This window comes from Dermacentor silvarum, chromosome 2, assembly GCF_013339745.2.
Source record: "Dermacentor silvarum isolate Dsil-2018 chromosome 2, BIME_Dsil_1.4, whole genome shotgun sequence".
NCBI lineage: Eukaryota > Metazoa > Arthropoda > Arachnida > Ixodida > Ixodidae > Dermacentor > Dermacentor silvarum.
The window spans coordinates 133,697,013-133,769,101 of record NC_051155.1 but is presented as its reverse complement, the minus strand read 5'-3'; the positions used below and the strand labels follow the sequence as shown (position 1 = coordinate 133,769,101).

The window sequence follows — 72,089 nt, the reverse complement described above, 5'->3', positions numbered from 1 at the left end:
CGCGGCGGCGTATCCTGGCCGGCGCGTCCCATTTCAATGCTGCTAGCAGTTGTTTTCCGGGAGTTGGTTAAACTAAAGGACTAGGTTGAACTCCATAGAGTTCCGCAGAGTCAATGTTGCCCGGTAATATGAATAACGGTCTCTAATTGCACTCGAAAGCGAAACTTGAGACTAAATAGTGTTCATATGGGCGCCGATATTGAAAATAGGCATTTATAGGCACTATAAAAACACTATAAAAGCCCTTTTTCACCTCTAATTCATGCTCATATATCAAAGTGGGGCGACAGGAGCGCAAGAAAAAAAAAAACGCATTTGCCTAAAATCCAGTCTCTAGTTATCAGATAGGGCCTCCAGGAAATAGCTGGGCAAATAAATGAGACAATGCTCGTGTGGGGACAAGACGATTCCTTGCGCAAAGCAGTACGCATGGCTATTTCTTCTGTCTTCAAAGAGTGGTGAGAGTTGAAATGTAAAACTGAGAAAGTGTAGAGTGAGAAGGTGATGGAAGCTACAGTGCCTTCGAGCGCTAGTTTAAACGCGCCTGACGCGGTTTAAAGTAGTAAAGCATATTTTCTGGCACTATTGTGCAAGCCTCAGTTAACAGACAGAGATGAATGGGATATGAAGTGAAACGCTACTTTTGTGTGCTGAGAGCAGCACCCCGCCAGAATGTAGGCTGCGTCGGCCATTGTTTTACATGTGACTTTTATTGATTTACTAGCTTTTTTCCATTGCTTAAAAATTAATCTAATACTCCTGAAACACGAGCACACCAAAGGCCTTTGGCCCAGGTTTCTATATACCAAGGAGGTTGATTGGTATATACATATAAGAAAGGTGTTAACGCGGAGCGACAAACGACGAAGGAGTATCTGCTTTTTCGTGAAGGTCTCTAAAGAAGGGCGAGATATGCAAATTGTTTCTTGGGCTTAGTGCGCAGCTTTTTAGCAATACAAAACTTCACGAAACGAAATGGTGCTCTAGTAATAAGATTAGTGATCGTAAAAACAATTTTAAAAGTAACAGCGACACCATTAGACCTAATACGCTACTTCTTTATCATTTCTATTTAAAGAAGCAGCGTAATCTGCCTTGCGGCGTTGCTAACTCAGAATATATTAGGGAGCAGGCGACGAAGGAAAGCCTTTAAATCACCGCGCAACTCCTAACAGAGATTTACTGGAAGCCTCGTCTCACGGCGGCCTTTACAGATCTCTTTTTTTGGCGTCGTTCTTACCATAGTTACAAGGAACCCTGTGCGTCGTGCAATAACAAGTTAGCAGACGCTCCCGTGCTTTGCCGTGTGGTGTGGATGGCGTTGATTGCACGTCTTATCTGAATCGTAGCTCGCCGTCTGCGATTGCGTGTCTGCATAGAGTAGCAACATGCCGGCGCCCTTGCGGTTACCGATTTAAATGCATGAACGTTACGGGAAGCTTTCCCGGCAACAACTTTCGGTGGCAACGCAGCCGAAGCGATAGAGTTAGTACAGTAATTCTAGTAGAAAAGCTGGTTGAAAAAAGTGGCAACCGCTAAGGCACCTCCATGTTGCTACCTCTAATTTCTGTAACGCTAAAATATTCAAGATATCCTGCAAAAACAAGCACCTACACGTAGGTAATGTATGGGCAATGTGCAATGCACAGGTATAGACGGTTTCAGTGCTTACAAACAAACCTCTCTTGCCGCTGATTGATTGCCCCATCGGAACCTCCGGCAGGAGAGCTAGAAGCACTTCCGGCTATGTTGTTTGAAGGCACGCGCGACGTGAGGCCGGCGTGTCGATGTTTGCACTGCTTGGTGGAATCTGTGATGAGCTGATTCTACATCGTGGATATTGTTGAGATGACCAGCGACTACTTTAACGCGCTTAGCACCGAAGCAAAAGATCGGCATCGCCAAAAGCTGAAGTTTAGAGGCAGAGAGCTGCCCGATCCGCTGGACGATGATGTCATGCTATTTTTGTGTTCGTCGGGCTCCAAACACCTTCCCTCAGTAACAACCCCGGAGTAACAAGTGGAGCATCTTAGTGAGGACATGCAATGAACGCAGACTGTTGTCTTCAAGGCAGGTAATGAATGGGACGGCCGAAAACTAGAAAAACTTTAATGGAACTTTTTGCTTCTTTCTGGGGTTTTACGTTCCACAACTAGTTCTGATTATGACGCTCGCCGTAGTGGAGGGTTCCGGATTAATTTTGACCAACTGGTGTTCTTTAACGTGCCCTACAACACAAGCACGCGGGCGTTTTTGCATTTCGCAATGGCACCTTTATTGCTGCAAGATGGAGGATGAAGTGGTAAGCTGTGCATGTGTACATGCACATGTTTTCTGCGTCATATGCCTTGTTTCTGCTTTTCAATATGCATTCACAAATAACTGTACATTCTCAAAAGTCATTTAGTGCAAGAAGCCTAGGTCGACTGAAATGAGACTAACCTAAATACTCACGAATTTACCACACTTCTAACAAAATGAAACCTGTAGTGTTGGGCACGAGATTGCAATCCATAACTGGCCTCCGTTAATTCCTAAATGCTTTTAGAAGGTGGCCGAAACTTCCTACATGCATGCACGGAAATCGCTAACTTTCCTGCGATTCTGCTCTGCGATACCGATACGAATGCTCACATGCCGCCGCGGTGGCTCAGCGGCTGCGGTGCCCGGTTGCTGACCCGAAAGACGCCGTTTGGGTCCCGGCTGTCACATTTCGATCCTGGCGAAATGCTAGAGGTCCGCGTACTGTGCGATGGCAGTGCACGTTAAAGAACCACAGGTGGTCGAAAATATCCGGAGCCCTCCACTGCGGCGTCCGTCATAGCGCGAGTCGCTTTGGGACGTTAAACATGATAAACCAATGCGCACATGTACCTAGGTAGTAAAGCTGCAGAAGTGCACTTGTGCCCCAGATACGAAAAACATTAAAATAAAACGGCGGCAGCATGGCACCCGCTAAACAATAATTATAACTCATGTTCGTAGCATGGCGATCCACGCCGAGGCAAGAAACTGGACGAGCGGGCAAAATCGGGGCGAGAGTCGAGCTGCTCTCGCGTGAGTTACACGACATACGGCCTGAAAAATTGCGCAGTAGCGCTTTTATTATTCAGCATTATAGCAGTCCGGCTACTCCACGTAGTAACGTACCTTGGATGAAGTGAGCAAAGCAAATCTGGCTCCCGGATTTGAAAAACACCGTTGACGAGTAAACGCAATGAAAACAGTCGATGCTCCAAGAGCTATTCGCCCTCACGCAACACACTGAATGCCACAAGTCGCACTTACATCGATATACCCGAAAAATAACACAGAATATGCGCAGGACGAGCGCGCGAGCGAACAAATACCAGCAAAAACGAGCAAAAGGAACGGCTACCGGAAGTTTCCTAGGGGCGCCGGATGCCGGCGCACAGCGTTGCCAGAACGCGGTGGCGCTGGACGAAACCGTCTATAGACGCATGGGCAATGTCTAAAGTTATTTCCGTATATTTTTCTGAAATATCCGATGGCTATTTATAAAATTTGATGTAAAATGTATGATGCCTGAAAGGATGCGTTTGCAGGCGCCTAAACTAGATGGCGCCACCATACCGAGGAAGGCTCAGGATCTTGTTGATTGCGTGTGTCGTCAGAATCGCATGTCGTTGTTTTCGCCTGCGCGCCTGTACATAGTAGCACATGGCGGCGTCCTTAAGATTACCGGTTTCAATGCATCGGAGCTAGGGGTGGCTTTTTCTTTAAACTAGTTACATTAACTGTATGGTTAAAGCAACGGAATGAAGCGCACACTACGCATCGGCATGTAGTCGGCGAATGTACGAAACTTGAAGTACAGTGCCTAGAATATACATATATTCCAGGCACTGTACTTGAAGCTAGCCAGTGTAGTAGAAAACGTACCAATTATTGTTTGTATTTTTTGTTTACTTTTTATTTCATTACAAATAAAAAGCTTGCTTCGGCAACAATTTTTGTTTCCTCATGTTGTTAGTTTTATGGCTTTCTGTTGTTCAAGCCAGTGATACCAACTCAAGGGATTTATCCCTAGATCTATAGGAGCTTCCGGGTCTGTTTAGGGATTTAGCGTCTTTCTCGAAGTATCGAGGGATTCTAACAGCAAAGCTGTTTAACCTCTGCATTTGCCGTCAGGTGTAACGCCGAAATGTGGGCCGATTCTTGTGGTAGTGCAGAAAGGGTCTAAGTGCAATGGAACCATAGAGTTATTATACGGACTCTAGAGGAAAGGCTGGGCGAAAAAAAGCGGGACCCGCATGGGCGCCACCATATTGCTACGACTCATTTTTGTAACCCTAAACATATTCCAAATATTATGCAAAAGAAAGCCCTTAAACGTAGCACGTAGGCACGGACAACGTTTCAAGTTCATTCTGTTTTTTTTTTTTCAGAATGATTGGATGGCTATTTAGAAAATTTTGATGCAAATTGACGGTGTCCCAAAGGCTGCGTTTGCAGGCGCATTAACTAGATGGCGCTACCATACTGACGGAGGCTCGGGATCGTGTTTCTAGCGCGCCCCGTCTGAATCGCATCTCGTCGTCTCCGCTTGCGCGCCTAAATAGGGTAGCATCATGGCAGCGCCCTTGCGGTTGCCGATTTCAATACATGGCCGCTATGGGGAGCTTTTCCTCTACAGTTTGTTATATTAACTCTACGAATGGCACATACCCCTGTGAACTAGCGAAGCTAATTAAGCTCGAGGATGGCACGTCGAGTGTACGCCGTAAAACCTCCGCCTGACGATGACGTCGCCATGCGTCGCCAAGCAACGCTTCGCCCCTGCTGCGCCGGCCGCGCTGAGCCTCGCCAAAGGAAGGAAGGAAGGAAATCAACTTTATTAAAGGTCCTGCAGGCCACGAGAACTTCGGGGCTCTCATGCAGCGGGCCTCTGCCACGACGGAACCGGGAGGTTGAGTTTCCTGGCGGCGTCGTGGACCTGCTGGACGGCCCAGAGTTGGGGAGCGATGTCTTCGCTCCGGATTGCTTGTTCAAACTCGCACTTGTCCGGTTCGGAGTTTATGTGAGCTTGCGAGCACGGCCAGAGTAAATGATAGACGTTAAGGGATGCATTATAATTGGTGCAAAAAGACTTGTCGTAGAGCTCAGGCATGTACTGGTGTAGTCTGTTTTGCGTGGGGTATGTGTCTGTTTGTAGCATTCTGAGAGTAACCGCTTGAGCTCGAGTGAGCATGCGGTGTGGCGTCCTAAACTCTCTACGTTGTAGGTTGTAGTGTTTAGTGATTTCATTGTATGTAGTGGGGGCGTCCTTCTTCTCCGAGTGGTCGGGTGAAGCCGCGCGGTCTGTAAGCGCGCGCGCAGCCTCGTGTGCCGCCTCGTTAAGGTTGGGGACGTCGCCGATCTTTGGTCCTATGTGTGCCGGGAACCAGTATATGACGTGGTGCTTAATCTCTTTCTTAGTGACAATTCTTAGAGCCTGTGCGCAGACCGTGCACTTTTGAAAAGCTGTAATAGCGGCTATGGAGTCACTGTAGATGTGAGAAATATTGTCATTAGTCCGCGCAACGGCGATCGCAACCTGTTCAGCCTGTTCAGGCTTCCTTGCGATTACCGTGGCTGCATGTCTTGTGGATCCGCGGCCGTCCAACATCGCCACTGCGAAAGCTTTGTTTCCCGCGTATGCCGTCGCGTCCACAAAAGCTGAGCGTTCGCGGTTTGCCAAGGCTTGGTTAAGGAGGAATTGACCTCTCACTGGTCGTCTGCCCCTGTTGTTTTCGAGGTGTACGTTTCTGGGTATAGGTCTGACCGTGATCTTAGCACGGATGTCCCGCGGGAGGTCCGCAAAGTCTTTTTCTGTGTTTCCTTGAGCAAAGCCTAGCCTCGCTAGGATCGTGCGCCCCGGAGGCGTCGTCGAAAGCCTAGCATGCTGTGCGCGCTGCTGGGCCTCGGCAATTTCTTTCAGGGTGTTGTGCATGCCCAGGTGCCCCAGCTTCTCGTTGCTGGTGCTGGTCAGAATGCCGAGGGCTTGCTTGATGACCTTTCTGATTTGCGCATTGAGTCTCTCTCTTTCGGATCTTGACCAATTGAGCATTGCCGCAACGTATGCGAAGTGACAGGTGACGAACGCGTGTATGAGTTTGACGAGATTATGTTCCTTGAGGCCCCTGTGTCTATTGGCAATTCTTCTGATGAGCCTGATTGCGTTGTTAGTCTTGGTGTTGCGCTTCTGATCCGTAGAGGCATTGACGTCTTTAGTCTCTACTATCATACTGACTCTGATTTTGTCGACGCACGGGATGGCGTGTCCCGAATTGGTTCGTACGGTAATTTCCTGATTGTAATCGAAATCTGTTGAATATGGCCTTCGGCCCTTCTGCGTAGGTCTGCGTACGAGCAGCTCCGACTTGGTAGGAGCATCTCAGTTCTGTGAGAATTAGAAATTCTTCTACGGTGTTCACTGCTTCTTGCAAGATGTACTGCACCATACCAGGGGTTCCTTTAGAGACCCACATGGTGATGTCGTCTGCGTATATGGTGTGCTCGAGCCCATGGATCTGTCCGAGTTGCTCGGCAAGTCCCGCCATGGCAAGGTTGAAAAGCATAGGGGAGATGACCGAACCTTGGGGGGTGCCCTTGCTCCCCAGCGAGAGTGTCTCCGTGGAGAGGTAGGCAAATCGGAGCGTAGCTGTCCTACTATCCAAGAATGACTTGACGCACGCGTGGAATCTAACTCCGAGGTTGAGTTCGGAAATAGTGTCCACAATGTATTGGTGAGATAGGTTATGAAACGCTATCTCGAGATCGAACCCGAGAATGGCCTTGGCGTTTCTAATGGGGTCATCAATGATTTCGTGCTTGATTAAAATCATGGTGTCTTGAGTTGATAGACCGGGTCTAAATCCTATGAGGGTGTGTGGTAACAGTCCCTTGTTTTCGAGGAATCTGGAGATTCTGTTGTGAACGGCGTGTTCCGCCGCCTGACCCACGCACGACGTGAGCGATATGGGTCTAAGGTTCTCGACACCCGAGGGCTTGTGGGGCTTTGGGATTCCGGCGGGACCATGCCGGAATCCCAGACCTGATTGATTCGACCCGTTAGGAACCGGATGGAGTTTTGTCCAAGTTATGAAGGGCCTTGTTACTAATACTGTCGGGACCTGGGGCCGATGTGCCGTTCAGGTTTTGAAGGAGGGTCCTGATTTCTTCCAGGGTGAAGGGTTCGTCGGGGTCGGGGTTGTCCGCTCCCGTGTACGGGGAACCGGGTGCCTCGGCGTCGTTTTCGTGGCTGCTCGAGAGTGGCATGTATTTTTCGGCAAGCTGCTTGTTAACTCTCTAGCACTACCAGTGGAGGTCGAGCAGCGCGAGAGGGTGGAGTGGGTGTCCGTTCTTTATTCCATAGGGTGTCGCTGCTATGTTGACTGCGCTATGGGGCATGTCTTCCGGCGGCCATGTAAATAGTGTTTCTTTTTGACCGAAAATACGTTGAGCGCTGCCGCCTATGCTTCGCTTTGGAAAACCCCTGTTTTCTTCTTTTCGCGTAAGAGGTCGAAGAATTATCGTGGCTGGGTATTACAGCAGCTGCGTAGCGTGTGTAAAAGCGAAACTTGTGGCGCTTGGCTAGTTTTATCTTTTGCTTGATCGAGAACGCATGCTTGGAAGTTTACAATATTTCTACTTTCACAGCCCCTCATACGTTCATGTTTGCAAGTTCTCTGGTACAGTAGACGCATTACCGTAGTAAATGGCAACTTGTGGAGCGGGCGGGGACGAGCAAGGCGAGTCGATTAAAAAGAAACCAATTTACTTTATCATTCGACAAGACATATAAAGATGTGAACACAAGAGGGCGCAAAGCGCTGCGGCCCTGTGAAGTATAACGTCGTCACTGTATAACAATTTTAGGAATTTTTCTCGCAATCTAGGGATAATACAGCACTGAGTTGGCAACACTGGTTCAAGCCTGGTTCTCCTCTAAACAAAGGCTGCGTTGCTGGCTTGCAGCTAGTGTGAGCGAGTGATAGTAAGCAGATCTCAACTCATCATAAGGAAACAACGACAGTGACGTGCTAATGAATGTCGAGTTCGTTGCATACGATTACGAAGGAAGGACCTGTGTTGTGAGAAGCTGACACCACCAGCACAAGGGCGTCGCTGGTGCGTTGCGCAGGCGATGGCTTCCCTCGACGCCGGCAACCTGTCCGTGTGCCGGCGCGTCCGCCATATGCGTAGAAGCACAACTGTGCATTTAGAAGCACTACGTCAGAAATGTGATTTTTAATAATTTCATGACATAAAAGGTTGGCATCCTAGATTGTTCATTGCCGCAGATAGAATTACTTTCGGGAGACTTCGAGTGCAGCAGTGTAGCACCGGAGGCGTCAGGGTCTATTGGGTGAAAGCGTTTCCGGCACTTGGCAATGACAGTGTTCACCTTCGGGATACAGTCACCTTCGCAACGTTCCACCTGCAATCGTACGAGTGACAGCATTCCTTCCTCTGCGCGAGAACAGCGTGCATTGGTCTGCGCGAGGAATGCTGCTGGCCGTAGACGCCAACGCGTTTCCTGCCCGTCACGTGAAATGTAGTGAAATTTATTGTACATCCTGAAGTGAACGACCGATGAAACCGACGCTGCACGCCATGGAATTTGTGAAGTGGGCTGTTTCCTTTACATAAAATTTCTGTTTGTCCAGTTCCTGGATGTTCCAAGGCTTTTCGGAATAAACATGCTTGTTTCGACAAAAGCGCTTGCTGCGGTCCCTTCGAATACGAAATATTGCATCACTAGCCGTATAACATTGTTGCAGTGCATTTCGCGTTTTAGAACACGTAGGTCAATTGTGTGCGGTTTAGCGTAAAATATGAAGCGACCTCGATTGGTAGTGTGTTTTGTAAGCTATTTTCCCCTTCAGTAAGGAGGAGGAGGAATAAGCGTTATTTAGAGAAATGAGCAGACAGTAAAATCGTCTGAGGTGGGCGGCGTCCCTAGTCCAGGATGTCGTGGGCCTGAGCCGATAGCTTGGAACGTAATCGTTCGAGCCGTTGATCACGCTGATAGCGTGGGCCGATCTGTTCTTGTACTGTGCCGCGTCAGTGTATCTGACTTCTCCTTGTTTTCCTCCTTCGTAGGCCTTAGTGTGGCATTCATAAATTAAAACTACATTTACGTTTCTTTAAAAAAAGCAATTTACAAATCCAATTTACCTTGGCACTGTTTCACTATAGTAATGCTACACCAAGCGAGCTCACGTGAAAATACTTAAATACAAGAAATGTCGCAGTTTCTCCCGTAAGGCGAAGCATCGATTGCGATAGCAAACTAGGAGACAACTACACGAACTAAGTATAGTAGTTTTATCTGCCGTAGGAACTTGTAAACATTGGCTTACTAACTAAATTAACAAGCACGGTGAAACGCGCACACAGGTTAACATGAACACATCTCGCTCGATCACCGCGGAAACACGCTGTCAAAACGTTGGAGCGAGGAAGCGCGGTAGCAACAGCGAGTGAATTGAGCGTCATATTATCCCTCGCTTCAACGCGAACTAAACGTCAAAAACTGAAACCGAAACCGCCAGCGAAACGTCGGCACCACTAAAATTATGGGTGTATTAATACAAGGGCAGAAGCTCCGAATGTGCGATCTCGGAGAACGAGAAACTCCTCTCTGAACTGCGGTGCGGCGCGAAACTATACAAAGGCACGCGTGGCAGCGTCTGCAAGGCTTTTACGCGGAGGTTCACGCGCAATCACCACATTCCAGAGGGAATTTTGGCGACACCCAGTGCGTTCTCTTTGAAACGGTCTCCAAACATTGCACAGCCCGCCACGTCTAATGTTGCAATTCTCTAAAAAATAAAAAAGGGGCAAGTTTGCATTCGGTCGTGCAAAGCTTAGGCGCAGCGAAACTGTCGATCCTCAAGTCTTACTGGCTGCTACAGCTAATTATTAACTTCGTGGCTGCTAGGTCTTAAGTTGGTTTAACTTTAATACACATGTAGGGAAGGTATTGTCGAGCGATCATTTTCGATGGTACCTTGCTTTCGCGACATTTCGCGTGACAAGCACTGGACGCGTCGGCGCTTACGGCAGGCTAACCAAGGCAGGCTAACCAAGGTTGGCACAGTGCCAAGAACGCTGTTGCTTGCCGACGCCGAACGCGTTGGAGGCTAGCCGTTCTATATCTAGCGAAAGTTGGCACTACTAGACGCAGCCACTTTTATGGCAAACTCCAAGGCCCAGCGCATGCACACTGGGCGAAAGTTTTGCACAGTGTATGGGCGGCGCGCAGCAGACGACACACCGAGATGACGTCACGGCGCATGCGGTGTAGCGTGAAACTGGCGGGTGCGCGGCGGAGCCGTGTCTGTGTTGGGCGAAGCGAGCGCGCACCTGCGCCGGAGGTTACTAGACAACGCGAGGTGACGTTGTCGCTTCTGCTTCGGCGCATGCCTTTGTAGCAACGTGGGCGGCGTCGGAAGCCGTTCTGCGCGTTGCCTCGTTGGTGCTGCTACAATTTCTTTCTTTCTCTATCTCGCTCTCATTTTCTCTTTCTCTCTCCCGAGCATAGCGCGCGCCCCGCGCATGCTCTCCTTCCCTCTCCTTAACGTCCCATGTTAAGGCAACAAGTGCAAGGCACGGAGAGGAGGCGAGGCACACGCCGCTCCGCGATGTGGTTGCTAGGCAACGGAGTGACATCGTAGCTTGGTGACGTTTTGCGGCCGCTGGCGGCACTTTTTACGGTAAGCTAGAACTGATTCCCTGTTAACATTCAGAGCCTTTCCACTACTGTGAAGATGGAAGCCACCGAAGGTGTGACTATGGCGGGTCTGCTATAGTCAATATTGCTATAGCGAATTCATATATTTTCATTATTGTCTATATTGATCGTCTTCGGCACGTTCGTCAGAGCAAAGACACCGGCGTCTTGTTTTCGCCCGGCGCGATAGCCTAGTGTGTTTGCTGCTCCAAGTTCGTCCCATCGTTATAGACTAGTAGTGTATGAGCCACAGCGGTCATAGCCGCGGCACACTGCACGGCATCGTCAGGATCCTGACCTCAAGATCCTGGAAGATGTGGTTAGACGAGCGTCCGTCCCATAGCGAGTCAAAGGGCAATTAGTTGATAATAGCGCTAACGCGATCTCTAGGTCACGAGACAAAGCGGCACGACGATTGGTGGGACGTGCCGCCGTCGAGTATCGCGATACATGTGAAAGAGGCATCGGCAGGTGGCGAGGGGTATAACAAAGGGTCATCCATCACCCGTTTTGACACCTGTGCTAAGGCACAACTGACGAAAAACGGCCACGCACATAGAGTCAAACCACCACGCACATGGAGCCGAAGTTGTACGCGACGGTCGGTCTAGACCTGGATCTCCTGCACCTAGCCCTTTACAGCTTCGCTATAATATGATATTCAAAATCAGAAATCAATTTGTGTTCGATAAAACACAAAGCATGTTTTTATTTGTTTAGGCGTGTAACTGCGCGACTTAACTGGGACCATGCGAATGTTACCTACGACCTTGCGTGTCAAGCGAATGAGAACCCACAGCCACTGGCGTCAGTGTCATATGTACCATACATCACTACTGCTGCCGAAAATTGACGCTGTGGTTAACTGTGGTTGGAGCAGGACCTGATTTTTCCGGTCCAATAAAACAATTAATACTTTGATTTCAGCTTTCCCGCTGGCGCTGTGATATCGCCGCATCTCATAGTACCAGACGGAGCGATGAAAACGACATCCTGAATTTGTGTCGCAGGTCCCCTTTCAAATAGCGCACGTTTTCATTTAAGGAAAAAAAATGTATCTAACATTAGTTTGCTTCATTGTATAATTTCAACTGTTCCCTCAGAGATACTTTTTTCTTGAAGTTTTCTCCCCTCGCTCGACCCGTTTAACCGCCGGCTCTTGCCCGAAACCCCGTAGTGGGTACGCGCCATAATATAGGAAGCAAGCAAACAAACCAGACCCCTTTAAGGAAAGGCACTCACTGGCAGCGAGGGTGCCCATTATAATAGTCTATACACTATTATGAGGGCCCCCTCACCGTGCAGTTGCTAACGTGAGGGGGGCCGTTTTATTTCATCGCATGTTAGCTGCACAGAGCTTCGCTAGTCAGTGGTTTGGGGCCCGTGTCGATAGGGCACACAGTAACAACGAAACAACACGTCATGATTCAACATGAATTAAGAATGGATTATTCATCGGATTATTCATAGGTCTGCGGCCGCTAAAGCGACATCTACTCAAGGTCACCACCTCCCTTCCTCTGGGCTACACAACGGGTCATTTTGCTGTCCCTTGACAAGAGCCCTGCGAGTCAGACGTGTTGGTGAAGCATAGGACAAATGAACAAGTACTGCAGATGTGAAACGAATAAAATAATTATGCAGCAGTGGCATATATATATATATATATATATATATATATATATATATATATACGGGGAAGACACGATTCGACTAGGACCGTAAAATCATGAGTCGAACGCTTTTGCACGCTGCCATGAAACCTTACGGAAAGGTCGGCTATTACACAGGTTCTTCATCGGCTGATGTTGCCTTGTCACTATAGTGTTATGGTTATAACGAAGGGTCCCCTCACTACTGTCGCTGTGTTAAGGAAAGCAGTTTACTTCACTGGACGCCCGTGTGTTAAGGACATGATCATGGTGAAAAACCATCATCTCACCTTTCTTCTGTCTGTCCGCGTTCAATTTGCGCGGTTTTTCTCCACGAGCGCAAACTTGCCAAACGTTCAGCCTTGTTAAGCATTTGAGCTTGTTTGCGTCGCCGCCGTGGGCCTCCTGCTCCGCTTATAGCTCCGATTAGCAGTGGGAGGAGAACGAAAAACGAAGGTCAGAGAACCAGCAATATGCCCGCAATTCTGCTGTCCAGGTAACATGCATTTTTTTTCGTGCCGCAGATAACACGGTGCGAGACAGAAAGGCGAGCCGGTGAAACCTTGGAGACCACGGATCCTGGATTGCGCTTTATTGCGATGTCGACAGATAGCGCATGGCATATTGACATGAGCCCGCACGTTCTAGCTAACCAAACTACATCCACCCATATGTCCACCGTCTATATTTGAATAACTAAATATACCCACAATTGAACACATATTGAGTGCTCATTAGGGATCTACACAGCGCAGTGCTGTATGCCGTGATTTCCATCTTCTGACAGACTATTTTCGCACAGACAGCGCTAAGATAGTGTTTTTTCATGAATATTTTATATGTGCAAATCTTGACACCAATAAACCATGGTGTTCGTGTAAATATGCCTGGAATGAATTCAAACAAATACGCTGAATATGTTGTTAAAATTTTTTTCTTGATAGATTTGTCTATGTCACACTTACTACCAGAAATTAGTAACGACCTCACTAAATGGTAAAACATTAGGCGAATGACATATTTGCTGTCTTGTAACTAAAGTGCATGGCTTTTTTTTTCGCACACTGAACGCGTGGCTAATCCGGCACGTGTGCTTCGAAGACGAAGAAGAAGAAGAAGCAGATCTGGGGCAAGACAAGGACAAGGATTTGCTCGCCTACGGTAAGCTTTTAAAAAGGGGCCCTAGCATATGTAGGCCGCTTTTCTGGGTTCAATCCTATGTTTACTTGTGTTATATATTTCGCGCAATGAAGCATCGATATCGCATATATATCCTACAATATGCTGACTAATCTGGAAAATTGTCACTGCCTTTAGGCTTACTGGTAAAACGCTAATTACGCTACAGCTAGGGAACGATGGTCAAGATTGATATCAAGTTCAGTAGTGACCGTTGAGTATTTAGCACATCTTCACTTGCAATAATTCAAAAATTCTGTTCTAGGCCTTTCTTGCTCAGTATTCCCCTAGATGAAAAAAAGAACGTATCTAAAGCTGTTACCGCTTCCTGGATTGCTTACATATGTTCTTACGAAAGGTATTTTTCGCAAATCTTTTGTCGGTTGAATTGCGTGTATTCAAGAACCCACATCCTATGTCAGTGACTTAGATTTGCGCATACTTCGCGCATCAAAATTCAACCCAAAGTAACTTTACCTATGAATAAATACGAGTAATTTGTGCTGCTTGTGCCCGTTAGTATCCCCTCGAGCAATTTGGAAGCAAACAGACAAACTTAACCTAAGCTGCCTTAGTGGCAGAAAACGAGCGCCACGAGTAAAAAAGTTGAATGAAATCAAATGTTTGGGGGGAAAGCTACTTGCTACGAACATGTCTGATTATACAATCACGAGTAACAGGTGCACAAAATGTAGTTCAGAGTTTCCTGTAGCATTAGTCGTGACTGTACCCAGCCGAGATCTAAGGCGCATGACCAAAGTATACCGCTAAGCGCCGAAAAGGGATTACGGGGCCGTATCGCACAACGCTTATTGTCCCTTCAGGGTTTTTAGACCTCATCATAGAAGGCTTTCACCACGCAGTATGGTATTTGTGACCGTGTTATTGGAATCGCTTCTCAGATGTGAAATGACATACACACAGAAAAACAACCGTCAGAACGGCGTTTTTCTCGAGCTTTGTCAGCAGTGACAGTATATTTCTTCGCACTTCGGGCAAAGCTGAGAATATTTATTGACACATTAGCGTCATCGTAACGTATCCTTTCACTTGCACTTAGTTCAGATCACTAGACGACTTTCGCGTCTTTAATAGATACTGTACGTGAACATACTTTAGAATAAAGTCGTGTTAGTCTTGTTCGCGAGAAAACATGCTTTTTAATACCGATCACGGTAGACGTCATCGGTGCAAAAATTATCCTCTGTTGAAGTCCAGTCGTATAGTTTCTGCCTGCTAGTGTGTTCCGTTATTTTCCATTGTACACACAATCTAGCACTAGTTATCACGCTGATGTAACGATCCTACATGCCCTACACTGTATCATTAGGGCTTTGGCATAACGGAATTAAGGTGCCGACTTCCGTTGGCATAAAAACTGTCGCCCAGCAAAAATCACTGTAATTCGCATGACATAGAGAGAAGTTTTTGCTGTTGTTGTGGAAAAAACATGTCATAACTTTTAGATTTCTGGTGCGTTAAAACAACGAGCTCTTTTCTATAAGCTCAAACCTGCGCAAAAATGCTACAGCGTGCTTGGCGGCGAGGTACTCGCCGGGAGCTGCACATGCCGTTTTGTCGATGGTCATGAATCTAGTGGTCTTACATATTCCTTTGTTCATTTAAGATTTTAGTGCCACCACGTCGCAGAAACTCTTTTTTATTCAATTGTATTTGTCGCTATTTCTTCCACGTTATTATTGATGAAAGTTATTGTTATTAATTGTATTTCATTATGAAATGATTTCGACTTTTATGCAGGTTAAGTTGCCCGCTCAGTGTGTTGGTGTTACAAAAAGCCAGATCATCCCACCAGCTCAGCGGCATGATTTCGAGCACAAGAGTCCACCGAGGTGAGTTCCAAAGAAGAAATATTCAGGACAGCTTTCACTTCGTCTGTGAGATTAAGATGTCAGTCGTTCTCTTGAACTAAATCTCCAAAACACTGGAGATTTCGCGCGACCAAGCAATGCGAAATACAAGCATATGCAGGCTTCTGTGGCGTCTATAATTAAGAATAACGCTATAGTGATTGCGCCTCTCACCCGACAGATATATTCCATCTACATGTTTCATAATACTGTGCTATTGAGTTTTCTGGCTGTTCCTTCGATGCCGCCTTGCAGCGTTTGGCTAGATCGGTTTTTCAGCATATCTTGTTTGCGCCACCATGTTCGATATCACGTAACAAATATTCACAATGTGAATCTGGAAATATGCCAATAAATGTGCATAGGTATCGGCTACGTGGACGCTGTATATCTCGCCTTGGAAAGGCAAGAGAAATCTCAATGCAACATTGGCTTTGTCACTCCCAAATGGACATGATATTCTTGTGGATTCCCAGTAAACACTTCAGTACATATGACCAAATTAGTTGTGTTCGCTGCCACTAAACTTTGTTTCTCAAGAGATTGAATTAAACGAGGCATTGTAAAGCCACTGGCTTTTAGGGCAGCATTACAGCTCGCTGAAAAGAAAAAGACTTGCCATTTTGTGAAATATTGCTGCGTTATATCTACTCAGAATGCAACAAATAAATAAATGCGGAAAGACATTTCTTTTAACGCACAAAATATCAAATCGCTTTTTAAATGCTGCAATTGCACCATAGCTACACGAAATCTTATAACTGCTATGGGTTGCTTATCAATAAGCTTTTTATGAGTACTGATAGCGGAGCGAAGTATTTTTATATACAATTTTGTATACAAGAGCGGTTCTATTGATCTTATGCATTGTTCAATCAGAATTTTGGTAAACATAAGAAATTTTGAATGAAATCGCTTACGGGGCATGTTTAACTCGACGCGTGCGTTGAGACATGTAGAAGGTTGCAGGGGCGACAATAAAATGCTTGATAATTGTTTTTGCCGTTCTGGAGGCCGAATTTTACTACGGATTCTAAGCATTTCATTTGACACGCGAAGATTGTAACTGCAAGTAATACGTACACTTATGATTTTTTAATGCGTATGCGTTGTGCAACTGCAATAAAATTTGGATGACGCTTAAGCTTCGCCTTCAAGAGTGGAACGCGATAGTATTCCAAGATCCTTGACTGTTTCTCACACTTCCCGCTGCAGCTTATGTAACCGTAAAGTTTACCGGGAAACGCTGGCGGTGAACGCTATGCACGAAGGCGCGCTTTCTGGTATAAACGCGACCTCTTTCATGGGCTGGCCTTCTTTTATTGTTGGCACCTTTAATATTTCAGTCTGAGAAGATTTAGCTTAAAAGGCACGCGCTATCGGTGTTTTGTTTCATGAGAATAGTTTGTTGGCTGTCACTCTCAAAATTCCGAGGAATAACTTTGTAAAGAATGCAAGACAAAGTGCGAGCAACATTAGTGGTAAAACATATTTGGATGGCCTGCGTGGTTGGCGATGATTTTTTTCGGCCGCGGGCGCCAATGCCGACGCCGATGCCGGATTTTCGGTGACACGGGGCCCTAAACGCTATCGCGTTAAAATTCACCTCCCTACGCGAGGAATATATTACCCCTACGACATATCTACACAACAAACATACGAGAACATAGTTGTGTACATTGCCTGGCAGCATAAACTCCCTTCAATAATATCAAGAATGTAAACCCGAACCTATAGTAGTCATGGTTGGACCGTATGTGAGGCAGTAAAAAAAGCAATGTGTTCGTTCGGCGCCGAAACGGCAGATAGCTTTCAAAACAAACTTAGGCAGCTTCGGCTAGGCGCATGCTTACTATCATTATCCCACCGGCCGCACAGACAACGACAAATCATCGCACAGACAAATCACCGGCAGCACAGACAACGACGTCTATTGCCCGTTTACTTTTTTTTAGCTAAACCCTGCAAAACTGCGCTTGCAATGCAAAACTGCAATGAACTGGCCTGTCGATATTATAGATTGCGGCCAGCATTATTCAATAGTTTCTTTCGCTCGTTTTTTTTTGTCCTTATCAACCGTTCAAGACGAGTCGCTTCTAGTAATCACTTCAGCGTTGCGACACTTGAAATAGTGACAAAGACTGAAGAAAAAAAAAAAGCATCGGAGCCGAATCGGGGAATTATACCGGTCCTGAGCGCCAACAAATATGTGCATCACTTTTTATTTACTTTTCCTGACAAGAGCAGTCGTGCAACAGATACACCTAATGCAATGCGTTTGACTGTGTTAGAAATGCGCAACAGTGCGCTAGGGTTTCGTCCAAGTAAAGGTGATTTCTGAACGTGTGTTGCGTCAACGACCAAGGCAAATAACAGTAATGGCGGATTGTAATGAAAAAAAAATGTGGTTGATCCCTCTTATATAGGAATCGGTATAGAACACGAAAGTGAAACGTGTCTTCACAGAAGTAGTGTAATGTTTATTGCACATTGATATATAATGTCTATTGGTGTTTTGTGGCTAAAGCGCCCTTAGGCGTTGATGCACCCACGCTGACGCCTGGTGGCACGTCTCCTCCATCACGACTACCAACGTCGATGACCATGAGCAACCGTCGTGCATATGGAAGCTGCACTACGCTGCACACGCTAGCACAACGCGAAAGACGAAGCACGTAACTGACACACTAATACAACGCGCAAGACAAAGCACGTAACTGAATCGTCACCGAGTCAAATCAGCGCGTACAGCGCGTCGTAATTGCAGCCTCCGCGATCAACTTCAGAAACATTTTCAGAGCTAATTGCGGAGGCCACGCTCCGCTGTGCTGAGTACGGTGAACGCCACCTAGGTGGCGTTGGTAGTGCTTCTTGATGCCAGCGTCCCTTCGAATGCTGGCATCGAGGCGTCGTAGTGCTGAGACCACCGAAGCGTTCACTGTCGGTGCGCGTTAAGGCCGGAATACATGGAGCGAATAACCGGCGTCCGAGCGAAGAACTTCGTCGGGCGGCGAACGTCCGACGGCCGGCGTCAAGAAATTTGCCGTCCGCAGCCGATCTGCCTGTCCAAACATTTTCGTCGGGCGAACGCCGCCGCCGGAAGCGTCTAGCGCGCAGCGGTGGACGACAGCCAATCAGGAGGCACTAGTTCCGGTCGCAATGCATGCTGGTGTTTCGCGCGCGCGCGCCTTTTCGCGTCGTCTGCAATCGCGTTGGTGTTGCCGTGTCTGCATGTCTCTGCACCGATTGAGTAGTTCCTAGTATGATCTCTCAGGAATCGCGTTGTATTTGTACATCCCATATCCGCTGATCTGCGAGGAAACAGACAAGCAGTGCAAGCTCTCTACAACAACCTTCAACAGAAATCTTCTGATCTCAGAGGCCACATGCTGTCGTCATGCCTATCTCCCGACTTCCCCGATAGATGACGTTGGCATCGGATATTTCTTTCGCTAGGCTTAGACGCGTTCGAAACGAGAAGCGATCTCGAAAACTACTCAAGGTTATCCATAATACTCTGTCGTCGAAGCGGCCTGAGACTAAGCGAAAGCCGTTTACGCAGTCATTTGCTTCCAACTAAGTGAATTCTACAAGGACAACGCCAAATTCAGTTCGAAGCGGGCGGCCGGGACCGCCGCCAACACGGCGGCCAACGCGCGGCGGCGTTCGCCGCATGTATTGCAACACAGCAAACATCCTGCGTCGTGTCGCCGCGTCGTTACTTGACGCGTGAAGTTCGTCGAGAAAGTTCGCTCCATGTATCCCGGGCTTTAGTGTCATAATGCAGTACTTCTCTTTTCTGCTCGTAGGCGGCGGCACCGCCCCGAGCAAGAGCGCGGGTACACGGAGGAGTGTTAGATATATAAGGCGCGTCTGTGTAGCTCTCTGCGAATGCGTTTGTGGCGCAATGGGTTAAACGCTCGGCGATCTATCGTCGCGGACCGAGAGGTCGTGGGTTCGATTCCCAAATTTTGCATGTTTGTGGAACTTTTTCTTCTGGTTTCTTTCTTTGTATTATGTTCTATGACGTATTTCCGTGACGGAAATACGTCAGTGAAGTCTTGGTGGACCCCGGAATAAAACACTTTCGTGTTAAAAAAAATCGCAGTTTCGCCCGAAAGGCGAAGCATCGAGGGCGATAGGAAATTAGTGGACACATATACAAACTAAGGATAGTAGTTTTATCAGGCGTATAAACTTGTAAACATAGGTATACTAACTAAATTAACAAGCATGGTGTCACGTGCGCACAAGCAAACATGAACGCATCTCGATGACCGCGGAAACTGGCTGTCAAAACGCTGGAATGAGGCAGCGCATCAGCAGCAGCGTGCCAAGCGAGCGTCGTGCCGGCGCTCGCCTCAACGTGATGTTAGCCGCATAAACGCAGGGAGGGCCGAATCTGCCATCTCTGCCCCACCGCAGATGGCTTTCAAGATACTTCAACTCGCGGCGCAGAATGACCCCCCCCCGAAGCCCTTTGGCTCAGCGGGAGCGCGCTGCCGCAGTAAAGCGCGGCCCGTCCACCCACCCACGCTCTCCCTGGAGACTTCCGGCGCGGCGGGAGCGCAGCCGCAGTGAAGCACGGCCCCTCGACCTCCCTACCCAACCTCCAGAGCGTTGTGCGTGACTGGAAGACTGCTGCCTTCCCGCTTCCCGCCCTTGTGTGTGCGAGCCGCGATTGCCGGCTCGCCGTCGCATGCATTCACTCGCACATGGTGCGCGTCGACGATTTTATCTTTCGTGCACTTTATAAGGAACCTCATGGCGACGGCGATGATGACGACGATGACGGTGGAATTTCGCCTACGAGTGTCCATATAACCGCTATAGCAATAAAATTACCCCTACGTATTGCAGGCCCCGCCACGCAGACCTTGTCGCACAGCCGGGTGGTGGTGATCGTGCGCGGCGCTTGGCGCAAGGTGAAGTACGCCTGTCTGTTGCTGCTGCTGCACGTGTACCTTGTGTTAGCCTGCCACAGTCGAGGCTGGGGAGACAATTGGTGTACGGGTGGCAGGATCGTTGCTGCCACGGTCTTCTTCGTGGACGCCATGTTACTGCACATGCTGTGCGTCGAGGGAAACATCTTTGGCAGGTACAGATTACTGAACTCCACATCAAGCCTCATTTCACCTTGCGACAGTAATCGGATCACTATGAGTCAGCGCTGTGCTGTGCATGATTCGATTGAAATGTTCGCACGAAAAGCCTCTGAAGCGCGTGTTCAGTTTAGTTGGAGCAGTGAAACTGCTGAGGATGGTGCCGTTTCTGACAATAAGTTCATGCCCTCCGAGAGCGCGCTTTGTTACCGTCGTGCTGTGGAGTCATTGCTTTCGATCTGCTGGCAGTTACATAGCTGTTCGTCTTAGATAACAGCATCCTTTTAGAGTGTCAGTTATAAGTTTGAAGTGCTTACATCACGACTGAACATTCGCAGAACATTAGTACGGACATAGCTACTGAGCAACAGCGATTAATCCGGCTGGTAAGTATGGTTTAGCTAAACTGCACTAAACCCTATAATCAGAGGATGAAGAAGATGTTGCAGGCAAATGCGTGACATCAGTCTTCGTCGTCCTCCACTCGTGCACTGTGGCCTCTGGCAGACTAACGACCCTAGATGAAAACGTTGCCAAGGTAGCGACCCTCATTGTTCTTTCCGCCGCCCTCCTCGCTCGCGCGCACTTACTCTTTCTATTCTCCTTCATTCGCGTCGGTGATTGGTGCATTGCTTGCAGTGATGCTCTAAATGGCCAGCGGTGATATTTGATATTTTCCAGAAGGTTCAAAACCAATGCGCATGCGCCAATGATACGGTCGGATGTTTGCTGGATTTTGCCCTATTCAGCAACAATGGAGATGAATTACAGCAAATGATTGAGAACCTTAACCGAGGAAGTGTAAGAGTGGAGTTGAAGGTTAATATGCAGAAGACAAACATAATTTCAATAGCATGGCAAGGGAACAAAAAATCATTATCGTCAGTCAGCCTCTAGAGTCTGTAAAGGAGCACGTTTATTTAGGTCAATTACTCACAGGGGACCCTGATCATGAGAATAAAATTTACAGAAGAATAAAATTGGGTTGGAGTGCATACGGCAGGCATTGCCAAATCCTAACTGAGAGCTTACCAGTGTCGTTGAAAAGAAAAGTGTACAATCACTGCATTCTACCGGTGCTAATATATGGGGCAGAAACTTGGAGGTTAACAAAGACGCTCGAGAACAAGTTAAGGATCGCACAAAGAGTGATGGAACGAAAAATGTTAGGCCTAACGTTAAGAAACAGGAAGAGAGCGGTGTGGACCAGAGAACAAACGGGGATAGCCGATATTCTAGTTCATATTAAGCGGAAGGAATGACGCTGGGCAGGTCATGTAATGCGTAGGATGGATAACCGGTGGACCATTATAGTTACAGAATGGATACCAAGAGAAGGGAAGCGCAGTCGAGGACGGCACAAAACTAGGCGGGGCGATGAAGTTAGGAAATTTGCAGGCGCAAGTTGGAATCAGCTCGCGCAAGACAGGGTTAATTGGAGATCACAGGGAGAGGACTTCGTCCTGCAGTGAACATAAATATAGGCTGATGATGATGATGATGCAGCTCCATGAAAAGGCACACGGTGCTGTACTATTCTGTGTCAGAAGCTCCATACAGCTGTGTGGAAGCGAGAGTGTTTCATACAATACTTATTATTGTAGGAAACACTATGGCGGAAGCTAGCGGTGCCTCGGCCAGTGAGGCAGGAGAACGCATCAGAATGTTTTCGTCCGCGTTTTGTCACCTGCTACCGACGCCTGTAGCATCATTCGTTGCGCAAAACTACGCAAATGTGGCGTACGAGCAGACACGCAAATTATATTCACCTTGCAGAAGCACCTGGATACCGCGCAGCTGTGGCTCCGTTGCTGATGAGCAGAGCATAGTTCACTCAAGGCAATATTTTTAGAGCTAAATGCAGCCCACGTCGGCGCCGCAATACGACTATATGACCAGGCCGTTTGTGCGAGAACGCCACCGGTAATACATCATTGCACAAACAAACGTTTCGGCGCTGTAACTATATCCCGCGTTTCCTTCAATGCCGGTGCTCTTTCTCAGCAGTTCCTTAAGTTTGCTTAGCCGACAACAGGGGCACACGCCCCTCTGTATATGTCACCCACTCCGCGTCGTCTTCTTGGCGTCCAGTTGCCGTTTGCTCGTCATTGTCATCGCGTACCGTGCAAGAGCAGAGTACACCCGACACCTTTCTTTGGCAGCACATCCTAAGCTACACGCACGCACTCGCACGTGCGGAACTTCTGCTTTTGTGTTACTACGAAGTAGTGCCGTCGTTTTGCTGGCAGTGTACAGGACCAGGAAAAGCAGACATGGACACCAGAACACCAAAAGTAGGAATAACAAGTAATGAAAATCCTTTCCCTGAGCAAGCTTTTTATTCGTTATCAAATAAAACTTGAATAAACAAATTAAAATAATAATTGGTACGATTTCTTTCATGCTACGTAGTTTCCAGTTGCTTGCATTCGCTGACAACACGCAGATGCGTAGTACAAAAATGAGTGCTTCGGCTGCGTAGCGTTTGTTGCGCTGCCACATAAAGTTCTGGCCGGGTAGTGAAACAATGATTCTGCGCAAAATCAGGCTTTTAAAGCGTACCACATCATCAAGGTATCACTTGCGCTAAGGCTGTGGCGCCATCTGCAAAGATAAGATCAAACCACTTTTACACCTCGGCATCGTCTGTGTCAAAGGCAAAGGCAACAGCGTCAAAGGCAACGGCTGATTTCAACAACGACAAAACATACCTAATGTCCGGGACTAAGGGTGAGATGAGACTGAGCAATGGCTGATTGCACCATTTATTTCTTGTCGTCGGGGTGTAGAGCAAGTGCGAAGGACGTTCCAAAAGTATTCAATTTCGTCATTTCAAAGTGCGGAGCACTTCAGGGACCCGGGGTGTCGTCCCTCGTCGGTGGGTGTCACGCTCAATACAAGGTCTACGTAAGAAATATAATTCCCGTAAAATGCCCCTAAAATAGGATAAAAAACTAAATAAGTTTAAAGTAATAGAAAATAAGGAAAACATCATGAATTAACGCATTCATTTACGCAAGTTAATAAAAACTCGATCGAAAACGCCAAGCTGATACCGACACTAGTGAAGCCTAGTCTAGCCATAGCCTCACAAGTGGAAAGATTCCGCTAGGGCACGCTGAAAGAGAGCCGTTCCCGCGCTCGAGGTAGAGTCTAGTACACTCTACTCCATGACGCTCTTTCCCGCCATAGACGCCGAGCAGGAAGCACGCTTGGAGCGACAGCGGGCGCTCGTCCGTGAAAGACAGCGCCGACACACAGCTGATCAAGCGGTGCGCGCCCGAGAAGCTGAAGTTGCTCGGCAGCGCAGGCAAGCTAACCCCAGCATCGCGAAAAGAATAGCTAAACATAAGATAAAACAGGATAAAACAACATAAACGCAAGGAAAGCACAAGGGAAACACCGGCGAATCACTGACCCGCACTTCCTCAGGTTTCACGTTGAGTGGAACTGCATTACCGCCGAGTTTACCATCTTTTTAAAGAGAACATGGTACAACAGGTGAAACAAACAATCACTATAAGAATGCACACCCATCGCACGTTCAACGATGGAAGGAACGTCAGCGGAGGAGGAAGGAGGCATGCGCAGAGCGCCGAAAAGAGAGTAGCAGCAAATCGGCGTGGCCGAGATTCTTCGAGTACAAATCACTGACGTGTCACTGAGCGACTGAATCCCTGAGTCAGACGTGTGCTGGCAATGTGGTCGCCAATGGAAGTGCGTGCTGTTATCCGGTATAATTGGGCACGTAGGACTAGTGTGTTCGTCATCCATGAACACCTACGGATCGTGTATGGTGAAGAGGTCATCGCTCGTGAAATGGCTGGTCGCTGGTGTTGCATGTGCAGTGAAGGATGGCAGAGTGTGGAGGATGAAGGTTGAAGTGAGCAACCCTCCACATCCATGAATGAAATCAATATTACTAACAAGCCGCACTCTCGGGACGTCACTTCCAGAACAATGCTAAGGTGGAGCAGGCTGTACGACAATTGCTTGCATCGCAGGACACTGAGTTTTACCTGAGTGGTTTCTTCGAACTGATTGCACGCTACGTGTCTCACTGTCGGTGGCGACTATGTGGGAAAGTAGTGCAAGGTGTATAGTTCATCATGCCGTGGTGTATTTCGTTCTGGCAATGAAGTTTCCGTGGGAAAATAAATGACGAAACATACTTTTGGAACGTCCCTCGTAACAAGTGCGAATTTGGGTCTAAGCGGATACATGCAAGGAAGCATGTGAGATGCCATGGCTCCTGGTGTAAAATACAACCTGCACAGTGTTGGCAGTTAGACTGCATAGATTATGCTCCATTATATATATATATATATATATATATATATATATATATATATATATATATATATATATATATATATTGTGAGACGTCGGCCGATGCGATGCCTTTATTTCCGAGCAGCCGCCCGAGTCACAGACGAAGCACCGCACGAGACAAAAGATGATGAGTCGTATGTACAGATGACGACGAGGATATGCACAAAATGCGCTCACAATATATATATATATATATATATATATATATATATATATACCTTGCACTAGAAACTAAACGAATACTTACTCTTTGTGTGATATAACGCTTTTATCAATGGAGTAAATTTAATCCATGTGAGAGTAAAATATAAATATTCCTATTTTTATGAATGCCTTGATTACTATTGAGCTTTCTTGTAGGCGCTTCCGTTAGAGTGACGAGGAGGAGGAAACAAGCAGGAAATGAGGAGTGGCGCTACCTTACCATCCGTGTTGAAAACTTGATTTAGCTTATATGGACGAAAAATCACCGCGATAAATTGCACCGCGTAGAGTTGCGGATGGTCAAGCGTCGATTCCACAGATGCGGCATCTGAAACCGCCATGCGACGCGCATTCATAGCTGACATAGAATGCTTCGGAGCACCACGTCGATGCATTGTTTTCGCATTGACACTGCTCACATTGCTACTGAACAATTATGCCCCACGGCAATGAAAACTATTACACCCGCGTTGGTATCAGTTTGTCATTTGAGACTTTATATGACAGTTTGCAAGATAGGCCTGCAAATGACAATGACCGTTGGCACAGATGCACTTTCACTTGGTTTAGTAAGGAAAGTTTGCTTGACCCGATGCAATAGTAAGGCAACGCTGAAATACCAACACAGCGTTTTCACAGACCGAGCCCTAAGAGCAAAACACGAGTATAATATGCAAAAAATTTTAAGGACACTTTGTAAATTACAAAGTGTGTTCGGCGAAAGCCTGTGGCCATTCGACTGACTATGCCATGTCTTTTTTTTTTTGTGTGTGTGTGCATAACACTCCCAGTGGAATGGGCACATGCTTTCGCCGAACACACTTTGGAAATTACAAAGTGTCCAATTTTTTTCGAAAAATATTGACTAAGTGTAGTTTGAAGTAAACGATGGACTGTTTATTGATGAATTCTTTGTGTCTTTGCTTTAATGCCCCACGAATTCCTTATGCTTCCATGGCTGGGTCGACTTCTACGATAGCTGCCTTGTGATCACTGAGATGTACTGATATGTACTCGAGATCTTTGGTGGTTGGATATGTCAGGATATGCTATGCGCTGCTGTGCGATCGATTGCTGAGAGAGTGTAAAGGGGAGAGGCCAAAGCTGTGGCGGCGCAACTGTTATGCGTCGCTGTGCTATCACGTGATTGCTGAGAGAGTGTGAGAGGGAGAGGCCACAGCTGGCACCGTTCCAGGGCACGGACGGACGGTCGGACGCCGCAGTACACGAGCCATTAAAGGCTTTCGCCTTAAAATTGCCAGAGCAATTTCGTTCAAAGCGTCAGAAGTGACACTTGGCAAGTTCCTTATTATCCGCTACTCGTAACAGGCTCCCTTTCTATTCTTCGTTTCACCTCCGCCTCGATATTCTGTATTTGTATGGTGCGCTATGTTATTATGTTGTCCTATTTCTCGTTTGAATTATCACTGCTTCCGTGTTATTCTCATTTTTTATTCGCTCCAAAGGAGCTTTGTCTGTGGAGCAAAGAAAATGCAATCAATTGCTGTTTTGTCAACAATAATTTTGGTTACTTCAGAATTCTAATATATAATAGACGACTGTGATCATACCCGTCGTTAAACTTGAAAGTCTTGCCCGTTTCATTCTACGATTACACAATACTAGTACTTGTGGAATGAGTTAAATCTAAGGCATCGTCTATTGATTCAGGGTGGATATTTGGGCTCGTGAGTACGTCACCTTTAAGGATTTTCAGCGTAGCGCAACTGTTACATGGGCGCAGAGAAGAACAACAACACAGGCACACAGCGTTAACTTGCAACAGCGATTCTTGTGTGCAACGCATATTGCAATGGACCCTGAGGCAGGCAGTCTCATTTTCAGCCTGCAAAATTGTAGGCACAGGAGAACGTATGACGATTGTTGTAACGAAGTGTAATGGCTTCGCCTATGCACGGGTGAGGAGCTCGCCACCTGATGCCGTAAATAAAGCAATGGACCCAACGAGGAAAACTAGCGTACGAACTCAAACTTTTATTCTTGCTCGTGAGTTCTTTCCTTTACATTACGCATTGTTGCGATGAGTTGTGTCATTGCGGCTGTCATTTTCTAAATCATGTCCTACTTGCAGAGAGTATCAGCCGCTGTGACACCCTGCCGCTTTAGCGTCAATCTTCCACTTGGCTATGACCTGCTATAGTCCTTGCTTTTGTGGTAGTAGTACTCGCCTAATGTATGGAATATGGCCCCATCAACTTCCTCTACTAACCTTAAGATTGACGTTGATGTCCGTACTTTTTCTTTGAGTGGGGTCGTTTCCTAACTCTTGTTACTTCTTCAGACGACTCGTTCATTGGAGCATTATCATTTGAAAATTTTCAATGTTTCCCGCTCAGTGCACCGTCGATCGTTGTAACACTATGCTCTGCGCTTTGCCCACGGCCTTTAATGGCATTTTTTCTAGCATGAAACTTCGAAAGCTTTCTTCAACCTCGTACACCAGGTGTATACCTTGCTCATAGTTCTCCTTTTTTAGATGTGTTAAGTAGCTATGGGCCTTTTATCAAAGCTAAATGTAAATCATACCTAGGTAGCTATGGCTCTTTATCATATCACAAAAGCAGTACTTGCGGTGGATGCTTATCTAATGGTTTGAGATTCGAATTCCGGACCTTTCGTACGTGACCCTGGTGCCTTAACCTCTGTACCAAGATGGTCATTTCTTTATCTATTTACAGTATTATAACTGTACTGCGGCATGACAGTTCCATTAAAGTAACGGAATAGTAGGAGTTCGTTCTGCATCTTGTCGGACGTGTGGCGAGGGTATTAAAAGCTGCGCCAAGCGCGTTTTTTCGGAGGACAAGAGTTTGACATTGCAAGCACTGGAAGGAAAACTATGCGGTGACCGTGAAAAGATAAAAAATACCAATACGAAGTCATAAGCATTGTAGCGCTATGCGATATGGTAACAAGACATAAGTGACAAGATGTGCCACTTTATCAGTCGAGTAGGAAAGTCTGGCTTTGCAAGCACTGTAACGATATGCGCAACAGGGAATAGGCAGATTTTTCTAAATGAATACGTAATAATGCAAGCTTACAGCATTTCCCAAGATATGCTTTCTAACACATTTTTACGTTTCAACTCCTGCATTGTGGCGGCCATGTTGCTCTTTTGTCATTTACGTATGCATAACAGGATCGTCGATGGAATTAAAGACCTCAAGACCCGTTTTCCAAGGCTGAAATCTCTGCAAAAGTAAGTTCATGTGTAATATGTCGCATTCCATTAAGGTTGTCAATAAGAGCCTTTTTTCGCTCTTATTGAGAGCGAAGTGGCAGAATATCAGGGGCAGAGCAAAACTAAGCGAAATTCAGAAAGTAATTTTGTAGCAATGGCGGTAAAGACAATATTTCTCCTCACTAGCTTGTTTGGGACTCAGATACCGCACTGGGCCGAATAAAGAGACCAATGGGGAACTTGGAATGCAAGTTATTACGAGAAATATTAGGTGCAGCGTGCGAGAATATTTCGTAGAACACGTCCGGGATGGGTTACAAGTCTACCTCTACAGGCGAGGGGCTTCTACTAAATGCTCATAAAACTATTTCATGCTTGCTTCAGTCCGTGAGTACCAGTATAAGGACATTCCCCTACATTTAAGAGAATGCAGATGCATAGCCGTGGGTTCGTGTCATTCGTGGCGTGACGGCACGCGTGTTGTTCGCTGTTCAACGGGAACGTGGTGATATTGAGAGGAACGAAAAGGCGTCCGGGCTTAAGCGGGGCAAACGTCACTTCTACATCAGGGCCATACTATGCCGATGGCGCACTCTTTCTTCCAGCGTTTCTGCTCCTCGCAGGCGGTGAACCACCGATTTCTGCGTCTTAAAATACAGGAGCTCACGTCATATTCCGAAATCTAACAAACGATAATATTTTTGTGGTCGCCAACAACCGTAAGCAAGCGTACAAGTGAGGTATTCATAGGAAGAGACTAGCAACCAGTCGCGGTTACAGTGACCAGAGTTCGAATACAGAGCGAGAAATCCGCACTGACACTTTACTTCAGCAGTGTATACTCACGTGCGTGGAGATATTTGTTCGTAAGGATTGTTTCTTAAGATCTGCTACCATCGTTGCATCTTAGATGTCACCGTAAGCTGGCACCTGATCTTCCTAAAGCGTACGAATTGCTTTGTGAATTCCGCTCCTGGCCTCATAGAGCGCAGATGAAAACCCACGTGCGCCAATGCGGTGAAAAACATTTGAAAATGAATATAATCAATTATATGGGGAGATAACAAGAGCGATTTACCTCTCGCAACACATTGTATATATTTGTTTTGTTTTTCCTTATCCCGGTATTTGCTCCTTGTAATTGTCTAACATAGACTTCCTCGCTTGTACCTCACCCACTTTTTGCTCAAGAATATTTGGTAACACGTGCATGAGTTTGGTCACGTCTGTAGCGCATTCGCCTACTGAATTCTGCAGGGCGTCCTGGATCCTAGTGGTGATCGCGGTTGCAGCATACGTGCTGTTCGATAGCAGCCACAGCATACCGCGACTGACGGCCTTTGGCGGCGTGGGCCTCTGCATTCTGATCGGCTACGGTTGCTCCACGAACCGCAAGGAGGTAAGGCTCAGAGTCTCTGTTCATAAATGATACAGTGTTTTCTTGAAGGGAAGCTTCCTTGCCTACTTTCTCGGAGTTTCGCCTGTCTTCCTTGGCCTGTCTGCGTTACTGGATAGCCTCAGCGGAGAGTTTCTATTGCCACAAGCTGTCACATCAATAAGCAAAATTATGTGCCCGAAAGTGGAAATTGAACCAGGTTAACAAGGCCCAATGGTATGATGCTCTACCCACTAGACCACAGACGCATTGATCACCTCAGTGCTCAAAAACCTTACCCCCGTGCTTTGCTCGTGCAATATATCACCTTTAGACGCTTGCCGCGTGCGTGATGCCACATAGCAAAATTTCATTGTAAAACCGCACCAGTTTAACCTGTCTTTGTCTAGTGGTTCGTTGAGCTTTGATACGATATCGGACATTGAATGGCCTTCGGGATAGGCCCAGAGTCGATTTGTAACCAAGGATGGCTTGAAATGCGAGTGCACGCACTTTGCTGTAAACCCGAAACAAGGCAGCGTCGGTATTAACGCTGGAGGGTGTGGCGGCCCTCTGTAATCCAGCTTCCTGGAGGCCATGCACGCCGGTCATTGGCAGATAGTAGTACAATGTGAGAGCTTTTACCTGAGGCCGAGGAGGGTGACACCTCGTAATCCAAGCCGGAGGCCGACGTAACCACCGAGAGGTAGGTAACGGGATGAGAGGCGAGGTACGTCTAGATCCCAAGCGTCTGGACAAGCTCGACAACTAAAGCTGGGGGAACTTGCGAGCCCCTGTAATCCAGCTCCATGGATGCTGCATGAGTGGAATCTAGACAGCTTACATGTGCGAATGCTTCAACTGGTGCAGGAGATCCACACAAGTCAAGGGTGATTTCGCTGCGAGCGGTGGCACTCTCATGTAATCGAAGCCGGTGATCTCGATCAAAGAAGCGCTGCCTGTGTCGAACCTCGCCCCCCCCCCCCCCTCCACGTTGGCGCCATGGGCACCACTGTAAGGTGGCTAAGAGGGCGAGGAAGCGAAACCAAGCCTTCGGGTTTGGGATTAGTTTGGGAGTCGATTTGCAACCAAGAACGGCTTGAAATGCGAGTACACATATTTTGCCGTAAACCCGAAACAAGGCCGCGTCGGTATTCCAAAAACGCTGGAGGGTGTGGCAGCCCTCTGCAATCCAGCTTCCTGGAGGCCGTGGGTAATTATCGGGGGTTTCCTGATGTTAAAACTCAGGCCTCCTGTTACTGATGTGGTAGGTCCTCTGGGGAAGGGCTGCCGGTCAACCCAACCGCTTTAAAGATGAGGGGAGAGATGGCTTTCCAGCGATAGGCCTGATGTACAAGGGAATCACCAAGCTCGAGGACGCTATGGCGCCCGGCAGAGGTGCCCTTCACGGGGGACATTCGGGGAGTTATCGCCCCCGCCAACTCGAGTACGTGGTTTGCCCACAACATGACAAACGAGGTGACAGTTGTAGGGTGGGCCTTCACGCTCGATGGGAGGACTTCGGTCCGACGATGTCCCAACGTAAATGGGTACAGGATGTATAGCTGTGGCCCTCGAAGGTAGCTTGGTAGGTCGACATGCCGGGCTGCACCCAGTATGGGTGAAATTCCTGGGAAGAGTGCCCGGCCCTGACCGAACCATGTAAGGGGGGGGGGGGGATGCTGTTTGGCGGACTAGTACTTCTTAAACCGCAGCGGAGGCCTAGAGGTAGAGCATGCACCTCGTATGAGGGAGTTACCGAGTTCAAATCCCGGTGCCACCGGGAACCCACCGGCTTTTACAGCGAAGCTGTTAAGGGCTCACTCTTCAATGGTTGCGTGCGGATGTAGAAAAAAAGTTAGCAGCCGATCTACGAAGTGAAGGCTGATGATGGAGCGATGCTTCTTGGACGATTATGAAATGTTGATGAAATGTTTATCGGCCATCAGGCTCTTCTTCTCGAACGATGACGTGACCGGTTACAACGTTAACTCGGCACTACAGGGTTAAAAAGCGTTGCGAGTCGAAGCCGCGTCCTGAGTTGACTTCGGGGTCTTGCTGCCGTTGCCGGCGTACTGCTGCTTCTCGTGCTCGTAGGTCGGGGTTAGCTTCCCGGCGTTGCCGTTGGGCTGCCGCGTCTCATTCTCCAAGTGTAGGATCAGAGTCACGACGTTTGCGCTTACGTTCGCGCTCCTCCATACTGCAGTGCTAAGTGTAGCGACAGCGGCGCGGCGCCGGCGCAACACCTGCGCGCAGTCGGTATGTGCTCTGCGAACGGTTCTGCGCATGACGTCGTGCGCTTGCTCGAAGAGGGGTTTCGGAGCGGCGCCGGCGCAGTGCAACACCTGTGCGCGGTCAGTATGCGCGCTGCGTGCGCGACAGGGGGCTACGATGACGACGGCGACAACGGACGTCGTGAGAGCCTAAAAGGCAAGATATAGACGTTTTCACGAGGGCGCTTCCGACGGTCTGGCGTGGAGAGTATGTGTCAGTGTTGCCTGTTCGGTCTGGACTGTGAGCTTGCCTTGAGCTTTCATTGCGGAGTGGTAGCTTTCCTTCGATGTTTCCGTTTATTTTTGTCACGAATGACTTACGCTCGTAAATAATGACATATATACTCATCAAAAGGCTACAGGCCAGCACTGTGCAGTTTATGGGTGCACAAACAAGCAGCGGAAAATAACGATTTTGGGGACTAAGTGTGTCCACAACACAGCACTCCGCGAGACCACTGCCGATGTGATATGTTCACGTTTCGCCGGTTTCCTGCATCACCTGAGGACTTGGCATTCCAGTCTAATGTGAACCAATGCACACATCAGTAAAAGAACGCATTTTGGTAAACCTTTTTCGGCACATTTCCCAATAGGTTGCGAGAATTGTCAGCTCTTCGATGCAATATTTTATCGTATGTAGTGGCAGAGGCTACATTTGTTATTCTTTCAGACACGACTTCATTCCAGTGCCTAATACGGGGGCCAGACGGCGCACTTTTGATCGTGATCGAGGCCAATCTGGGTCAAATTTCTTGGTCGCGATTGGCTTCTTTGCTCAATCTGCGGAAGGGAGCCAATCGCGGTCGAACATTCTGATCCAGATCGTTCTCGATCGCTATCAAAAGTGGCCGTGTGACACCGGTTTAAGACAAATTGAAGCACTCTGCGAGAGAACTAGTCTGTAAATACACTTCGCAACTATCTGGAGAAATCGTGTGCTATGGAAGATGTATGCAGACCCTGTGTCTACCAAAACATTGTCTCTGCGTTCACACGCACCCTGCGCGGCCTGCCCATAAAGTTAATAACTTCAACAGTGTGGTGCTGCATCGAGCTCACCCATCTTTGAGCGTTGTCTATGTGCTTGGGCAGCAAGAGAATGCAAAAACGAACGTGTCAACCTCATCAGCGCGGCCTAGCACCAGTGCTAGAGTTCGGGAATCGTAATGCACTAACTGTGCATGGCGTAGAAATGCGCTAAATGAGCCCGCGCAAGTTAGAACGTAAAAAATGGTATTCGCATGGGCACGCGCGGACAATAGCATCATGCTTGCAAGAATAACAGTAACGAAAAAAATAAATTATCGCACAGTCGATCAAGTGAAATACTTACGTGCGTGCAGTGACCGCTTCGCTGACCACTAAGCGCTTTTCACTCACGGTCAGTAGTGGTTTACACTCATATGCATATGTATTTGTTCGACAATTGTTGAGACTCGACATTACTTTATTATGAACATTGCACAGAAACTAGAGAAAGAGCAGAGATGGCCCTAACGCTGCAATATTATTGGCTTATTTCGCTTCAGAGATAGCGCACATGAACAATTCCTTCCGTACGCTGTATCTTCAATACAAACTTCGCGCACGATCTACGTAAAGGTTCACCGTGAGCAAAGCTTGTTCCAAATTTAGACATTCGAAAGAAAAGCCATTCCAGGTAAACAAACGTAAAAAAATAGGTAAACAAATATCTCTTTATAACAAGTCCTGTTATAATCCCTATTGGGATTGATAGTATGTATAAATAAATAACTACTAAATACTAAGAATAAAAATCTAGCACGTGGGCTGTATCAGTTGCGCTGGCATCTGTGATCACTGTCGCGCGTCGGTTCGCTGCAGGTACCGCGCTGCTCGATCGCCACGCTTATGTTTTGACATTTGGTTATAAGCACACTGCACCGCACTAGATCCAATAAATTTTGCATGATTGAGCTGTTCAGTTGCGTCGGAAGCGTATGGAGTAACCACCACATATCTACCAACCACTGACACGCGTCGTCGGGCCGCCGGCGCCTGGTTCTAAGCATTGCCCGACAGCTACGTACGCGCCTGCTTTCGCTAAATGAGGCAACCCTCAACCGCGAAACCTAATAGTGATCAGATTCAATCGACGATACGGTCACATGTGCCCAGCAATAACAATGAAATATACCGCTGATTATCACGCCAGGTCTCGACGAAGCAGACGCGGCTGCCGCCGCTACCGACGACGAAACACCACATCCACTGGCACTGGCTGGGCTTGCTGTTGCCATGTCACACCACACTGAGCGCTCACGCGAGTACGTGAAACATGTAACAAGTCAAGCCGCACAAGACAAGCGAAACGGAAGAAAACAATCGAAATAATGCGCGGCGAAGATCACACAACCGAAGTGCGGCCGGCCTGCTCTCTCGTAAGGCGCACAGTCCAAACCGGCGGCATAACATGTTCTGATGCTAGACGTCGCCCGCGTCGGCAAATGGCGCTGCTCAAACGTCGGTTTGTGAAAAGGTCTATAGTCCGGCGTAACGCGCGCGCGCGGCCACGCGCGTCGCGGTTAAGCAACGCCGGTGAAAAGTGCACAATCTACAGTCCGGCGTACCGGCGTCACGGAGTAGCCGGCGTGCCCAGCTGCGTCTGGCGCGCTCAGCGCCGCCGGCGCGGAGATAGAACATGTTCTATTTCACGCGGCTGCCGCTAGACCAGAATGCACTGCGTGCTGTAGGGGCAGTGGGCAGAAAGCAAAATGGCGGCTTGCGGCGCTCGTAGTGAAAGCGCGGCTGTGGCTATCTCAACGTCCGTGGACGATGACAACGCAAGTGAGGATGTATGCACATGTTTCGCTTCCGCTTTTGACGTAGCCGACGCACTAGCACTAGGACTGCGATCTTCTCTGGCTGTCAGGACAAGTTAACGCCATGCCGTGAAGGCAGTCAAACAGCACACGGAGCGAGACCTGTGTATGAGGTATTTTTTGTGTTTGCGTATGTAAAAAATCACGATGTGCTTTCTTGTCGAACTTATGTTTATATTTTGTGCACGACTGACCCCTAGGAAACTATGTATGTTGGTTGTCTGAAATAAAGTGTCTTCTCTTGTCAAAAGAAAAAAAAACGCGCAGCTCGGACGGCGCGGGCACATTCTGCCAGAAAGTGAGAATGCGCATGCGCCATGGATCGCGCGGCCGTGAAGTTGCGCTCCCACACACAGAGATGGCGCTAGCCTCGCGCGGCGTGGGCGCCGAAATGTAGAGGAGGCAAATTTCTTCCACAGACTGGCGTGGCTGGCGTAGCGTATCCGACTTCGCCTGTCGCGGCTGGCGCGCCGAAAACACTGGACTATATCTTGGCCTTAAGTAGCTTCGCATCTAAAATCTCACTGGCCGTATGCTGTATGTACGAGTGAAAGCACGCGAGGGTGAGGAACGCGCCCTTTCACGGGGAGTGAACGCACGGCGGAGAGCAAAGGTGACTTCCCAGTGGAAGGGGAGCGGTGGGCGAGGAGGGCATCGAGGCACCCTAGACTGTGCGTGTGCGTGCCCGCTCTCCCACTGTGGCGTATGCGCGCAGTCCTGCCGGTCTCTGCCGCCTGTGCCGCCGACTCTCTCTGGGCGCCGGGCGGTCGCGTGCACCGTATCTTGAAAGCAATCTGCAACACGGCTCCTACCTTCGTATGCGCTGTGCTTTCGCCGCTCAGTTTCCGTTGAAGCGATAGACAGCTTGAACCTTCGCCAGCTGCTGCTGGCGCGCTTGCTCACGCCAGCGTTTTGACAGCGGTTGTTTGCGGTCAGACAAACAACGCGCAGAACGGTTGTCGACGGCGGCGGCGTTACCAAACGCGCGCGGCGTTGCTGACGTGTTTATGAAGAACGTGCCAACCTTTCCGTACACCTTATGGCGGTGTACCGTAGAGACCATAAGGCCATGGTCCCTGTGGTCACTAAATAAATGAAACCACCGAATCATATATATTTCTCATTGTTTATATCGTTCAAATAACCAATTACACCATCACATCTTAATAGTCATAATTGGAAATACATAATTCCCAGCATAGTACAGCTTCGCTGCTCTTCCATCTCTACCCCAGTGGAAGGGCTGACAGTTTTTTCCTAATGGGTAGAGGTGTTCCCTGGCCTGGTGCTCGGCTCTGGTAGAGCCGAGCACATCTCGAAAGAGGGCCCAATAGAGATTTCAGGAGTGGTCTCTGGGCGCCTGTTGTCCAGCCACAGACGGCCGTGTTGAAGAGCCTCCGCCGCGGCTGTGGGAGGTAAGTGCTGCCGCGGAGACCAACCGGTAAAATAGGTACAGGCGGGCTCCCGGCCTGGTGCTCGGCAATTATGGGACCTAAACGCTTGGAAAGGGGTGTTTGTCCTCAACGAGAAGGCGTGCCCACCATAACAGGTGCATTTGGGGTGCCACATGGAAAATGGCTGCATGGGAGCGGCCCAATCACTTTTATTTTTTGTGCTCACGAGGGATTCGACGGGAATACCGGGCGCAAGCTCCTTTCCCAAGCGTATCATCCCTGATGGAAGCCGATTGCCAGGCCGGAATACGCTTGCGCCCATTTCAACCTATGGGTGCCCCGCGGCGGTGGGAATCAAACCCACAACCTCCCGCAGCCGAGGCGGGCGCTCTACCACTCGGCCACGGCTGCCTTGCACCTAACTGGGCCCCGGACCCAGTCAGGTGCAAGGGAACACTTTTTTTTCTGGACCCTTTGGTTTCTTGTATAAAGAACTAGTAGAAAATTAATTTTAAAATATATACAAGTATAGACACAACGATGAGATACCAGCGAGACATGAGCGTGTCGTTTGCAGCTTCGTAGATGTCCCTTGAAAAAAATTTCTGCAGGATGAGTTCCATACGGTGCGTAAGGTGCAAACAAATTCCCGAAATTACGGAGAAACCTCGAAGTAAACTGCTTTCCCTCTCGTTTCACTAATTGGAATTTAAGAAGTCTGGGGAAACGCGGATATTCCATCTGTTTGACCTCCTATGATGTGTAGGGAGAAATTGATGAAGTATTCCGTAATTTACAAAATACACCAAGAAAAGGGACACGTGCGCAAGTCACTGCTATACTTCGAGAGCTCACGAATGCGACGAATGCTGTTGTAGCAGATCATACAAGTACTGAGGCCGAATTCACAAAGCTTTAATTTCGTAAGTACTCCCTGCCATTGGCCAACCGCCTTAGCCAATAATATACGCAGCATCAGATTGGCTTAAATTTTCTCTTACGAACAATTTGAGCGTATAAGAAGGTTTTGTGAATTCGGGACCGGATAACCATGCTACATAGTGCATACGAAAGACGAAATAACGTAGTGCAATAACGAAAGACACCCGGCTATGAATCTACCTAACAAGCTTATATAGCCCTGTATAAAATTGTATTGACTGGCTAATAAGTGGGTGTACTTTTTAAATGCGTAAGCATTTCTATGCCTTCCTAACGCGGAAACCCGTTCAACCGTCACGTCAGAAGATCGCTTTCATGATTGCACCCGCAGCAGCGAGAGAATTGACCTTCGTGCTGCCTCTCGCTTCAGCACAAACTAAGCGGCGACAGCACAGCGCACACACTAAGTTATGCGCCATCGCCGCACTCTGTCCCCAGCGCAGATCACTTTAAAGATAGGCCCCACGCGGCAGTGCCATGCGCAACCGCCGCCGATGTATGGTTGATCACGTTGCATAATGCATGGTTCGACGCAGATAGATAAGGCGCTAAAGAGCGATAACGGCTTATAATGTTCAGAACGTCATCAGCCCAGCTGGCGCCGCCACCTGCAGTATAGTTTGCTTGCGTCATCAATTCACCTTGCGCCGCCGCCCGCAGCAGTTCGTGTCCCCGCAGTGCTGTCGTTTATACTGGGGTATCAAGTGTCATGGCATTGATAGTGACACCAGGTTGCGTGGAGATGAGCAAGTGGCACAATGTTAACGCATACTTGTACAGCTCCCAGATGAGTTCATGCGTGAATTTTTTCCCAGAAATGGACTATCTGGTTGGCGCATATGATATATTTCTGCCCACCTGGTGGAGAATTTGCACACAACCATCCGTGGTCATCGAGCGAGATGTGTTCATGTTTTCACTGTGCGCGCATGACACCGTGTTTGTTAATTTAGTTAGTAAGCGAATGTTTATAAGTTTACACGGAGGATAAAACTATCATCGTTCCTTCGTATAGCTGTCATTAATTTGCTATCGCAATCAATGCTTCGCCTTCGTGCGAAACTGCGACTTTTTATTGCGATAACAATCATATGACCCCTCATGTGTATTTCCGCCATCACCGTCGGCGTCGCCGCGACATTCCGTATATAAGTCCGAGTGAGATAACATCGTGCATGGCTGAGCGCCGTATGCTGCGTGTGCGAGGGAAAGCGGGCGAGGGCGAGCCGATGATGGTGGCTCGATCTCGTGCGCGCAAGGGAGGAAGGCAGGAAGGAAGCGCGCGGTCTTTGTCACACGCTTGGCACGCGACTGGCCGCTCGAGTCATTTTGCGTGTACTCGTGGGCTTCTTTCACACTCAGAAAAACACTTATATGCAGGACGTATTGAGCAACAGAAAACTGTATCGGGAGTTGCTGCTCTAGAATTTTCTGATTGACACTTTTCACCTAACAATCTTTGAGAAGTTGAATAATTAATTAAGACCAATTATGTGATTAGGTGGGATGCAAAAAATAATCTAAGTATCTCCAAGCGACGGCAAACAACATTACCTTGGTTTAGTCCAGCGACGTGGTATTTGCATACTTTAAAATATGGGTGCTTGATAGTTAAGACCATGTGTATATGTCTTTTTAATAATGAAAGCGACAAAAAGCATTTTTGTGCGGTAAAGAAAAGTGGGAAGAAAAGTAAGGAAAAAAAATTTACCACCTTTCTGATTCCAACCTCTAAATTATATTGGTTTGTGCTAAATATACCGTGTCAACACCCAGCCGCAGTTTCAGTTGGTGCTTACATGTCTTGCACGCATATGGTGGATGCGCTTTGGCCCCGCAACTACAACTTACGCATCTATCATATATAAAAAAAGTTGTGGTCCGCATTGAAAAGCATGTTTTCAATAGCCACAACACTGATTTTTTGTTGCGATTGTATTATAACTTCGAAAAAAACTCTTAAATCAACCGCCGACTCCCGGACGTTGTACTGGCTGTTACTGCTGATTCTGATAGTCGTGTATTGTTCTTCGTCCAAGGGAAATACAACATTTTCATATTTCAACAATGGGCTTCAATGACACATATGTGTAGTGAATATGCAGGATGTCTCACTTAACGTGGGCCAAACTTTAAAAATATGCAAATGCTACTAAGCTGGACAAAACCAAGCTAATGTTGTTTGCCGCCATTTTTTGGTACTTAGATTATTTTTGCGTTCCGCCTAATCTGATAATTACTCTCAAATAATCGAATAACTAGTTTTCTGCCGTCCTGGACTGCGCTTCTCTTCTCTCGGTATCCATTCTGTAACTCTAATGGTCCACCGGTTATCCATCCAACGCACTACATAGCTTGCCCAGCACTATTTCGTTCTCCTAATGTCAATTAGAATATCGGCTATCCCCGTTTGCTCTCCGATCCACACCGCTCTCTTCCTGTCTCTAAACGTTAGGCCTAACATTTTTCTTTCCATGGCTCTTTGCGCGGTCCTTCACTTGTTCTCGAGCTTCATTGTTAACTTACAAGTTTTGCCCCATATGTTAGCACCGGTACAATGCAATGATTGTACACTTTTATTTTCAACGACAGTGGTAAGCTCCCAGTCAGGATTTAGCAATGCCTGCCGTATGCACTCCAACCCCATTTTATTCTTCTGCACATTTCTTTCTCATGATCAGGGTCCCCTGTGAATAATTGACCTAGATAAACGTACTCCTTTACAGACTCTAGAAGCTGACTTGCGATCCTGAATTCATGTTCCCTTGCCAGGATATTGAACATTATGTTTGTCTTCTGCATATCAATCTTCAACCCCACTCCTAAACTTTCTCGGTTAAGGTCCTCAATCATTTGTTGTAATTCGTCCCCATTGTTGCTGAACAGGACAATGCCATCTGCAAAACGAAGGTTGCTGAGATATTCGCCGTTGATCTTCACTCCTAAGCCTTCCCAGTCAAAGAGCTTAAATACTTCTTCTAAGCATACAGTGAATAGCATTGGAGAGATTGTGTCTCCTTGCCAAACCCCTTTCTTGATAGCATAGAGTTTCTCACTATAGTGAGAAACTCTATGCTTGATAGGTAGCTTACTATGTAGGCGCAGCAGAAAGAGCATGTTCCGCAGTTCCGCAGTGGCGTTCTTGCGCGGCCGTTCTCGCGAGCCGCACGAGCATGCACGCTCGATCCTCCATGACTCGCCGCCGCCGCCGCCACTCCGACTGTGACGTCAATGCGTAGAGCGCGTGCGCCCGCTTTTCTGCGCAACAACACCTGGCGCGACATCAATTACTAAATTAAAATTCGGTGTACACTTAAGTCTGCTTACGTGGGGGAATGCATTATACCGTTCGATTCCCACCCAGGCGCAGGAGGAGGAAGAACAAACTTTTATTGAAACCAGCAGTTTAGTTGGCTGGGCCTAGGCCTCCCACGTGGGGACGTCGAGGTCTGGCCTCTTCGCCGCCTCGCAGGCTTGCTGGGTAGCCCAGAGTTGGTCGTCGAGATGGGAGCTGCGCATTGCGGCGTGCCATCTCGACGAGAGGGTCACAGTATTAATTGTCGGGTATTGGTCTTTACATTCCCATAGCCTGTGGGGAAGCGATGCTGCCTGAGTATTAAAGATCTTGCAAGTGTTACTAGGGTAGGTGCCTGGGTAGATCCTGTGGTAACGTGTTATAGTGAAGGGTACGTGGAAGGTATTTTTTTTTAATTTTCAAAGCCACTAATTTACTTTGTTTACAGGAATCTCTCTGAGAAATGTGACGTCAATCAGAGCTTTTTGACGTGTTTTTACTCTTTGCGGCGTCGGCCATTTTACGTCACGGCGCACTTTCGCCAAGGTAACCGCCATTATAGACACCTAAGGCTTTCACCTTAAAATCCGCGCCGTCCTTACGATGTGCATTCGCGGCACGTGTCAGCTATGACGCAGAAAGGCTGGCAGAGTGCACGAACGGTCGCTGCTTTGAAGGTTCGATAGAGTATTATAAGCTACAGTGCGAGTGCTTACTAATCTTCAAGCACGCGCAAAGGCTCAAAAGTGGACGGTGGTGCTGTTTTGTTTCTTGTGCCTCAAAGTCCACAGAAATACGCGCGGCCGATCATCCAGTTGGGACTCTACGTACACTGAAAATCAAATCAGTTATTTCGCATTCGTTAGCGAAGCGGGAACGCGGTGACAGCGCTTAAGTCTCAAACAAGAGCATAGTGAGCTTACATAGAATAAATTATTGTTTCAGGCTAGTGACTTATCACAAATAACGTTTCAAAGTGCGTTAGCTCGTCCGTTCACTAAGTGACGCACTTGTCGAGAACCGAGTTGCACCATCAGTAATGTAGAGGTGCATGAATTGAGGACGGTTGAATTTTAGTGAAAAAATTGTTGATCCCTCTTAAAATAAATTATAGGAAAGTTACAGAAGTAGTGTAATGTTTATTGCACATTGATATATCTGTCTATTGGTGTTTTGTGGCTAAAGCGCCCTTAGGCTTGATGCACCCACGCTGACGCCTGGTGGCACGTCTCCTCCATCTACGTAGACCATGAGTTATGGAAGCTGCAGACACGCTATTTTATGAATCGGACAAATCACGCGTATCGAAATTGCAGCACCCGCGATCAACTTCAGAACATTTTCAAGCTAATTGGACCGCTCCCTTCGAATGCTGGCAATCGTAGTGCTGAGACCACCTGGTTACGTGCCAAAACCACGATATGATTATGAGGCACGCCTTAGTGGGGGACTGCGGAAATTTGGACCACCTGGGGTTCTTTAACGTGCACCTAAATCTAAGTACACGGGTGTTTTCGCATTTCGCCCCCATCGAAATGCGGCCGCCGTGGCCGGGATTCAATCCCGCGACCTCGTGCTCAGCAGCCCAACACCATAGCCACAAATTTTAGTGAAGTTAGGACCGAGCTTAGTGAGTTATGACTATTTTAGTGAAGGTATGACCGAACGAACAACTAAAGCGAGTGAACGACTAAACAAGCGACGATTAAACGAGCCAGCGGACGAGCGGAGGAGCGGGCGATCCCACATTCGCTCGCACGTGTGCTAATTCGCGTGAACGAATTACCACACACGTCTCAAATACCCATGCTGCTGTCGTTAGGCGACGAACGCGACCCGTAACTCGGTTTCGGGAAAGCATGCACGCTTTTCATCGGTGCCTTTGCATCGCAAGTCCACCGGCCGACCGCCGAGGATGAACACGAACAAAAGAGGCAGACAAAGCTATTCGCTTTAAAGAAGGCTTGTAAGTAACCCCGAAAGGCAGAGAGTTGCCTTCCTAAGACTAGTTTTCATGCTCGAGCCTCAAATTTTTTCAAAAGGACTGTGCTGAATCTTGAAAGTTTAGGAATGACGTTTTCGCACGCAGCCGGGCGTGCCCGCGAATTCAAGCGTCTTGGTGTACAAAACGATTAAGCGCACCAAATACACCCACGTAGTGCTTATATAATAAACAATGTAGACATCGCGTAGGAGTCGTGGTAAAACGTGCAGATAAATGATAACATACTCAGTGAACTTAGCAATATCTATAACGTTATAGCCTGTAAGAAATTCCGCCAACCTGACATATATACTATGAGAGACTTGCAACTTCGCATAGTCGTGTGGCGGATGTTTGTCATAAGTTCTCTCTCTCAATTAGACGAATCCCTGTCTTCTCAACCCGTCGCGCTTATCGGATGGTATCGCGAAGAGCCTCTTTTGCCATCCCAAGGCGCAGCAGGTCATTGTGATGGAAAATTCTGTGAAACGACGTCACATTTGCCACAAAACTTAGTTCAAGGCGTTCGCAACCCAACACATAACGGAACAGCCGGCGCGAGGGCTCACGTGAGGCCAGTAGGCCTATAGCGACGCGGCGTAGGCCTCGGAAAGGGCGTGCGAGGAGGCGACGATATTCTTCAACAATGCGTGTCACTGTTTTAGGAAGTTTCAGGGGTTTTAGGCCCACGGTACCTATCTCCCCCTCTGGGCTTAGCTGCAGCACGCGCCTACCGGCCTTGGGGGGCCGCTGCTGCTTACTCGGCCTCTCGTCGCGTAGGACGTCGGTGGTATGCGGCGTCCGCACCGCAGATTGCTGCTGCTTGCTGGCTCGGGCAGCGCGTACCGCTATGGTACATTACTCGCAGCGCAAAACTCGAAGGACCGCTCAGCGGCGTTCAATTGGATATTAATGCTTTCGCATTCACAATTCATATGAAGTGCTTACGTGTCCTCGGATGTATTTTTTTTTTCGTTCAATGACACAGCTGGCCGCATAGTCAAAATTTACATATGCATGCGTTAAAGGAGAAGCTCTCGCACCTTTATACCAAGCTGCGACACGAAATAGAAATTTACGACTTCAGGATACAGCGTTATCTATGACAGGAGACTGGCATCTTTGCATAAAATTATATCAAGCATTTATATTCAACAATGGCTATACCATTTGCGTATTGGAAGCAGAGTGACAGAAACGCAACCAGCGCAGTTACCAGTACCAGCTAGTGAACTCAAGCGACAACCAGCGCATTTGCACCTCATACCAATGCACCCCTGCCTCATAGAAAGGAAACCAGCCTCTCGTCCAGTGTGATCCACCTCTTATCCAGCGATATCACCGGTGTCCCAGTGACTCCCAGCGAGCGCCGAAGTTCTCAATGTAACTCAATGTAAAAAACAAAACACAAAAACAAAAACAACGCTGGTTTCACACTAGAAGGCACTGGAAGACGCTGGTTCCTGTACTAGGGTGGCGTCTCGTGTAAGCCACAAAACACGTCGCACTCCTCAGTTGTGCAGTGTACTGCGCAATATGTAGCGTAAGGTGCGGGATAAAAAGGAGGCACATGAAAGGAAAGAGCGCAGCACTTCTTGCTTCTAAAGAAAGCTACGTGTACGGTGAGCCGCCTCCTCGGGTGACCCTCGCAAGCTTTCACTCGCACGCACAGCATTCGGTCCGCGGTCACGCTGTTATTGCACTTGGACTTTATGCGAAATGTCTCGGCGACGCCGACGACGATGGCGGAAAAGCGCTTGGAGTGTCCATGTAATTGGTTTCACAAATAAAGTACTTCCGCACTCCTCAGGTCCCGTGGCCTAGTGTGCTGGGCGCACTGATAGCCCAATTCCTGTGTGGCCTCTTCATGGTGCGATGGACTCCCGGACTCTTCCAGTGCCTAATTATACGTGCTGGGAACTCCGTCAACAGCTCGTTCCGCGGTAGTGCTTTCATCTTCGGATACCTCGACGATGGCGACTACAAGGGACTTCCACGCCAAGCACCCATCTTCGCCTTCCACGTATGTCACGCTCGTGATTCGAAAAGACACATCTACGCATTCGCCTGATCAAGCAATTCCTTCATGCGTTGCCCTATAGGCTATCGAACCCGCATTTGTAACGATATGGTTGTGTTTAACGGAACCCAACGGTTCAAGGTAAAGTCTTGCACATAACATGGGGCTGCTATGCTTAGAACTATAGTGTACTGGAATATGGGGTAGTGTGTTCAGGGAGGACTCGCAGCTGCCACACTTGATGTCGAAAGCCACGAGGTGGCACCACGAAAGCATGGGCTGCTGCATCATGCACCGTTTCCGATGTGCTACTGCATGCGCTCTGCACACATCGCGCTTAAAATCTGTTTTCTAACCGCTAACACGTGAATGCTAACACGTCCCTGCTTCCACGGCATCCTGGCTGAGCCAGGGTCCGTTAGAGGAAATGCATTCCTTGGAAATTCGCAGACAACAGCTGCGGAATGCACATGAAATGCTTACAATTACGTGTCACACATTAAAACCTACTCCTTCGTATGCAGATATCACTTAAACAATACATGGATATTATGTAAAGAGACCGGCTACTTTATTTCTGGAAGTCACACGATTAACAATAGATTCGATGTAGCAAAAGTAATGAATTACAAAATGATTATTTACCTAATTACTCAATTATCTAGGTCATATGAGTAATGTAAGCAACCGTGCAATTGTCTTTAATTAAGTATTAATTATTGTTTGTTAATAATCATTAGTTTTAATTAGTTCAGTTGGTTGAAAGTATGATAATTAAAATTAATTTAACAAGGTAATTAATTAGAAGCATTCAGCTCTTTGTACGTATTACGGTGACAACCGCTGTGTATATATTGCAAACCAGAACACCTCAGGGAAAATCAAGCCTTTATTTTAAACAATGCGTCGTTTGAACTACCATGAGCTACAGAAATATCACAAGCAACACAAACTTCAACGTACTTGCTAGCGGCGTACCACAACTACAATTGACAACAGCAGAAATCAGGGACGGTATGTTGGCGATGGCGCTGCTGTCGCATGGGGTAGTGCAGGACATTTCCACACTTGCCGCCTCACGGCAATACGTGGCTTGCGCCGCCCCTGAACACACTACATGACTTAGTACACACTTTACTTAAAATACATCACTCGATATCTGATGCAGAAACAGCAGGCTCCCTCTTCAACGTTGTAACGTTGTTATTAAAATGTTTACAAAATGCAAAGAAAACCTGCGTAATAATATTCAAGGGAAATAAAACTTGTGTATGGTAAACAATGGTGTTCTGGCCCCTGACTGCATATTTAGGTGTTAAAACCACACGGTGGTTAGATTACCCCCTGACGATCGTGTGTGCAAAGTATGAAAGTGCTGCAAGGTGCAAAGCTGCCATTTCAAGTAAGATGCCGTGCCAAAATCCCGTACCTCTGGAAGGAGCACCACTTCCTGCAGGAGGATCAAAGTCACACGCATAAACACGTATAAGTAAGGCGCACTGCTTGAACGTTACCGATTATGATACGTGGCTACCGCAAATCACTCAATGCAGAACACCCAAGACACGCAAAACATCCATTGTAGGTGCGCCGGGTGGCAAGAAAGTCATGTAATCGCCACAGTTCAATTGAGTTTTATTGTTAATGAGGCTGTGTAGCATTTATAGTCTGTGTAAAAAACTGACGGCGAGACTCTAGCATTCCCAATCAGGAACTACTGCAAAGTTCTGTCATTCACACATACCTTCCGTACGAGTGATAAATGAATTTCAGTGCTCTGTACTGAACCGGTTGAACGTTACAAATGTCATTACTTTATGTGGGTCCCAGACAACAACCGCGTAGCCTAGTAATGGTCCAACAAGTGAGGTGTAACAATTAGTTTAGTTTTACTTGTTGAATGCTGTTCTTTGTGTTTTAGGAACTACAACAGCTAAGAAGCTGCCTTCGTTATATTACCACTATAGTTAAATAGACGAAAGCCTCTGTCGCTTTATTAAAGAATTGATGCCCCTGAAGGTGTATCGTTGTTGCAGTAAGAACATTTGGGCAGCGTTTGTTGCTTCGTTGTTCAATTCCGTAGAGAACGGAGCCGTTAACCAGTAGATCTGTGGTAGTGCCATAGCCCCATCCAGCAGATATCGCAGGGACACAGTGTGGCGGAGAGGAGGAGGGCTGTCCTTCGCGGGACGTTCCTTCGCAGCAGCTGAGCATTTTCTTCGGTCTAAACCTTCAGATGCCCCACAGCGCTCGCGCTACACCATGCGCCGGTGAACCCGGCTATTCAATTACACGTATGATTCCGTGGTGATGTAACGAAGGCGTGTCTACAACGAAGCGAAGGTATACGTTGACATTGTCACCCATTGGCTAATTTCACACCCTCCCCAACAGTCCTTGCTGGTTAGCTAAATACAAGAAAATGTTTAACCCTTGCAAATGCGATTTCATTAAGTCATAAGTTTGTGAGAACCAAGTTTGCGTCCAAAATCACAAAACGCTCCTCGAAACCAAGTTGCAGAAGAGCCTGCGCCCCCTTAGCATCGGTGTCTTTGTATCGGCGATTAAAGCCCGACCACCGACCACCTATCACGAAATAAGAAAACGGGCGAAAAAGCCCGATATATTCGCTTTAAAGGGGCCCTGAACGACTTTTTATCGAAGTGTAGAAATGTATTTGAAGTCAAATTAGACTCTTTCAGTAATACTTTCCCGTAAAAAGTTATTGAAGGCGTTCAGCAGAAGCGGAGTTATTGGCAATCAACACACCGCTACTTCGGATTTTGGCGTCTACGACGCGCCAAACGCGGTTGTCCTCTGCGAGCCACAGCGCGCTCAGCCAGTTAGGGTGCCCCCATGTCCTCCGCGACCACCGGCGAGGAGGACACCGAGACACCCTAGTGGACTCGTCGCGCCACCCCGCGGCGGCCGCGGCATCTACCCTACGTAGCAGACCGCGGCTACAAGCAACTGCAGCGTTTGCTTTGTGCGCAACTTGGCGTCAGAGTGCGCACGCGCACACATCCTCCTTTCTCGCTGTGCTACGTGGTGCGGATCGGCTTCGTCCTGCACCATCTGGACTGAGGCATAGTAACCACATTGAACTTGCGCATTTTAAAGCGCTATCAATAACTCATTACGAAGGGAAGTGTGCCAAGGCGTCTGACAAGGAGCTGCCAGGAGTGCGCGCGCGCTGGCAAGCGTGCGTATGGCTGACGTTTAGTTTCGCGTGGTTAGAGGCCTGTTGAGTGTACAAAACTACTCGAAATTAGCGAGAACCGACGGCTACGACGCCGATAAGCCGGGTGGCGAAAGTGTGATTCCTGCGCGGGCGGCCGCGGCTGAGCCTGAGCACACGATAGTCGGCTTCTTCCCGAAGTGCGTAATTATTATCGAAATTCGAAAGTCTATTTTCGGTTATTTCAGCCTGTTTATTAAATTGTGTCAAAAATATACACAGTAACAGTAGGAAGAAGCGCACTCATTCAAACACCCTTCTTGAGTGATGTCAGCTATTGGCCAATAGCAGCCGCGTATGGGAATCTGCTTTATTACGAAATAAAGCGTCCAGAAAAGTGAGGAGCAGGTTTCTTTGAAAAGAGAGTGTTTGAGAGAAAGGTGACTTCGCGCTTCGCTTGCCAGCTCCATGCGCCGCGCACGACTGTAGAACTTGGCTGAGATGTTGGCAGCAGCGTATGCTGCTTAGCTTGCTTTCAGTATTGTATAAAATATTCACCAAGATAATTTCCAATAGAATCAGGGCAACACTTGACTTCAGTCAACCAAGAGAACAGGCCTGGCTTCAGGAAGGGATATTCTACGATGGATCATATCCATGTCATAAATCAGGTAATCGAGAAATCTGCGGAGTACAATCAACCTCTCTACATGGCTTTCATAGATTATGAAAAGGCATTTGATTCAGTAGAGATACCAGCAGTCATAGAGGCATTGCGTAATCAAGGAGTACAGGAAGCATACGTGAGTATCTTAGCAAACCTCTACAAGGATTCCACAGCTACCTTGGTTCTCCACAAGAAAAGTAGAAAGTTACCTATCAAGAAAGGGGTCAGGCAAGGAGACAATCTCTCCAATGCTATTCACTGCATGCTTAGAAGAAGTATTCAAGCTCTTAGACTGGGAAGGCTTAGGAGTGAGGATCAACGGCGAATATCTCAGCAACCTTCGGTTTGCAGATGACATTGTCCTATTCAGCACCAATGGAGACGAATTACAACAAATGATTGAGGACCTTAATGGAGAAAGTGTAAGAATTGGGTTGAAGATGAATATGCAGAAGACAAAGATAATGTTCATTAGCCTGGCAAGGGAACAAGAATTCAGGATCGTCAGTCAGCCTCTAGAGTCTGTAAAGGAGTACGTTTATCTAGGTGAATTACTCATAGGGGACCCTGATCACGAGAAAGAAATTTACAGAAGAATAAAATTGGGTTAGGAGTGCATACGGCAGGCATTACCAAATCCTGACTGGGAGCTTAGCACTGTCGTTGAAAAGAAAAGTGTACAATCATTGCATTCTACCGGTGCTAACACATGGGGCAGAAACTTGGAGGTTAACAAAGAATCTCGAGAACAAGTTAAGGACCGCACAAAGAGCGATGGAACGAAAAATCTTAGAACTAACGTTAAGAGACAGGAAGAGAGCGGTGTGGATCAGATAACAAACGGGGATAGCCGATATTCTAGTTGACATTAAGAGGAAAAAAAATGGAGCTGGGCAGGCTATGTAATGCGTAGGATGGATAACCGGTGGACCATTAGGGTTAAAGAATGGATACCAAGAGAAGGAAACCGCAGTTGAGGTCGGCAGAAAACCAGATGGGATGATGAAGTTAGGAAATTTGCAGGCGCAAGTTGAAATACGCTAGCGCAACACAGGGGTAATTGGAGATCGCAGGGAGAGGCCTTCGTCCTGCAGTGGACATAAAATATAGGCTGCTGCTGCTGCTGATGATGATGATGATGATGCTATAGGCGCAGACTGTGCTCTTTCACCAAGCCCGAGGGCTGATTCTGGGCACCCTTAAAATCTTGCAGTAGAAGGCTTCCTATAATGCGCCTTGGAAATAAGTGTCTAACCAAAATTTTAAATTAGCTCCGTCGTAAGGGGCCCTTCAAAGGTCCTCTAAATGCCCTCCCATAATTCAAACAACCGCGCACCGGGATTTCCCGATCTTCACGAGTCAACGTGCCAACAGTGGCATACACGTTACTTGACGTGAAGGACAAAGCTGTTGATGGGTCCATATGCGAGAGACAGCCGCTCATATTCGGTCTGAAAGCAAATCCTTTGCTATGCACTCGCGCTCCCGCTCTTCCTCATCTATCCACTTGCGTGTCGTGTGCAATCAACTTTCACCTCGTGTAGCGTGTTTTGCGTTGCGCTTAGGCGGTAACAGCGTGGAGCCGAAAAGCGCGGAATTCTGATGAGCGCGCTTTGAAGCTGTGTAAAAAAAAAAAAAAAAGACTGACATTCAGTGCAAACGTACGGCCCATGTGTCGTCTAGAGGAGGACACGGCGAGGAGGAGAGAGCGCCAGTCGGCAGCGATGGTGAAAGAGAAGCCGCTCGCTCGTCTTCTCGCTCAGAGGGGTTTAGGGGCCCTTTAACAGTTAGGAATGACAGGAACGCAAAAAAACATCGATGTTTTCACAAATATTCGAATTGCGAAATGTAATAGCGGCGAAGCAATGTCATCGCAGTGCAAATCCCGAGCAGCCGTGATTGGCCACTACCTCTCCCTGCATTGCTTTTCTTTTTTCGTGCCACACGTGTTCTGTTATTCGATTTCCCGAGAGTGGCTGACGTCGATTCCGAAACCTCGGCCAAGCTGATGACCGCAGGTCGGCGTTTTCGAGCGCGTCAATTGTTCCTATCCACTTTCCCAATAAAACGACTTCAATGCCAGATGAGTTAGCTTCAGGAACTTTTGTTGCTTGTGGACTTACAGTCAACCGCTTTTATCACACTGCCGTTGGTTTGGGAGGAAGTGCCTACTGTTTGTGAGAGGAACACGGGTCCATTTGCCCCTGCGTGTGAGCACGCTGCGTCTTTTCAGATCCTTCCAGTTGTGCTGTTCTTCAGCTTCCTGGTGTCTGTGCTGCACTACTGCGGCGCTGTGCAATTCGTAGCCGTCAACATGGGGATTATGCTGAGGATGATCACAAGCCTCTCGTCGCCTGAATGTATCTCTTCATCGGCTACCATTCTGGTAGGCCTGGTAAGATTGGTGTGCCAAGTACCGCCATTAATGAATTATGGTACGTACATGTAACTAACACAGCCATGTGCAAATGCTGAGAAACCCAAATCATCATTCTTGTATACCTGTGTGGTGCGCATGAAATGTGTTGCGCATATATTTTTAGTAAATTTATGTATTTGTATATAATTTAGGTATTTATCCGATGTGCATGTGTGTGTTTGTGTGTATAAGTCTTGTATAATAGCCGATTAACTTGATCGGTACATTAGATGTCGAACACCTACCATTTTTCACGCCATTGTCGTGCTTTGAGTGTTACTTGTTTTTCTCGGTGCAAGTTCGCCCGATTACGAATTAAAGAGCTATATTTCTGAGTCGCTGGTCGGGCACTGACTGTGTTCTCGCCGTCACTACAACGTGACGTTATGAGCACATATCTAGTTGGGAAATATCTGAAGTTGTCGTTCTTTATACAAAAAGCTGAGAAATGCCGGCCAAATTGCTGACAGAGAAAAAAGAACTGAATCCACATCTATTGTGTCCGTGATTTTCTGGAAATTTTAGGGTAAAGAGCAGTGGGGTTTGTTTTGATGAGAAAACTATCGCTTTAGATGCCATCGTAACAGTATTCGTAAAGTGATTTAGGATACCCACCCATGCGAGTGCTTGTCTTTAATATGTTTTGCATGAACACTAAGCCAATGGCCGTGGCGTTCATCAAGCCTTTCATGAGCGAGATGACACTCTCCGAGCTGCACTGTATCATGGTAGAAGGCTACTGTGGACTACCAGCTTCCATATTCGCCATGATATTATACGTTGGGGTGAGTCTGGAAATTACAACAGGTTGGACATGTAAATTAGAGCTGTCTGTGATTTTTGTCAATTTCATTTGTACTCCTCATATGTTTAGCACCAGAAAATGTACCCATTTCTTTTTTTAGCAATGCTCCAGTGGTGAACATCTGACGCCACAAAATAATTACTGGTAACTGCGTAGTTTCTCCAATCAAATTCTGACCCTCCACAGCTCATGAGAGGTCCGCAGATGCTTCCACCTATCAGTATCATATTGTTGTAATGTTTGGTTATCGTCATACCATATATTATTCACGGTGGAATGCGACTCCGTCTTTTACGCAAATAAATCTGCTCTGGCCATTCTTTTTGTCTCACCGGTTTGATTAGGGTTCAACATATATTACCGGCTCTTTAAAGCAAGGTATTGGTGCCCAGAAACACTTTCTAGGCAGGTCGTTAAATGTAGTTGTCAATGGAGGGCAATATTTTAGGCACATTTTGCTGCAAAACGTATTTGAATGTGATTCGTTGTAGTGAATTGATCGTCAATCCATGATCGGCCCTTCAGCTGCGCCCCCTGTGCTCACACCGCTTCTTCAACGGCACTGCGGAGGCTGCTAGACGGTGCCCGCGACGCTCCGCGTTTCTGTTTTAGATGTTCACCTGAAAGCCACTACTTCCCGTTCTGGCATCTGCTACGTGCTAAAATCCGAGGTTACCCATGAACTTGCGAGTGCGCTATTATAGAGTTCACATGCTCCGACAGCGAGCACTATCGCTCTATCTGTGGCGTTCATATGTTGAAACCGCCTAGCTTTTCTCGTAGCTGAGTTGCGTAGTGTGCCACGCCAGTGGCCCTGCCGGCTCGGTGGTAAGGACTCCGCTTAACAGACTCCGCTGACGGCTGACAAGGGCTACGACTTGTACGCTGACACATCATTGCGCAATGCAACGCGAACTGGCCACGCTCCCCATCTGTATTTCTTGCGTAGTAGGCGGCAGACAAGTTCTGACCGCAAATCTGAATGAGGTTACAGGCAGCAACTACAAAATGGCGCGGCGCTTCCTGTTCACTTTAGCAACTCAGGTTAGGAAGCACGGGCCACATAACTTCAGAAAGAACTGGGAACACGGAAAATGCACAATAAAAATAAATTTTAAGAGAGGTGGTAGTTCTACTTGCGTTCTGATTCAATTTAAATGTACACAAACTCTACGCACAAAGGCAAAGTTGCATTGCGGCAAACAGACGCACATTTCAGTAGAGGTCAGCTAAACTACTGCGATGGCACGATCTTGCGCTGTGGAGGAAGAGGCATAACGTAAGAACTCCATTCCCCAGTTGATTCAAAGATGTAGCTGCTCAGTCTGTGCCTTGTATTACACATTTTGCTAGGCGCTTGGAATTTAGCAATGTGTGTCCGAGCCTCCTACCAAGCTGTCTTCTATCGGGGAAGTATTACGATTGCGATTGCATTGCGATTTCCTTAATTCTGTCCTCTGGTTCACTTATTTCGTTGAATCACCTAAGCACTACGCTCGAATGGAAGACCTCTTTTTTCCCCCCTACTTATTGCACTTTCAACGTTTTAGAAAAATTATGCTAAATACATTCGCTGTTAATTTGCGAACAATTGTGATACACAATGACTGTCCAATGTATACTACCACGGCTTTGCACGGCTACCACGGCTTGGCCATTGCCTCCTTTTGTTGAATGTCGTATGTGGCATGGGCACATAATACAATTGTATGAATAAATTGAATGTGAAATTGAAATTTGTGTTTGGGTTGTCGGTATTGTGTAAAACTCCTCCCGCTCTTCTCCTACACGAATAATATGTCAACGTTAATAACGGTGCTTCTAGACTCAACGGTCATCACAAGGATTTATAGAGTACATGTCGATAACACGTTCAGGACGCATCACATGGAAGTGGTCACCACCTCCTAGCGGCGAACCTGATGTCAGTCCCTGCTGGGCTCGGAATGGCCAAACTGTTGCTGCCCGAAACACAGAAGGCTCCGCTTGCAAGCGCGAACGCCAAGCCGCTCGTCAGGTGAGCCTTCAAGGAGTACTTGTAGAAATAAAATTCACCGCCCATGCACCCCGTACACACGTAAAGCAGCGAAGCTGAAATGTGCGTTTCTGGTATGAGCAAAGTGAATGTGTAAGTGAAGGTCAGCGTGTAATTTGCGTAGAGTAGAAAAGTCATAGTAGCTTAACACAGTCGAGGTCTGAAAAAGCCGAGCCCCCCTCTCCGCCCACATTCCTTTTAGCTAGATACGCCAGGTAGATGATCTATCCATGGCGTGCGTCAACAGTTTATTACTGTGTGCACGCTACGTTACCTCGATGTGCACTCGAGGGAGTGCACAGCCAGGTAACATTGAGTGCACACATCCTGCCGTAAACACAAAGTACACATCCTACAGAAAGATTAGGTTTGCTTCCTCGAGTCGTACGAAAGGAGGAGTAAAGATGCCGTACACACGAAGTATGTTTTGCTCAAGTTCACATAAAGGACAAGGAAACATATAGGTCACCTAGGGCACAAGAAGGCAACAGACAGGAAACACAACGGTCGGGGCCATTTTCCTAGGGGACATGTTACACGGAAACTCAAAATTACACTAGCTCTGGAGACAAACATTTTTCTTTGTTGACGTGACGGTGTACACACACGGATGTAGAAAATTTGCCGGGGTAGCCATATACAGCTTCGCAGTAAAACATCATATTTTACTTCATCCCGCTATCACTGCAAACACCTGTATATGGAGCGTATAGGGACTGCACTTTCTAACCATATCCTGTTGTGTTATATCCCATCATTGAAAGTAATGTTGTCGATACTTGCAATATCGTTGAAGTAATTTGCTTACAAGCACTGAAATTCGGACAAGTTTGCAAGAATTCATACTTGACTCAAAGCGGAAAAAAAGTGCTTAGTTGCCGAATAACAGACCCACCAGAGGCTATCGTGTTGCACTGATGAGCTCGAATTCGCGGGTTCGATGCCGGCCACGGCAGCCACATCTTGATGGGGTTGCAATGCAGAAACACTTGTGTACTTAGGATTAGGTGCTCGTTAAAGAACCTGAAGGGTGTAAAACTAATCCGTTGTGCCCCACTCCGGCGTGCCTCATAATCAGATCGTGATCGTGCACGTAAATCCATAGAACAGGAAAGCCGCATATACAGGTAATATTATCATAAATAACAATATTGATAACTTCTTGGCGCTAAAAAAAAACTTCAGAAAGACGAGTAGGCTAACTAGTAGCACAGCTTACTTAGCCTCTCACTGATCGTTGGCAGTTACAATAAGGATAGCCACTCAATATCCCTATTGCATTTTCCTTTTGTGTGCACCAGCATTACGAGTGGAAACCGGCTGAGATCCTATACAGTCACCAATACTGAAACCTTTCGCACTATATCGTGCAGCTCTGAGAACACGGTATTCGAGGCTGGCTCCAATGGCGTGATTGGGGCGCTACCCAAAGTGGCGCACATCGTGGTCGCCTTGATCGTGTACACCGCTGTACTGCACATGGCCGACGCCGTCTTCGGGAGCATGCTCCTGGCTTTGGGATTTGCTGTGCGTCTAAAGGTGCGGGAACGTCTGATGAACCTGCGTTCTTGTGAAATAAACGACGTCCTTGCATGTTCTTAAAGGGTCCCTGATACAATTCGGACAAATTTTGTAGACGCGTAGGGCACAGCTACAGCGAAACATTCACACAACAACTTTTGTGAAGCGTCTCATATTAAGAGACCTACGGACGATTGCAAGTTACCCTGCTCCCTAGCTAGGCTTTTTCTCCTCAACTCGTTTCTCCTCAACTCAACTCGAGTGACCGGGGCTAAGCTCTGCCTTCACTAACTCTACGTCATGATATGCCGTCGTGTTATCTACTTCCGGTTTTCTCGAAGCCAGCGTTCCAAGCCTTTCCAACTTTTCCACCAGCCACTGATTGACAAGCGAGAGATTCAAAGTAGCGAGCATTCTGTCGCAGCGCCGAGCGCGTCCGGTAATGTGGTAACCACAGTCGAGCTGGACATTTTGACGGATAAGTGGAAACGTAAACAAAAGCCCCTCCTACTACTATTACTGTGATGACGGAGTGCAGACGTTAAGCGGCCTGATCGGTCTAAAGTCGGTCTGCATGGTCCAGCCACCTGGTGGCGCAGAGCTTAACCAGCCAAACAAATAGCTAATATTGCTGTAACAATGTATAAAACATTTCGAAAATCTAGAAAAACAACGTGTTCACGATTACGTTGCTGCAAAAAATTTACGCCAGCAGCAAAGTAAAAGACACTTGTTCACTGCTATATTCGTTCTGCGTTTGGTTGAGCTCTGTGCCACCAGGTGGCTGCACCATTCAGGCCGTTCACGTTTGCGCCTCCGCTCATCCAGAAAACCCCCGGCGCTGTAAGCTTGCGCTTGCGTTTACCCGAATACCGGACATGCGAGTGACTACTGTGCTGTATAGTAATCCTACGACGTGAAGTGATGGCCGCAAACGCGTAGATGGCGGTGTCGATCGGATACCCACAAACAGCGCTGCAGCCACTTCGCTTGCATGTGTGCCTCGCAGAGGGACACGATGTCGCAGCTTGACATGTCGCCGATCGCTACGCTTGCAGCCGCCCACATCGCGAGGGTGGGCTGGGGTTCACCAGGGTGAACCATGGTGCTCGGAAAAAGACAGATTGAGAGCAACACAGACCGCGCAACTCGCGTCAACGCGGAGCACGTTGTAACACAAGCAGACGATACTTGCTGTGTGCCGAAAGTGCTTGCAAGAGCGTAGTGATACACTGTCCTTGTGCATTCTCTTTCTGTTACTTTAATCTTTTAGAAACAATTTAACTAAGATTTCAACTATTACGAACAACATTTGTTCACCATGATGTTGGAAAAATTATCGATGACGCGCCCTGGGCAGCCAATCGGATAGCTCGCCCGACTGACATGATATAGTCAAATCGCGTCAGATGGTCAGGGGCGGCTTAAAATTCATCCGAGTGGCGGGCTGCGATCGGTATCATTGTGCCTTTTTAAAACCTTGTAATAAATAACACGCGTTACGCAGAGCACTTAGATGCGTCAATTATTGATCAGAATGACCTACCCTAATGATTCAGTACGTTTGTACATAATCGTCAAAATCGTTTCAGGGGCCCTTTAAGACCAAATGATTCAGGCGGATTACAACTGAGCAGAAAGTACTAGGCAACATCAAGGAAGTGTAGTGCCAAGCTATAGCTTCTTCTTTTTTATTAATCTGAAACAGGAACAGCGCAAAAGAAAAACAGCTATGGGAGACAGAAACAACGACAACACATAGCGCTGGGCTTTGTATTTTCTCTTACGCCCCCCTATTTTTTCTTGCGATACCTGTATCAATGCTATGCAGTCCCTGTCGAAAAGCCAATATTGGCCTCGAGAACATACCGGGGCGCCATCTGCAGGGGTCTCTCCGTAACGTAGAAAGCAACATCACATGATACCGGCTGGGAAGTGCTCGGTATCTCAAGCGTTTCAGCCACGAATAATTCGGAATGCTTTCACGGGGTAAGCCTTGTGCGTGCGGCGTCTTGGCTACAAAACCTAGTGTGTGCTTCCCTGTCTGGTGTGTAGTGCCGCAAATGTTTTTTAGCGCGTGAGCAACCTGATGCTTTCATATTCAGTTCGCACGATCCTTCAAAGAGTAGTTATACCCAGTTTTGCCTCAATAAAAGTACTGATCGCAGCTTCGTCGTGAGGATGCGGTTTGCTAGTTACACCAGAGTATTGCTGCGGTACAATTATTTATTAGCAGTATGTTATACGTAATGCGTGAAACTTCAAGTGGTTTTATTTTTGTCTCCTCAAACCATGCTTCCACCGTGTGCGCGCATGCAAGTCGCATCCATCTCAGCGCCGGTGATTATGACTGTTGTCAAATCAAGTGAGCACGCTACAAGACCAGTGTGTTTCTCTTGCTCGACTCTTACTATCACCACATTATGTGGTTTTCAGTGTCCTTATCAGCCAAGCACGTCGCGGCCGCTTCGTTTTGGGGTATGCGTGAAAACTCGCACCTTGCTCGGTCGAACACGGCCGGCACTGCGGCACCGAGCAGTAAACCATGCTTTAAGAGCGGGCAACTAAATTGCTGCCTTTCTAATGAAATGCATTATCTACAACGCCATAATCAAGGCTTCAATCACCAAACCAGCGAGCTACGTTGGCTGCGGCAAAGTCACGAAGGACGAACGCGCGTCACCTTATGTAACTTCTTAAGTAATGCGATACCACCACCGGTCTACTGAATTGGCCTCATTGGCGGTATACTGAATTGGCCGCGAGGCCAATTCAGTATATCCGATATTTCCATTTAAACATACGGCCACCCCTTATTAACGTTTTTGTGTTCCTGTAAGTGAAATAGAACACCCAATAGAAACAAACTATGCCTCGTAATCTCCTTTTCCAGTTTATGGACATATTAAAATCTCATCAAAAAACCTATGTTCCATAAATTATACGGGACACCCTATCGTGAAAAAATAAATATGCTCTATATGTTCATATGGGTTCACTGAGGACAAGGCATATGTATTCTTTTCTGTCTGAGAGCGGCGTATTTTCGGGTTAACAACGCGGTATTTACCCCTTACCCTGGTCTCAGGAGCTGCTGGGGATCCTCTTCTCGCCGGTATCGTTCGCCTTCGGTTTGACAGGCCGCGACGCTGTGCAAGTGGGCTACCTGCTGGCGGTGCACACGATAGGCAGCGAAGTCCTCGCCTTCATCGAGCTCAACAAGATGAACGCGGCTGGCGCCATATCGGTACGCAAGGCTGTCGCAATTTTAGGGCAATTCAAAAGTTGTGCTTGTATTTTAGGAGAGGTATGTCATGCCAGCCACTAGGGCGTGGCTCGTTAGTTGCATATCAAAGTCTATAAACCTTGTACAGCGAGCAGTCTACGCACTGCGCTCCAAAGTTCGCCGCAAGCTTGCCGCCATTGAACGCCTTCTGAATCGAGAGCTAGCACGCATCAGCCGCCACCCACCACCCAAGTAAAGTTCCACCGAAATGTCGGGAGTCGCCTAGAACTATTTATTTGAAATGTGAAAGAGCAGAGGAAAGATGTGCTTTGTGGTGGACTGCAAAGTACTGCAAGTGAGACCTGAATGTATGTGTCTGCAACTGAGGCCTGAAGCTGTGTGCGAGCTACATCCGGCTCAGCTGCACATCAAGTGCCCTTATTTACGACCGTTGTTCATGCATACCTTTCTGCAAGGTAAGCAGAAGAAGCTCTACGACCAGTGCTGTATAGCATATTGACGACAAGGACTTCCAGGCTAACACAGCGCTTCCACCACCGCTGGCACAAAATATCACGTAATATTCAACTTCGATAACCATGAATCGGTCAGCCCTACGTTCTTGAATGGAAGCGCGACTGACACAATTCAGCAATATGAATTTTCATAACAGCGAAATCCAACCTGGAATAATAGGCGGGCACCGCGAGCTTTTATTCTGAGCCTGCAATCAAACAGCAGGCGAGCTGTCACACACCATTTGTAACATTTTTCGTCACTCATACGAGAATACATTTTATTGCGATAGCAATTATATTGTTACGGGCGGATTTCTTGCCATCGACGTCGCCATCGTCGCCGCCACTCTACGCCGCGCGCTGCCACTCGAGCCGCTGTATCTTGAAATCCATCTGCGGCGGGGACAGAGTCCGCTTTGCATTGTGATTTCGCGGCTTAGTTCGCGTTGATGCGAGAGGCAGCACGAAGCTTACTTCGCTCGCCGCGGTTGTGCGCACGTGACACTATGCTTATTAATTTAGTTGGTATGCCTATGTTTACATGTTTATGCGGCCGATAAAACTGCTATCCTTACTTCGTATAGCTGCACACTAACTAGCTCTCACAATCGATACTTCGCCTTTCGGGCAAAACTGCGACGTTTTAACGGCTGTGCTATTAGGCCGCGGTTATTCCGTTAGTCGTCCACAAGAAATGTGCGCCGATCCTGGTGGTAGTGCAGAAAGGGTCCAAGCGCAATGGCACATACCCTTGTGAACTAGCGAAGCTGAGCCTGGCTAAGTCTAGCTATGCATGATTTGGACTACTTAAGCTTAGTCAGTCATCGATACCCAATCAATAGCTAATCGATAATCGATCAATAATCAATAAATTATAGAAAATGCAGGGGATGACTTCGTAGTGCTTCGCCTAACCCAAATACGTGGTCAATGCCTTGCGATAGCCAATCAATAGGATAATCGATCAATACTCAATAAATTTCGCAAAATGCTGCGGATGACTTCGTAGTGCTTAGCCTAGCCTAAAAGCCAGGACTATAGCTAGGTGCCCATCAGCTCTGCTGTCTCTTTAGCATTGCGCCTCCAGTGTAAGCTACGCTAGTTATTTTTTATTATGCGCTTTACGTAATCAGGAAAACCAATCCTAAGTAATCTTCTCGCCAGCACGGATAACAATATTACGCGGCCAGAACCGACCACCATGGCCGGAGCAGGTCATAGACAGGCATTTTCTGAGCGCACCCGCACGCCTACTCCCGAACGAAGTTGACATGCAACAGCTAACGGCGACAAGAGGCACACAACTGCAACAGCCCTACTTATCTATCTCTGTAAAGACAAGAATATAATGTGTAAAAGCAAGCATGAGGCTGCATACGGGGATTTCAGCTGGTGCGCTTGCACATCTAAATATCTCATCAAGATAGCATGTCGTGTGGTCGGTATTGTACGATGGAAGCGTTCGAAACATTACTAAACCAATTTACTTATTAGGAAATATCTAAATGTTATCGCCAAATGCGCATCTCTCCATCGTAGAAGCGCATGGCCTAGTGTGGAATAACATAAACAAATTATTCGAGTTGTTCCCCTTTGCGGGCTTATTTAGGGGTCCAAAATGTACACTACTTACATTTCCAACAAGACCAGCTGGTCATGTGCTGGTCATGACAAGCTGGCCATGACAAAACTGGAGCATCGTAATCTAAGTGCAGAGTTATTTTATCTGATTGGCAGTGAAGGGTTAAACTACTGACAGTGAGCGACGTGATTGATTATGCCTCACAGGTGGGCAAACATCAAGCGATCTTCCTTAAAAAGCTGCAATCTCGGTCTATTACAGCTTTTTAATGAGGCGCAAGCATTCACGTTATGGATGGGCGCCTGCGAAGGGCGCCACAGTTGCTCCCTTCGGCTGTTTATTTTCGCTTTTTTGTATGAAAATGGTCTGTATTCACTATGCTGTAAAAAATAGCCATGTAAACTTGCATTTCTGGAAACGGTTATGAGTTGCCCGGATGGCGCACTTCATCTCTGCCATTGAACTCAATCACATGGCATTTTGGTTGAAGAGCTTTTAACGGTTTTCATACAAACTTGTTCTATTTAATTGTAGAGTGATTTTCAAATGTACGGCTTTGCGGTAAAACAATCCAGAGGAAAATATTTAAATATTTCATCTTTCGTATTACTCAGGAGTTTCGGCTGAATTTCATGAATCATCCGGTATATGTTGAGAGTTGGATAAATAGCCGCGCAAGCCAGCTATAAAAGACTGTTCCCGCTGCACTGGTTGTTTATCTCCGCTTAAACTTCTCACAGAAGTACAATTTTTAATGAATGAGTGTTTAACGACTTGTTCTCTTGCATTACTTGCCAGTTTTGTCCAAGTACCATCAGATGAGCCTGTCCTCTGCGGTGATGCCACTCAAGAATTATGATTTTACTGCTATGTGGTTATGTCATGTGTCATTGCTATGGCGTAAACATGTAGTGCTCGTTGCCATGAGAGATGACGCCATCGTTTCTTTGCCATGTAGCTGACATGTCCTGAGGGACGTCGCTGCAGATATACGGCCCACATTGTATTTATCATGGACGAAATTAGTAAGTAATGGCAGCAAACGTGGTAATAAACTGAACTTCATGCATACAGTTACCTTCGTGCGAAGTATGAGCGCTTATGGCTCAGTGGCTCAGCTTGCTAAACCATGAAATGATGGCGCGCACACACTTAAATATAGGGTATTCTGGGTAAAATGGCTGTTAAATACGTCTATTGAACGGTGTAAAGTTTATAAACCCCGCTAATCACTCCTAGGGGAGTTAACGTCGTCAGTGTGCAGGAAGAGTCACGTACTTCTGGCGTTCCTCATTATACAAAACTCGGCATGTAGCCATGAAACCGAAAAATATAACTCGAGTTCACAGCGCTCGTGTCCTTCCCTCAGCCATTCGTCCTTCTCCCGTTTCAGTGTTGCAGTCGCTTCAGTGTGATGTTGGAACAATAATAGCCGCTTCAGGTTAGGCTAGGTTAGCATGAGTTAGGTCAGGCTAGGTTAGGGACGTCGTCTACAGTTCCGTCGGGGTGTGCGCAGAAGCGTGCAGGCGTGCTGTCCACGTATGCGCTCTGCAGCTCCTCATGCCTGGGCCAAGTGCCAGCCGTGACCAGCGTGCTCAACGACATGGCGCCACAGAACCGCATCGCCGACATCCAGAGCGTCTGCTGGAGGGCGCTCTTCACCGGATGTCTGAGCACCTGGCTGAACACTTGCATAGCAGGTGAGACATGCGCATGCGCACGACGTCGAGGACGTCGTTGCATTCCAAAGTCTAAGTTATTTTTGATGTTCACTTCTACAGTGTACAGTGTTTCGAGGGAACATTGTTTGTTACCGCGCGGCTCTTACATTGCTCCCGCTCTGGCCGCCGGAAATGCCAGCTGTTGCTGCGTCAATGCACCGCACACGTGTATAGAAAATTGCCAGGGCCAACAACCACAAGTCACGTGCTGCGAATCCCTACAATTGTACACATGCCAGAGGAAGAAAAAAATATCATGTGCTATACACACGAGTGTTTCCTCTAACAGCGGGCCCTATTGTACAAGAAGCAGTACGCAAAAGCCAACAGTTGGGTTGAGTTCAACGGAAGCACACCGTTGATTCAGCTACTCGCAACAGCCGGAGCATGAACAGATGAAGTACCAAATATGCAGTAAATAAACGTAGAAATATAATACGAATATCAGCAATACCAGGAGGACATGTGAAAATAAAGCTAGGAAATATTGCTTAAAAGAGGAACTCGAAAGAAATAAATGTATGTATGATATATGCAGAAATTTATTGCACTAGTGGGTTCATGAGTTAGGGGTAAGTTAATGAGCAAAAGGTTCAGAGAGGTGTCTTTTCTAGAAAAGCCGGTGGGCGATGTTTATTCCTCCAAAGGTTCATTTTCTCCTCCAAAATGACATTTCCAAAAAATACTTTTGGCTTAGTTTTTACGCTACAGTAATATACTGCCCGTTAGATATCAGAAGCTTAGTTTGGAAGACGCTACAAATTTACGAAAACATATAACGTTCGCAGGCCTTACCAGTGTACACTGAGTGCAGTAGCACGGTCAGAACCAGTGTAAGCGTGTAGAGAACAGAAAGGCAAACTGTGATTCCGCACCGCAATTCCAATGTGATGCCCTGTCTTCAGACCTTGCTCTTGCGCAAAATGAACTTATCCTTCAAAACACATGCGCCTTAATCCCTCCATGCGTCTCCTACCTTCTCCCGTAAAAATTCTCGTGTAGAGGAAGTCTCTTTATGTAGAATACGGGCTGGGGTGGGCATTACACCGCACGTCGCCTGAGCCGGAGCCTCCAACACCCTAAGACCCCATGAGCTATCTAAAAATATTTGCCGTGGTTCAACACGGGTAAACCAAATTATACCTTCTCCCGTAAAAATTCTCGTGTAGAGGAAGTCTCTTTATGTAGAATACGGGCTGGGGTGGGCATTACACCGCACGTCGCCTGAGCCGGAGCCTCCAACACCCTAAGACCCCATGAGCTATCTAAAAATATTTGCCGTGGTTCAACACGGGTAAACCAAATTTGTCGAGTGATAGCACAGTTTTGCTTGCTTTGGGAAAGGACACAGACAACGCTCGGCGCCGTCCGCAACTACCTCATCTTCAATTGCACCACAAGACAATACACAGACGCTGCTCGGCGCGGCAGCAGCAGCGAACGAATTGACCTTCATGTTGCGTCTCGCTTCAACGCAAACTAAGCGTCGAAAGCACAGCACATACGAAGCTGTCAGCACTCGGCGCACTTTGTCACATCGCAGATCGCTTTCAAGACATGGGCGCCCACGCGGCGTACACAGCAGCCGCCGGTAGTGGCAGGCTAAGTCCCAGTTTGAACTTGGCTGAGCTTGAAGTTCACGATTACGGAACCTGGCATTTTTGGGGTTTGTACCTGGAGTACTAGAGCTATCGCTCCAAAAGTGTTCACTGTGTTTTGTTAACTGCCTTGTAGTGAACAGTATACCTTAAATAACTCTCGATTAGCGCTGAGCGTTCTACGAATACCGCATCATTGTATTTTTGTTATTAGAATTGCCCGGTTGAAGCGGTCATGTGCTTTGGTACAAGCAGCTATACAAAGAGTGGGAGAACCAGCTTAATAATTGTACAGCTTTGTTTCTTTTCGTGCAACAATTATTGCGCTCTTTAAATTTCTCAACGAAAGCTATACTGAGCATGAAAAGCAGTGCGGAACCAAGTTATTGTAATTCTCGAAATCTTAGTTTTTTATTCGTTTATAATGACTGCATGGTAACACAGGTATTCGTCCATAAAATGATTTTTTGTCTCCATTTCTTATAGTTGGTTTAAACACTGTTCAGTATAGATGTATTCACTCTTCGCGATAATGTTATCATGCTGCATTGCGTCTGTTCAGCTGAGAGAAAAAAAATATATTTTTTTCTTATTTCCACGCAGGCTGCTTGGTCACAGACTGAGTGAGAGGTCGAAGAAGAAACCGCGTGTGGCGAGCAGACCCCACAATTACTGAAGCTGTTGTTGTTTGACACGCACGATCTTTGGACTCGTGCAACACTCTGCTACAAAGCGAGAGACAAGCGGTCATCTCGCGTTATTTTCTCCTTGATTGTTCGTGTATTTTATTATTGTGATGCTATTTTGCGAACTTTTTTATACGCGCTATCGAAAGACCGAAACGCAAATATATAATGTCCCCTACGTCACTCATACGTTTCATCCAGGAAGATTACTTTGATGCCAGGGCTCCTTATGTATAGTGGGTTGACTACGATATATAATATTACTGTCTTGCTCTTGCTTTACGGGCAAGGCCTTTTTTGCTTGTATTTTTTTCCTCACAGTGTTGCAGGGGTTCGTCTTCTTTATTTGCACACGCATCTGAAAGATTTAATGTTTCTAACGTGGGGATCTTGTTACTTAGCCGAACGAGTACAGTTGCAGCGGAAAAAGATTAGCACAAGTGACCGATCACCAGGTCAGGTAAATTGCGGCACGTGACGCTATTGTGGCCTAGCACGCCGAAAACGAGATTGCCAGGCCCCCCTCTCTGAAACATGAATCATGTGGCACTTTAGGTAGCCGTGCGCACGGGAACAAGAACACCGCGTACCGCAATTTCCCTGCTCCGGTCATCGGCCACTTGTGCTAATCTTTTTCCACTGTAGCTCTACCTTAATGTTTATAGATGAAAAATGAATGTCTCTGACATCATACGAAGCTTCAATATGATACCCTTTAAGCATATTGTCTCAAGCCCGTACTGTAACGGGGTCACGTTGGAGAAGGTCCATCTCTTTGGCCAGCAAGTCTTACAAACATAACATACTTTTTGTGTAATCAACGCACCAATGTGGTAGTCGGAGAGCTCGCTAAACGGCTGCCATCGGAACAGATGTCCAACCCAGACGACGCACCGGAAGAACCACTGAACTACACTGAAACGCTACAACATAATAGACAGCAGGAGACACCTCTCCCACTACACCATTCACCTAACTTAGAAACTGCCATCGAATGCCGACAGCTACAAACTAAGTCATTTCCCTGTCTCATTTACCTTCACCCCCCCACTAATATCATTCATATTGTCCCTGCTGTGGAGCAAAGCCGACAGTATATCACTGTACCTGGGAATGCCCACACCCTGTGGGCTAGGCCCATATTTATTCTCTCTCCCCTTCCTCCTGGTAGATTTTGCTGACCAGCTGTCTTGCAGGAGCAGCGAAGGCCAATCCACCGGGCACGCGGTGTTGGGCGAGCGAATGGGGCCTTGAGCTAAGGGCTCCACCCTACGAAGAAGACGCCCCGCCTCTATATGAATGTTTTTTGTCACTTTTCTACAATTTTTGAGACTCAAGCGAGAGAAAAACATTGTGTTATGTTTCTGAACATTCTTCGTGAATGTGAGCTACGGCTGGAAGAGTCGGGAAGGATATACGGGAGGACCTGACAATCGGCAATTGTTTCTAAGGGGCCCAAAAAAAAAAACTCACACGTCATTCCACTGCTCTGAAGGTGGATTACCAGCGAAGCAGTTTAGCACACGACATAGATGTTACACAAAATTTAGGTCAAAGGTATGTGCAAACTTTATTTCTCTTGAGTGGCGACGGCGGTCATGCCGAAGAATGACACCACACACACTTTTATGTGGATCGGTGGTCTTTATCGGTGGCATAAATTCGCGTGGAAGACTACCGCCACCTAGGGGAGCCGGGGGAAACTATACACGCACGACGGGACCGCCACGACGGGAGAGCGGAAAGAAATGTTAAAGAACCCTAGGTGGTCAAAATTAATCCGGAGCCCTCCACTACGGCCTGCCTCATAATCAGAACTGGTTTCGGCACGGAAAACCCCAGAAAGAAGGAAACCAGGAACACAAGCGCTTGGAACGACGACAAAGGGAGGGCGGTGCGAGAAAAAAACATGGCCGACAGAGTCGCATAGCGGAAAATCTTTGAGAAATTCTTATATACCTGAGAGTCCACTGATTTTGACAATGGTGCCGATTGATCACTAATCTACTGAAAATGCATATCCAAGTGATAAGACGTATAAGCTTTTGCATAGAGTGAAGTGATTTTGCATTAAATTCGGGAGGTGAGTTTTTTGCACATGCAGATCGGTTGACCGACACGAAAAATGCATAGAACCCTGGCGATAGGCAGCTTCGCTTTGACATGCTGGAAATGTCGTCCCGGACACATTTAACAATATGGTTAGATGAATTTTTTGCCAATATGGGTGTGGTTTTAAAACAGTTACGTAGCCGCTTTCAGTTCATCATCATCATCATCATCATCATCATCATCATCATCATCATCATCATCATCATCAGCCTATATTTATGTCCACTGCAGGACGAAGGCCTCTCCCTGCGATCTCCAATTACCACTGTCTTGCGCTAGCGCATTCCAACTTGCACCTGCGAATTTCCTAACCTCATTATCCCACCTGACTTTCTGCCGTCCTCGACTGCGCTTCATTTCTCTTGGTATCCATTGTGTAACCCTAATGGTGCACCGGTTATCCATCCTACGCATTACATGGCCTGCCCAGCTCCATTTCTTCCGCTTAATGTGAACTAGAATATCGTCTACCCCCGTTTGTTCTCTGATCCACACCGCTCTCTTCCTGTCTCTTAAGATTACTCCTAAGATTTTTCGTTCCATCGTTGTTCAGTTCCTTCGTTCCATCGTATTTCAGTTACTGGGTACAAATACTTCTCTTGATAAATTTGAGGCTACTGGAAGTGAAACAAAAAGGTAAACACATTTCTATAGCACAGCAAAGGAAGAGAGTGCCAAATTTAAATAAAGTCTCGCGTACTTGCCGAGGAATTGTTTTCGCCCATTTGCGGTTACTGTACGTGCACTTCCTAGGTAGACTGCTTTATTAATGCGTTAGCATTCTTTGGATACGTCAAGTACGTTACGGGGGCTATCTATCTATGTTTGTATGTTTGTATCTAGCCGTTTTCCCCCTACCTGGGTGTGTGGGTAGTCAGTGATCGAATGGGCAGCGCATCGGGCTGCTGTGCTGAGATAAGCGAGTTCGAAACGAGCCAGCGGATAAACTTTAGTCACTGAGTATGTGGCAGTGTGAACATACGTTCCGGTATTCGTCGAACCTCTTTCACGCCGGGATGGTTCACTGTATACGCGGGGCTGGGTAAATTCTGCTGTTCGGTGAAACTCTCTGACGTCCACTTGGAGTACTGGTATGTGCCACTCGGTCTGTGCTGGTCCCCCATGAGCCTCTCTGATGCCAATTTGGGTAACTAGGAATGAGCCACTGGGAATGTGCCAATCTACAACGTGTAGCGGCTTCACCGTCGTCTGCAATACCTGTACCACCTGACCCCGACCATTCGTACCTTTTCACCTGCGTCATCCCCTTTTCGAAGCTGTTCACAGCCTCTCATCCCGGCATTAGGGCAACGCAGAAAATGTAACGGGGTCACGTTGGCGAAGCTCTACGTCTTTGACCAGCACGTCTTCATAACATAACAATTTTTTGTGTAATGAACGCACCAATGCGGTAGCTCAAGTCCGGTACTGGGTGCTTTCCTATCATGCCAACGATAAAAGGTCCACCGTCATCCTGTCCCTGCGTCAAAAAATTTGTTTCCACCTGACAGCTGGTTCGACGAGGTTCATCTGGGCATTGTCGGTCCACTTCCTCCTTGCCAAGATCATTGCTACCTCCTTACCTTCATCGACAGGTACGCACGATGGTCGGAAGCTATTCCGATCCCAGACATCTCGGCGCCTACCATCGCGGCAGCTTTCTTGTCCACTTGGATTTCCCACTTTGGTTGTCCATCTTCCACCGATGTCGGCAATTAGAGGTGAGCCTCTTCAATGAACTGCTTCGTCTTCTCGGTACCACGAGACTACGTACGAGAGCCTACCACCGACAAGCCAACGGCCAAGTTGAGCGTTTTCACCACCACCTGAAAACTGCGCTCACGGCTCAAGACTCGGCTTCGGAGTGGGTTCAGCACCTTCCCCTAATCCGTCTCGGCATACGCACGGCGTTGAAAGCTGACTTAGGCTGCTCAAGTGCCGAGCTTGTTTTTGGCACCACCCTTCGTCTTACCTGCGACTTCTTGGAAGCTACAGCTGCATCACATCACATCACTTTATTTTCCTTAAAGGCCACTATTGGGTTGTTACATAAGGGGTGAGGTTTACAAGATGCAGCCGTTTACAGCAGTAGAAAATGTCGATGGACAGGTTATGGCAGCGATATGGTGGGGACGGCCGTTCCAGTCGGTTGCTGTTCATGAAAAAAATGAGTTCATGAAGATAGTAGTACAGGCTCGTGGGTGCAAAACTGGCAGAGGGTGACCGATGCGATGGGATCTGCGTGACGGGGGTGCGCAGATGTATGGTTCTTGTCTTATGGGCGAATAAAAGAATTTGTGATACAAAACAAGACTGGCAATGCGACGGCGAGCAGAAAGATTACACAAACCTGATTGCGATGTGAGAGATGATATGCTAACGTCGTATGAGTATGAAGAGTGAATAAATCTGGTATCCTGGTTTTGTACCGCTTCGATGGCATTTGTTAATATGCTTGATGAGGGTTCCAGATGGCCGATGCGTATTCCAGTTTAGTTCTAATGAGGGAGATGCACTGCCCCCAACCACGGTTTACGCTACGCGTTTGGGTGCCATCAACTGGGCGGACGGAACTGGGTGGACGGATGTTCGAATCCGTCCGCCCAGTTCCTACCAGAGCACCTGCACCTCGCGTGCCCTACGTTTCCCCGGACATTCGGGTGGCAACACAAGTCTTTGGGCAACAGTCTGTCTTTGTCATTTCCATTGATGGACGACTCGATGCCATTCCGCTTAAACGCCTCAAGGTTTATTGCGGTAGATAATATTGCCAGCCCGCATTGACGACCCATCAGTACAACCATGTGCACCTTGCTCCAGCTACGACCCCGTCAACTCGACCAACTACGCTGTACAAGCGGCGCACACCACAGCACATACACTTGTTGCACCGTGACGTGTCTCGTGGGCTCCATCGCTACTGCTCGTGAGTACTACCTTCTCTCTGGGGTCGGAGTCCACTGTAGCGACTGCACCTCAGTCAAGGCGGCGCCATCGACGTTGCAGCAGATATGCGCATATTCGCGATGCCCGCGATCGCGCTTTGCTTCGCCGGTGCGCCAGGCACCTGCTGGCGCAGTCTTAATCAATTTAGTTTTGGGCCTGACGTCCCTTCTCTTCGCTCTCTTCCGTCCAAGGCCCCACGAAACGCATTTTATGCTGACGCTTCTAGCGAGCTGCCCGAATAATGCACTAGGCAAGTGCCACTCTTCAATAAACCTCTCGCCAGTTTAGGTCACTGTGTTTGTGCCACTGATTGTGCAGCCAAGCGAGGGAACAATTGTCAGCGTTCGCACGCACCGGAGCAGCACGCTTCTCGTCTCGGAAACCACGCGCGGACTTCTATTCAGTACCACTAAACGGCGCAGCGTGTGCGCGATAGAGGAGTCCGGTTGCGGTATGACGCGATTCTCAGCGTTCGCACTCACCACTACTTTGTGTTGCCACCAGTGTTCCATGCATATCGGATGCCATGCGCAGGCCTCGCGGTCTACGAGGCCTGCACATGGCATCCAGGCTGTCTTGCATGGCATCTGCGAGACAGCCTCAGAGGAAATGTAAGCGCTTTCGAAGCTCATTATGCCTTGTCCAAAGAGCGCGAGCAGCATACATGGTGCTTGTGTTAAACGCGGGGCTAGAAATGTATTCCAAGCTGTCCAAACTTTCCACTTATGAATTAAGTCAGTATCAGTGTGTTTACCTTTTCGTTCATTATTTGGTAAACACTTTAAAGCAGCAGCTTGTCATGCTTGTGACTCGGTAATGTTCATCGGTGCGGTCGCTATTAGATTGTTTATTTAATGCTTATAAGCTCACGGGTGTGCTCAGTTGCGACTGATTTGTTCTTGCTGACCGCTCGAGCTTGGAACATAGATGTTCGGTACTTCGTAATAGCTGGTACCAAAGACGTATTATTGCTATTCACTCGCTTACTTTGTGGATCGTCACGAAACGTTCACCTTCAAACATACGTGCGCTGTCGGTGTAGTCGCCATCACTCATGCTTCGGCGCATTGATTCAAGTGTGCGCCGATTAACTTATTCTTGATACGTTGTGGATAGAATGGGCATACGTTTGCGTCTCAGTTAGGTTGGACATACGTAGATCCCGTTCGAGAAACTTACTATACCAGCAAGCGACGCGACTCCCTTTGTCATTGTGTAGCGAGCGGTACCCACTCTTGTCGACGTTCCGGGGCTGGGGCCCTTTTTTGAAGGTTAGCAATACAACTCTGGCGGATTAGCAAATTTCTTTATCCTCGAAGAGAGCAGTGCATCGCGAAGTACCAGTAACATGGACAGTTGTAGCAATGGTCCGGGAACTTGACCAAACAGATTCATTCCATTCCTTGGTATGACAGTCACTATTTTTGCACCCAACCGCTGCACGCATCTTCCCTCTACCGTTCGACATTTTGCAGCATGAATGGAGCACAGTGCGATAGCGAGCATCCAATTGCATTTGCAACAGCTGATAGCACAGTAGCAGGGCAGAAGCAGTAATGGTTTCGCATTCGTGCGCTTTCGCTGAGGCAAACTGTGGCGTGCCGCCGAAAGCATCATCTCGTTCCTCTAAAGAACTGCCCCGCCAAAAGGGTCAGTAACTTAGAGCTATTCCAAACTGCTCCTATTTCTGCAATCAGCCCTCCACGATCGGCCAAACACTTTCTGAGCTATAACCAATTTACCCTTCGGCCGTGGGGCATCACAAAACCCCCCAAAACTTGCGGTCTGATATGACGTGAGCACAGTGATTAGGCATGGTTACCAAAGAAAAAAAGTTATTCCTCATTATGCGTCTCTTTCGCCATTAGCCCAACGCAATCGTTCAAAGTTATTTCCGGTTGCCCCACTTCGCATGTCTGTAACGCCACGTCAGAAGAACTCGATAACTCACCATGGCAACGTGACCACATGTAGACACCTACAACATGTTTGTAAACAGCGGTAGGCACCGTAGATATTTTTGAGGGCCTATAGCGACGTCGCGTAAGCTCCGCCCAATTTCGCCGTCCCCGCTTCCACTGTCGGGTGGCGCTCTTTTTTACAGCGAAGCTGTTAAGGGCTCAGTCTTCGATGCTTGCGTCCGGATGTAGAAAAAAAAAAGCTCTCAGTGACGGTACGCTGTATGTGCAAGTGAAAGCGCGCGAGGGACGCGCGCGTTCACGGGGAGCGAACGGCGGAGAGCAAACCCCACTTCTACCGTCGCGCGCAAGAGCGTGGGGGGACGGGAGGGAGGGAGTGGAGGCGACGTTTAGCTGCGGCACCAAAGGCATATCTTGCGACCGGGCGCAAGGCGAACTGGGGACTCAATCTCCCACGCGAAAGGAGGACAGCGGGAAGGCAGCGCGGGAGGGAGGGGTTGCGACTCCTGCTCGGCTAGCAACTTGTACATTCCGCGGCGCCGGGCGGTCGCGCGCACCGTATCTTGAAAGCGATCTGCAATACGGCTCCTACCTTTGTATCCGCGGCGCTTTCACTGCTCAGTTTCCGTTGAAGCGATAGACCGCATGAACCTTCGTTCGCTGCTGCTGGCGCGCTTGCTCACGCCAGCGTCTTGACAGCAGTTGTGTCTGGTCACACAAACAACGCGCAGAACTGTTGTC

The 72,089-nt window shown here is 47.6% G+C and overlaps 2 protein-coding genes across 2 annotated transcripts; both read left to right on the top strand.

The window, feature by feature from the left end:
- Positions 1-13,453: 13,453 nt before the first annotated feature.
- Positions 13,454-52,108, top strand: LOC119440398 (sodium/nucleoside cotransporter 2-like). The gene is made up of 9 exons (XM_037705310.2): positions 13,454-13,554; positions 15,334-15,425; positions 20,304-20,541; positions 28,245-28,304; positions 29,544-29,685; positions 44,206-44,418; positions 50,494-50,655; positions 51,339-51,464; positions 52,097-52,108. The coding sequence occupies exons 2-9, from the start codon at positions 15,398-15,400 to the stop codon at positions 52,106-52,108; spliced, it is 981 nt and encodes a 326-aa protein (XP_037561238.1). The 5' UTR covers positions 13,454-13,554; positions 15,334-15,397.
- A 1,246-nt stretch (positions 52,109-53,354) lies between these two features.
- Positions 53,355-64,352, top strand: LOC119441105 (sodium/nucleoside cotransporter 1-like). Its single transcript, XM_037705799.2, has 5 exons — positions 53,355-53,501; positions 54,893-55,058; positions 58,129-58,287; positions 61,883-62,066; positions 64,289-64,352. Exons 1-5 carry the CDS (start codon positions 53,407-53,409, stop codon positions 64,306-64,308), a joined length of 624 nt encoding a protein of 207 aa, XP_037561727.1. The 5' UTR covers positions 53,355-53,406; the 3' UTR covers positions 64,309-64,352.
- Positions 64,353-72,089: the final 7,737 nt, after the last annotated feature.

Bases quoted from the DNA above. Each gene is read 5' to 3' on its own strand.
- LOC119440398 (XM_037705310.2), top strand. From the start codon at position 15,398: ATGATTTCGAGCACAAGAGTCCACCGAG. The intron at 15,426-20,303 runs GTGAGTTCCAAA...TACGTATTGCAG, and splicing joins GAGCACAAGAGTCCACCGAG to GCCCCGCCACGCAGACCTTG. The intron at 29,686-44,205 runs GTAAGGCTCAGA...CGCACTCCTCAG, and splicing joins GCTCCACGAACCGCAAGGAG to GTCCCGTGGCCTAGTGTGCT.
- LOC119441105 (XM_037705799.2), top strand. From the start codon at position 53,407: ATGTCAGTCCCTGCTGGGCTCGGAATGGCCAAACTGTTGCTGCCCGAA. The intron at 53,502-54,892 runs GTGAGCCTTCAA...TATATCGTGCAG, and splicing joins AACGCCAAGCCGCTCGTCAG to CTCTGAGAACACGGTATTCG. The intron at 62,067-64,288 runs GTGAGACATGCG...ATTTCCACGCAG, and splicing joins GCTGAACACTTGCATAGCAG to GCTGCTTGGTCACAGACTGA.